General features: G+C 46.6%; 2 protein-coding genes across 2 annotated transcripts; one reads left to right on the top strand and one right to left on the bottom strand.

Annotated features, from left to right (window-relative positions):
- Positions 1-24564: 24564 nt before the first annotated feature.
- Positions 24565-29940, bottom strand: RRM2 (ribonucleotide reductase regulatory subunit M2; the record flags this gene model as incomplete). The annotated part of the gene is made up of 10 exons (XM_080615344.1): positions 24565-24717; positions 25110-25223; positions 25359-25463; positions 25867-26000; positions 26786-26880; positions 27950-28083; positions 28531-28647; positions 29273-29410; positions 29676-29753; positions 29830-29940. The coding sequence occupies 10 exons, from the start codon at positions 29938-29940 to the stop codon at positions 24565-24567; spliced, it is 1179 nt and encodes a 392-aa protein (XP_080471470.1).
- Positions 29941-53581: 23641 nt separating this feature from the next.
- Positions 53582-65539, top strand: CYS1 (cystin 1; the record flags this gene model as incomplete). Its single annotated transcript, XM_080615031.1, has 3 exons — positions 53582-53824; positions 61046-61098; positions 65434-65539. The coding sequence occupies 3 exons, from the start codon at positions 53582-53584 to the stop codon at positions 65537-65539; spliced, it is 402 nt and encodes a 133-aa protein (XP_080471157.1).
- Between the last annotated feature and the right edge of the window lie 6550 nt (positions 65540-72089).

Below are 72089 nucleotides of genomic sequence, written 5' to 3'. Positions count from 1 at the left end.
CCCAAGCTGAGATGATCACAGACACCACCTGAAGCAACTCCTAAGGGAAGCAACAATAATTTCACCATGACCTGGTGACTACTACTGCTGACTTCAGCAATACGATCTTGCCCTCATTCTCTCCAGAAATTTCCTGAACACCCTACCGTAGAAGCTTCATTCTCCATCCGGCATTTACCTGATGGACCCTTTCTTCCAACATGGTATACCAAAAGCACAAATTATCTGATTTCCTTTTCTAAGCTCTTCCTTGCCTGTTCTGCTTCTCCCATACTGCATCTCAGACATGAACAGTTCCCAGTGAAAGTTTAAAGATCCTACCTTACCCTCTCCTCGAAAGTTTCCCAGGCAGAGGCATTGGCCTGGCAGTGATCTGGCAGCTGGTGTTCACTAAACAGCATCACTCTTGCCTTGCACCCTTCTTTCATTGCACCGACCTGCCATATCTGATCTTCTAGCAAGCATTAGGGTCACGATCCAATTGCTGGGCTTAACAAGCCTCTTCCAGGCCCTAGCAATGGTGTGTGTGTGCACTGTAAGCCTCTGGGACATGTGGGGCAATTAGACTTCATACATGCCCTGAGCTGTGCTGAGTTAGTCCACATTTGCCATGGTTATAAGCAAATACATGGACAGGCATGAGGGGATAAGGAGCAGCAACTTGTTATGTAGGAGTCACTTGAGTCTGAGCCCTTGATCATGGACAAGAGGTCACAAGTTCTTCCTCCCATGTTTATATAGCACCTCACAAATGAGATCCAGCTCCCTCAAGGCAAATGCAATTAAACAGTATTCTCAGGAGAAGCAGATTTCCTCTGACAAAGAATTTCTGTGTTCCTCTATATTACCTTCTTATCCATGAATAAATGCAGCAGGCTTATCTCTGCTACTCTCTGTTTGCCTTAATAACTAGCATGAAGCCTGTATTTATTACCCAAATCCTGGTTTTAAATCTCACTCCTAGAAAAAGCAGTAATGAGATGGCTGTTTTGCTCAGATAACCCTGCAGCTCTTCTTCCTTTCATGAGGAAAAAAAGTACATCCACCCTACCCCGGCAGACCTGCTGCCATTCTGCCATTTAACATTATTGCCAGAAACATCCTGGGTTGTCCCAAGTTTCCATCCTTCCTGGGAAATCAACACAAAGATCACAGCTATTTTCCAAAGCAGATGCATATAAGGCATGTCTATATTTATTCAAAGTGGAAAAGACTGCAGTTTACCCCCCAAAAATGGCAAAGCAACATCTGGATTCTTGCTGAGACACTCAAAAGCAACAGAAAGCAGTCTCACAGTAGGTATGTGAGGGTCTTATTAAGAAAGGCACTCAGGTTTGCACATGCTCTGAATATCTTAAATAGAATACTCTGGTAATCACAGCAGAATAAGCTCAAGACTTTCATACACCAGGAAAGTACTTGACTCAAGGGGTGATGTTCTCCCAGCATGCTCCTGCACTTCCTTTCAAACCCCAGAACAGAATTGCTGTCTACAAACAAAAAGGCATTTTGCTCAAGGAAAGACATAGGAAAGTTGTTGAGGTGAGGAAAGAAAGCTTAGAAAGCAAAAGAAAAAATACATAAAAAGGGAGAGAAGCATGGAGGTTTTCAGCAGGTAGAGCCTCAAATGGCTTTTAAAGCAATTAAAAATTGTCCTCCCCTGGCTCAAGTGGCCCTGGCAACAGATATTACAGTTCTCAGCTGCTCAACAGATTACTTCTACTTCCTTAGTGAGCAGAGCCGTCCAAAGGGAGGTCAAAATCTGCTTCAGACAGCAACCACACAGTTATGTCAGGTGAGCGGACCCTGACAACCTCAGCAGCAGCACACAGCCACTGGAGCAGCAGAGCTGACCACAGAGCACATCCACCCACAGCCATGGACCGCTGCAGCACCACCAGTGGGTGCACACCTCAAAGGGAGGTGGGTCATAGATCCACCACCATCATGGCTGACCCAGGGAGAGCATCTCACCAGGTCCCCAGTGCTGTGCTCAGCCTCTCAGTCCAACCACAACCACCTCCAGTGGATGCCACTCTCCATTCAACCCTGTCCTTACCCTCTCTGAAGATTACTGCTCACTCCAATCCACCAGCTCATGTAATCAGACCCTAAACCTGGTGTAGAGTCAAGTGATCTGGATTACCTTAAAAAATAAAGTTCTGGCTTGTTTTAGAGGTCTGGATTTTTTTTTCCCTTGACCCTATTCTTTTTAACACTCGAAGTTGCTGGACAGTCATATATATAACAAGATGGGCAGGTCTGGGACAGCTGGGAAATTCTAGGAGGAGACCAGGGATGCAGAAGAAGCCAAATGACATCTGGAAGCATGTCAGCCCCCCACCCCAGAGCAAGTCTCAGGGCCATAGGGGTCTTGGATGCAGCTCACCAAAGCAGTTGTGTTAGAAGCTGTTCATTAAACACAGTTTAATTTGTCTTCTGCTGGTTTATGCTTAAACAAATTTAAAGCTAGAGTGGATTAAAGCAGACACTTTGCAAGAGCTGTGCCATCCATGTCCCTGTGTTCAATCACAAGCAACACCAAGGAAGTTCTTTTCCCCTATCTGCTTTCTCATCAGTGCTACTTTGAGTAAGAATAGTTAATGAAAAACAACTGCGTTATGAGGAAGAGCTTTTGTGGGGACTTTCAGACCAGATATTTGGATGTTTCTAGAAGCCCAGCTTGGTACCAATTACAAAAACCCAGCCCCGTGACCTAGAGACTGCAAGGAAATGACATTACCTACTGTGAACTCCTGGGCAGTAGCTCCATGTGCTAAAATTAGAGAAGCAGGAATCTTTGTTTTTAAATATGCCAGATTATCAGCTTTTAAGTAAATGCTCAGATGTTTCAACCTAGCTAGATCATCCTACATTGGGAAAACCTAACAATTTTCATGTAGGTGGTTCTGACAGAACCTGGCACGTGCTGAGTTTTCCACATACGGTATTTTGGGGGTGAAAACAATTTTTAAGAAGTCAAACCCTGGAACCTGCAAGTTTAAAATCTTGTTGAAATCAGGTCACTCTATGGACAGAAACTCAGCATCTGCATTCTTATACTAGCCACTATCCATTTTGTGCCAAGAACACAACAGGCACTGTCTGAGACAAGAAGACAATCTCTCCCTTAAGGAAACCTAAAACCAAACTGATAACACGTTCTGAAGGCCTTTCAGGTGTTCAGCTTTGTGCATTAGTAGAGTCGCTACAGCTCACAAGAAATAAACTAAAGTATTTGAAAGCGAAAGGAAGTCAAAACTTTGATCTCTTGGATAATTTTGCATCTTTTGCATTTTAATTGAGATCCAATTCTTCTATAGGATGTTCTAGAAACCACATACAAAGGACAAAATTGCTACAGAATTTAACTAATGCTATTTCGTTTCACCATTGTTTTCCTCCCTATTGAATACAGTCAGACGTTTTCATGAAGGATATAAAACCCTGGAGTTCATTTATTCAGCCAACGTTCCTTTACCTGCAAGCCTTTCGCTCATACTGCAAAGTCATTTGCAAAGGGCATCACTCCATAGCACACGCTTTCATACCCGTGTGACAGTCCGTGGACAGTTACATAAAAAGACGCAGGGACAATTTATAGGTCTAATCCTACCAGATGACTCGTTGTTGTGTTGTAAGCAAAATTCAATTAGGGGAGCTTGCAAGATCAGCCTCTGTGCTTGTTAGCATCCAGCACAGCAGCTATGTTTTGGCTGCCTATTGACTAAGCAATCGAAAGACAATTGCTGTATCCATCCAGGGAAATGTCCAAAGAGCTGTACAGTTCAGGAATGAGGGAGGTTTCCAAATAAAATCAGCCTGAAGGGGCCTGATCCACAAGATGATTACAAGGTTCCAAGTCTGCCAACAAAACTTCAGATTACCCTTATGAGAAATCTTTCATATATGGCATTTCGTTTGCCTGCCTCTAACAATAAACAAACATCAATTTTGGCAGCTCTCACAGGTATAGGCTCTGCAGATCAGGATCTGACTTCTATGATTGCATCTAAGAGCTCATGATACAAACCATCTACACCAAAACATCCAGGGGAGGCCTCAGAATACAACATCCTCAGTGCTGGCCACTTTGGAGTCCTGCATTTTAGCCAGCAAATACAAAGTTTCCTTGGCCCTTGCAAGGGACAATCATAGCAGGGGAACTAATCAGACCTAACAGGCACTGTGCAGCCACTGCAACTAATACATTACAGCTGCACTTTGGACTGATGCTGCACATCTAGTTTCCTTAGAAAATTAAAGGATTTACATGTTTACAGAGTCTTGCAGCTTCTGAACAGTTAAGTAGTCATCACTGTTTGCATACGCTGCAAGGGGAAATGAGGAATGATTCCGTGTCTCAGAGGGGCTGGACAAGCAATGACACACAGACAAGTCCCAAATGCACATCCACAAGAGAAAGTTTATCCTCCCCTGGTTTCCAGCTTGCCTCACAAACCCAAGTAAACATCATCTGCTCACAATTGTCTACAGATAATGGAGTTATTCACTGCCTAAAGTGCTCCATGAACAATATTTGAACACTTGTTTCTCTCCATCTGCTTCACTGTTTTATCCGGTACAATGAACAGGTGAGGTTGCTTCCTCAATTTTCTGTTCATTTCCTTCTTATAATTAAACACACCAGCTTTTTCCTGGAGCATAAGAAACACCTCATTCCCCATTGAAATTGTCAGTAGATTAAACAACAAAAAAACCCACCATATCATGCTGGAATTACACCATCCCTTGAGAGACAATCGGGATAAAACATATTTCTCTAATATCCTGTTACAACTTAACTTTCTGGGATAGGAGATACAAGATGAAAATATACAGCGCCTTTTTCACCTTCCATACAAAAACAGAAAAAGAAGGAACACAATCAGCAAACACAGAGTACTTCTCTGCAGGTCAATAGCTGGTAAAACAATCTGCAGAGAGTCCCTGACCTCAGCTGAACAACCTCTGAAATGATGCAGGATCCTCAGATCCGCCATTTGACCAGGCACACAGTCCCGAGCATGCCCGCCCCCAACAAGCAGCCATCACCAGCAACCGCAATCAGAATTGCATTTGAACTCAGAGACAAGGAACTAGACTTTATTGATCTTCTTATCTGGAATTCAATGACTCAGTGAGGAGGCCAGAAACCTGAAATTACGGGCTGACTACAGAATTCTCCTTTTCTGTTATTTCTAGGCAGTGTCAACCTTGGCAAAAAAGCCAACCTACTGATTCTAATTTGGTGTCTGGATCTGCAGCTTTCTTTAGACAGCTTCACATGAATGATTAACTGGTAAATTTACAATTAAATGTGAATCGTTACTGTTCCAATTATTGAGTATTAGAATTTCATTCTTTGTTCACGCTCATTAATGCTATCTAAATGTCAAGCAAAAAGCATCTTTGTGTGTATATTCATCTTGCTGTCCAAATTTATTCACTGAGCAAAGGTCAGGAATTTGCTGAATTACAAATGCAATTGTTTGGAGCAACTTATTACAACTTTGTGAAAGCTGCACTCAATTTGCTCAGCCCAGCATCCTGGAAGTTCCCACAGAAAAATATTGTGCCAGACATATTAAGTGCAAATTACATTATAAATTCATTTATAATTAAAACTGCCATTTCTGTGCCTTCTGCCAGATCCCACATTCTGCTGAACAGACACATCACTCTAACCCTTGCTGTTTCTGTATTGGTTTTAATCTTCATAACAGTTCAGTCTCTCCACACCCCTTGGAAATGCAAGTGCTTGAGAAACTGAGGCAGGGATTTGGTCCCCTCCACTAGATTATTAGAGACAAAGAAGAAGCCACCAAGGATACCCAGCTTCTTGCACTGCTCTGTGCCCATCTCTTCATGTGCTTCTGCTGCTGTCCTCTCCAGCAAACAACATCCTAACCTGCCTTAGCATCCTCCCTGGAATGATGAGGCCCCAGTTTGGTTTCATCTCCAAAATCTCCAAAGGAGCTTGCTCATTACCCTCCACCTTGCCAGCAACAGTACCACAGCCCCTAGGCGAGCCCAAACACCGCGCAAGGTGGACACTGGTGTACAGGCTGTGCAGCCCACTGGTCTGCCCCCACATGTTTATGTGCCAAAGAGCTCCTTATGGGCTGTGGTAGCCCAAATCATCACATGAACACATGTAAATCATTAAAAAAACCTGAACAGCATCTACCAAGGGAGAAAAGCTGGAAAGTATGGTATGTGCTATAAACCACTGCACCACCGGGAAGACACCTCTGGCACTGAGCTTGTCTCCATAGTGAAACAGGTATTTATTACCAGAGAAATTAGAGCACAGACCCAGGAGTCCTCAAAGCAAACACTTCTCCCTCTGATGTGATACACAGCCCAAGGTTGATCCATCTACACTGAGCATCCCTTTACTTATCTCCTCTCACCAGAGCAGTATTTATGGCACACAGCCCATGGGACAGCAATGGTCCCAGCATCACTAGTCACAGTATCACATCTCCTGGGATCCTGCCGGCCCAGGACACAGGCATGAGCTTTCCTTGTGAATTTTCAGTTTAAAGCAAGGTTATGATATCCTTGGTTAAAAGGGCAATAGAAGTACAACTTAATTACCCATTATTGTAACACAGCTATTCTGAGAGGCTGCAGAAGGAAATTGGCACTGTTCTGATGGAATATTCCACGTGGTTAACAACAATTTCATGCAGCCTCAGAGAAGACAGGCAGTTATCTAGATCTGTTAAAAGGTAAGAGTGACATGCAAAGTGTTATTCTTTCCTTACATCAAGTACAACCATGTATTTTCAGGCTATATAGCTTATATTTTTAGATGAAAAGAAAGCAAAGCAAGAAAAAAACCAAACGTCAAGCTGAAAACAAATTGGATGAAATTCAAAAGGACAGTGGAAAAATACAGGATAAGGAAGAGATGGTAAAGCAACATGTTAACAGAAAATGATCAGGGCATCACCACAAGTCAGTGTCCCGCAAACATTGTGTGCACCCACACTGTGCAGAATGAACAAACACCCTACAGCACCTGGGAGGGCTGGAGATGATGCCACCCAGGAATCAAAAGCTCTAAGATCTCATCAGGAAAACTAAGTATAGCCTTGGACTTGTATTTCAGATGTGTACCAACTGCAGAGATACCCAGGAGACCAACAGGCATGATTAGTGACCATGAAAATACGGCCTTAGAGGAAAGGTGAATTAACTGGTGGTTAGGTAGGTGAGGGGGGAGAAGTCTGAGGAGAAACTTGATAATTCCTTTTAAGATGTAAAATGTAGCCACCAAGCAGAAAAGACTAGTTGTCCTCTCTGGCAGCGAAACCCAAAGTTTTAAACCAGGAGACTTATGCTAGACAAGAGGAAGGATTTTTTAACAGTAAGGATAGTGAAGATGTGGGGTAAGGTTTGTTTGGTGAATGTACGTAAAGGTAAGGTTATTCAAGCGAAGTCCCTGTCTGAGAACAAGGGATGGTCTCTGACTTCTGCAGGTCCCTTTGGAGGCCCAGCCTATACGGCTGCACCCACATGTGGAATAGGGCCCTGACACCCAGACCTGGAGGAAAACAAACCCATGCCTGCTTTGAGTCGCCCACTCCATTAGGATATCCAAAGACTGAGCAGCTCTCATCATGCTCTGAAATGCAACCAGGACAACATGAGGATGAGCTTTGCCCCACTGACTGGGACTGAGGCATACTTGGGAAGGACATCCAAGGAACATGGAAGAGATGCTTCTTTTGCATATTGGGCTGCAGGTTGGTAAGAAGAGCCACTGGCCAGCAGTGACCAAGCAAACCTGACCTTGCTGAAACACTCACTTATTCATTGGGAAGAAATTAAACAATCTGAAAAAGGAGTATGAGCATAAAGAAGCCAACAGCACTGGAGGGGAAACTCAGCTTGTCCAAGTGCCATCCTGGCAGCATGCAAAGCTCTGAGCTACCGAGATCCCAGAAGATGCTCAGCAGGCAGTCTCCACAGGTGGCCCCAGCTACTTGTAGTATACTTGGTCCACAAACCCTTTTACCTTGTTGGACACCACCCCCAGAAAACCTCAAATACCTAACAGCTATCAACCTTAACTCTCCCCTAAGTGGCTTGCTATTCACAGCAATATAACTAAAGCAACACTCATTAATAAGTGAAGACCAAAAAATATAATCAGAGCTTGCAAAACCGTTTCTTATTTTATTTGAAATGCCTACCATGGGCCTAAACCAAAAATGCCTAACCTCTGCCCATGAAATTCGTAAGCACTCTTCTGCATATGCTGTCTACGCAAGACCATTTCTTTCCTACTGAGGAGAGCTGCACCAAAGCAGAGAGCAGACTTCTGAAATTTTTTCAGGACAGATACATCCAGAAAGGCATTTTATAACTGGTGCTATGAAACCCAAGGCTATGCTAAAGCAAATGATACAGGTGTAATGTCTCCAAAGAGACCAAGAACTAGAAAGCCCACCAGTTTGTTCAGCACTCTACTGTAGCTTATGCCTGGACTTCTATTCAGAATTATAGTTTAATACAGGAAATATGCTTTCCTGGGCTTTTTCTTTACAATGAGCCAGTTGGCATCCCCTTGACAGTAATGAGAATTGGCCTTGTGCTTAACCTCTTTCCTGGATGAGTCTAGCTTCTATAAAAGGAAAGCAGGAGGAAGACGTGGCGGGTTCCACCCCAGCGATGTGAAACCCTGGGAGTGCGCCTGTCTGTGCAAGGTTTGCCACAGCAGTGGCAGACCCAATTATGCTCGTCATTTTTTAATTAGGAAATGGCGTGTGATTTACAAGCCTCTCTGCAGTGTGGTATTTGAACAGCAAGAAGTGACATTTCAGAGCGGCATTAGAGAAACTTATTCACCTGCCTCCCTCAGTCATTCAAGTCATTCAGACAAAGAGCAGAAGTCCTTTGTCTGGGTTTTAATCCAAACTACTGGAGTCGTGTATGTGTTCTTTTCACTCTTTTTCCACCTTTTTTCCATCTTTTTATTGGGCAAGGATACACTGTCTTCCTCGCAGCTAGCACTGACAAGTGTGAGTGTACCTGTCTGAATTCCAGCATACATAATCAGGATCTGAGTTTCTTTTGAAAGAAAAGAAAGCTTACAAAGCCAGGAAGACAAGAATTATGCACCCTCTAGTCCAGCCATGTCAGAGACCTTGTCTGCATGAAAAGCTGTGGCTGGTATGGACCCAACACCCCTCATCAGCAGCAGGAGCCTGCAGCCTGCTCCTCGGCCACATCTACCACTCACTGCTGGTCAGAGCCGTGTCCAGCACGTGAGGTCCCAGAATGATGGGGAAATGAGGATGGCACCAATGCACAGTGTATGAGCAGCAAAAAACTCCCAGAGAAATTGTGTGGAAGGTGCTCTCTCTCTCAGCGGATAAAGCTTGATGGGTCTGGAGAAAAGGAAGTTTTGCTCATATCTCCTGCTGCTGCAGAAACCACATCACTGGATTTAGCTTACACGTAAATACCCAACCACCTGGTATATCCCTGAGCTGAGCTGCAACAAGGAGGTGCACCTGCTCTCCCCATGTCTGGTAGGACTTTTAAATTGAGATGTCATCCACTATGGAAAGAACAGGGAAAAGGTCAGGGCATCTTTAGAAATTTGCTCTCCAGATACCCAATCACAAGGCTATGGGGATCACAGCCCTCTGGTGCACACATCCCAGTGGACTCAGAGAACTGTGCAGTGTACACTCAGCACTGGTGGTGTTGAAAGCAGCCTAGAGCATGCAAAACTAAAGCTATGAAACAACAGCTGGCTGTTTGGGATGTAGCTGTGACCTCCCACTTCGTATAGAGCTGTTACTACAAAAGTAAATCGCCCACGTGCAGACGAATCCCAAGCATCACACAGACCTCCAGAAGAAACACATCTGCTCACTAGTACACACAGGCAACAGGGTTTTAAGGGCAACTGTGAAAAGGAGTAATAGAAGCCATTGAAAACACAGGTGGAAACTTTGCTAGCAAGAGCAGCACAGCCTGAGAAACAAGAGGACTGAAAGATTAATGCTACCCTTGCCTGCTAGGAGGAGCACAGGAGGAGAAAGACTGGCATACAGTGTTCCAGACTCCAAGGCATGAGTCAAAGCATTGCTCTAGATGGGTAGTGGATGTTTCTCCATCAAAGTCATAAGTGGATATACCCATGCTAAGAATCGAGAGACATTCTAGCTGCACCACAGCATTACACATGGAAACTCATGTGTTTGAATAGGCTACCAAGAGTTTGACCACCAGTTTCAGCTGGAAGGCAATCGCTTCCTCTGGCATGCCTCCTCCATGTGAAGAGATGAGTATAATGCTACGAGCAACATGTGGACAAGAACCATTCTACTGTGATCCTTAATCAAGTGCAATCTGCGGAACGCCCTGGATCATCACAAAGCCTCAATGAATTTTACAGGCCCTGGAGCATTACACATGGAAGCAAGTGGGCATCCAAAAGGAAAGTGCCCAACATTCTTCCTACTGGAATGAAAAGCAATCATTAAGAGGTAACTGCTAAAGTTGCAAATGCATTTCTAGAAACCATACTTCAACATAATCATCATATCTATGCACTTAAACAAAAAACATTTCTTTTCATTAAGTCTTTATCAGACCACTCACACTTATATAACTGCTAAGCCTTACACATTGCGAAACAGATTATTTTTGTCTGCATCTTTCCATAATGACCAAAATATTAAGGTTTCCCCACCTTGGGATTTGACCTTATCTTGATGAAAATGACTTGGTTAATCTAAATTAAATTAGTCCTGCAAGACAATTAAAAACCACTGCCTGTGGACTGCAAGTACTTAAATATCATTAAATGATGATATAGCATTAAATTAAACCATCATTGAACCTACAGCTCCCATGTTCAGATTCACAATCCAAGCCCATGTAATTTAAATCATGCCTCTCCTTCAACTGAATAAAACATGACCTGTGTCTGTTTATATTCTGCATATTTCACTCACTGTAGCTCTCTTCCATGCAAGTCTCAAAGGCAAACTGAGTAAAATATTGAGGAAGACCATGAGATATTTGTCTTCCAGGCTGACTTACCTTTCACTTTTTTTAATTAATTTCACAATGAATCTCATTATTAAAGCATTCCAAAACAATGCAGTGTTCTTATTTCTTCAATTTTGTCTGACTTTATCAATTACTCCACCTAATTCCAACTATTTCTATTCAACAACAGAACTGGCACAGTCCTATAATTCAGCTTTTGTTTCCTCTCCCTCTGCAGTGTCAGATGGGCTTTGCAAGGGAGTCACCTGCTGGGGTGAGGAGGAGTCAGGACGAGAGGTGAGACAGCTACAAGAGAGTTGGAAAGAGATGCTGTAATGTGAAGTATGTTGCATGTCCTTCCTGAGCATGATTTTACATGATTTTACCCCACTAATAGTATAATGAAGCACTGACTGAACATACTTCAGACAGGCACTGAAGAGAGGAGGTGTATCTTGAATATTCCCATCTTTCCCAGCCAGAGGTGAGGGAAGAAGAGTCCCTTCCCTCCTTCCTTCCTTCAGCTGCCTCAGGGACTTAAGCTGGCATCTGAATTTGGTTGCTTAAGTTAACCCCAGGGTGCCTCAGGACTGGGCTCACTCCGTCACTTCCCTGCCCTGGTCACCCATTTCCGAGGTGGGAATGGGTGACCCCTACCAGACTCTTAGAAGCAGCTGGCTTCACTCATCCTAAAAAACTTCTGCTTCTGGACAGCCAAGCCACAAAATACACATTGCATTTCTTAAAAAGCCAAAGAGCAGGCAGCTCCAGCATCAGCATCCCCTACTCTCCCCACACACACTCAAATCACTCAAGCGGCAAGACAGCCACCCTCACACAAAAGCATGGGTGCACATTCAGAGGCTCTTCCCTGGCCCAGCAAACACTTGGCTATTGAACCTAAGAGGGAACAAGTTTGACAGGCAGAGGACAAAACCCCTGGGGAGCACATCATTTGTACCCCATGGTGAAAGCTGGCAGGGGAAGCAAGATGGGGACACCTTGTCTGGGGACCAGCAGAGCCAGGGACCAGCAGAGCCAGGTACTAGCTGCTCACTGCTGCTGCAGCCAGCCCTGCAAGCCTAGAGCAAATCTGGCTGGTATGACAGATGGATACCCTTGGATTTTAGGCTCAGGTGGAGGGCAGTTCCACAGAGGTTTAGCCTCTGGCTGCTCTGTAGTAGATCTATAAAACACGGGTGGTGGGGAGACATTTCCAGAGCCTTTTGCTGACTGCATACAGTTTTTTCAGCAGACAGAACTAAGCAGGAGGGGTTTTCCCTTGTACCGGGGCACTCTGGTGTTGCCAAGCAGCTATAGCAGAGCACAGTCAGGCCAGCTTGGTCCTTTAATCTACGAAGAAAGCATGTTAATTTTGCAAGACAGAAGAAGAGATGTGTTTGATTGGTTTTCTGCCTCCCTCCCTCAGGTGCACCATCATTCTATTTCTTCACAGATCTAATCATCTTCTACATCTCTTCACCCTGCAAAAATTGTTGCAAGGAACAGCTGGGTAATAAATTTGCTGTATCTCGCATTTTAGACCCTCAACAATTCTAGCAGACTGCTGCTTTTTCCACACATCAGGCTGCCCAGAACAACATTCCCCAGTCCTTGGAAGATTCTGTCCCACAGCCCCAGACAAGCCTGGGCACCTCTGCAAAGACAGAGGTTGCTGAGGAATGGTTCCCAGTTACCTCAGGGTCTAACTCTGGAGTGAAGTGCAGCAGCAAAAAAGCCAAATTCTAGAAGAGGGTGCATCTCTGAGCAGTAGATGTGATCAGAGGGGCAGTTGTTGTCCTTGTCACCAGTCCTATAGGTGGAAGGAAAAAAGTCTCAGAGATCCTTTCCTCCAAGGATTTGTCAAATATGTTAGCAGCCAAGGAACAGAGGGAATTCTCTGAGATGGCATAGAAATAAGGGAAGAATTAAAAAAGCTTAAAAAAAAAATAAAAAGAGAATTATGGACAGTACGATGTTACCGCAGGAAAGCACAGAAAGCAGGTTTTTATGTAAGCAGCAGGCCATAGACTATAGGAAGATTTACATAAAGGTTATATTCAGAGTCTTCATGTAAAGGGTTAATAATGACAATAAAACACAAATGTTCACATATGTTAGCAAATACATCAGCTAACATGTAAACAAACTGTTTATGTCCCTTCATACATCAATGACACACCTGCAAAGATCCATTCAAGAAGTTAATCATTGATACAGATTAAGCATGACCTAAATTTTGGTTAGCCTCTCATATGCAAGACAGGTTTTGTTCAGAGAGGTATAGTTCCTGTAGGTGGTCTCTGTGCCCATAGGGCTGCTGCACAGCTCAGGTACCAGCCTGCATGTATGCAGACACAGCTTGAGGATCTGCTCCATGCGAGCTCAGAGCTGCCTGCATCCATCTGCAGAGATGCTCCAACACCCCCCTCTTCTCTTTCAGCCACATTTTGCAGACACAAGCATCAAATGAAGAAGAAAAAAAATCTCCATGAACACCACTCTTCATTTCAGCTGCCTTGACACCAAGTCAGGCAGAACATCAGGGCAAGGTGGGAGGGAGCATGGGAGAGACAGAAGGAAAACAGGTCACGCAAAGAGGAAATAAAAACAGAAAACAAAAAGCATAAAGATGAGATCAGCAACGAGAAAGGCAGATCCAGGAGACAGGCACTCGTGAACTTGACAGGTGAAGTGATGCAAGGAGCCTGTGTATGACTGACTTTCAGTAGGTATTATGATGCTCTCATTCCTATCCAAACGGCTATCACATGAGTGCCCTCCCTATTACATTCACTGAAACCAGGCTGCAGCAGCTCCCAGCCCAGTTCAAAAGGCAACCTTTCAGAACACACCAGCAGCCTGCAAACCCATGGAGAGCAGCTCTTACAGATGGGCAGGGCTGGGTTTGGGTGTACGGGGTTGCACCGTTCCTGTCTGCTGCTTACAGTCAAGTGTATCAGTGTAAGACACCCTCCTCGGGTTCACCACTCTTTAGCAATCACATCATCTTAGGCATTAAGCAGCAAACAGAAGGCCCTTTCAGGAAAGGTCTGGAAAAAGTTGTGAGGCACAAGAGGGAAGTGGAGGAGGACAGGTTGGACCCCAGCGTGATGCAAGGGACCTGCAGCCAGGCAGCACTGAGAATCCCATTTACAAAGCCCACAAGCTTCAGATGCATCAGGAGATGATGTGATTCCATCTCTGTAAAGCTGTAGATGCCAAAAGAGGAGTTAATAACCACAAGTGCCTGTGCCATCCACAGAAAGAAATGAGCCCTTCTCAGGCACTTTCTGTCCTTCTGGAAGCTGGTATGTGACACTGGTCAGACAAGCTGCCCCTCCATCAACTCTAATGGGAGCCAGGGGTTACCAACCCAGATACAAATTTATCTGCCATAGTCATGAAAACTTAGATGAAACTAAACCCAGGACAACTCACACGTGGCACATGCTTGTCATGTTACCACATGCCTGCTCCATGCCAGCTGCTCTTTTCCCAACTGAACAAATACTCCTTTGACAGTCTGATATTTAAAAATACGCATTTTCTGTACCATGTCAATGAAGACTGAGGGCAGTGGCGTCCTGTGATAATTAACAACTGTTTGGGGAAATTACTGAGTTTTAAGGGCAAAGTTATTTATCATATACGTGTCCTAATGAAGATCAATGCCAAGGAAATGTGGTTGCCTTGTGCGAATTCATTCTTCTTGCAGACAGTACAGGAAGCCTCTTGAAAAATGAAGACTTAACAATAAGCAGGCTTCCAAGAACGAACAACTTTCCAACCTTTCAGGAATCTGAACCCGAAGTATCTTGCAGAGAGGCTGTACCCCAACTGAAACCCCAGCTCATGACACATACTATATTGCTTCAGTGCTGACCCGCTGCTTCCGCACCTCAAGTCCTATTCCAAGGCACCAGCACCACAAGCAGTGCTAATGACAAAACCAAGCATTAGCAACCTGCAGACCTGTGGAGGCAGCTACAGCCCTGTAATGTGAGACAAGGCTAATAATATCTTTCGGACACATGGGTCTGGGTAACACAAATGACATGATGGTGATTCAGTTTAATTATAAACTTCCTGTTAGAAATATCAAGTTTCCTATGATAGCACTGGCAATTGATCTTCTGAGTCATCCAGCTGTTGCTGTAACTAGGCAAAACAAAACCTTTTATCCTTAAGGTATAAATAATTAAAGAAACCATTATTTTGAAATGGTACCTGGCATTTCATATTTACTGAAACACCATAGTGACATGCACAGAGAAATATGGCATTCTGCTTTAGGATGGTGCCTTTTAGTACAGTCTCCACACCCTGGAAAGACAGTAATAAAACATCTCTCTATCCCTCGTGTAAAAGAGGCAGATTAACTCCCCACCCATACATGCTTCCATGTAGGTTATCCTACATGGTTGGGTAGATCATCTTAGTCAGGTACGAATCAGAAGTCCATGCCCTCCAGGCCACTCTCACAGGGTCAGTGTTTCAGAAAGTCTTGCTCATTTGAAGCATAGGCTCGAATTTTCCTGCAAGTTAGCACTACCTCAAAGCACAAAAAAGGCTTCAGGTGCAAAGACCTCCCTTAACCAGTGCTAAGGTCGAAAAACATCCCACGAAACAAGCTGTTTACCATCTTGCACAGTGAATCCCATGTCCCAGACTACTGCTGACCCTGTTCCCTCAGCTATGCCAGAAGAGCCTCCTGCAGATGGGAGGGATGATCTCCAGCCCCACACAGGTGACCTGCATGTGCAAAGCAGCCCATGTAACATACATGGCCAGGCAGGACACATCTGTGAAGATGTAGCAGCTACACACACATTCAGCCCATGGGACCTGCTGCTGCGCTCTCCTGCATCTCCCAAACCTGCATCCCGTGTCTGTCCAAGCAGATGCCCTCAAGCCTTAATTATTCCGAAAGTTCACCCACCACCCATGGGCTCTGAGGATCTGAAGTGTTCATTCCCAGTAGAAAAATTTAAGGAATGCTACACCCATTTCCAGTTCAAAGCCTGACTCTTCCACCTGAAAACAGGGCCTTTTGTCCCCAGGCCCAGGGGGAAAACATATTCATGGCAAACAGACGGACAGGACAGATAGGCCCATGCCAGCCCATAGCAAAACAATGTTGAGCCTATCCTCTGCCTCAGCAGAGCATCCTGCACAAAGCAAAACCAGCCTCCTCACCACAAGGCTCTCAGGGCTCCTAAAGCAAGAAAGGTGTGAGCTTTTGGGGTTGTTTTTTAAAAAGTCATGTTTTTAAGTCGCCTCTCAGGAGGTCTCAAACAGAATTTCCAAAGCCTCAGGGCCAAGTGGGCTCCCACAGCTCACAATAGAGCATCACCCCCAGCTCCTGAGGAACATTAGGGCAGCAGCTAGTTAATTAGGGTAGGGTTTTCAAGAGCCTTACAGCCTGCTCTCACCCTCATTATGGACAATACCAAATCATGCCATTCACTTCAGCAAGGTCAGGATTAAGTCATTTGTGGTTCACAGCAGCACGCTTGTTCCCCTTGATGAGTCTCCTGTCTCTCTTTGGCACAACTTAAAAGGCCCACGAACCTAGTTCCCAAGTCCTACACAAAGGTGAGACATCCTTTCCAGTCTACCTTCAGTGAAATCTAAGATGAGGCATGGGGCATAACAACCCCATAATAGTACCCTTGCTAGTATGACTTCAAGAACTGTGTTTTCAATCACTTCATCTTCTCTTTAAGAACTTGATTTTGGGAAGCACAAAAGGCCTGATTTGCAAAGATGCTGTGATTGAATTGAGTGCGGGGCGTGGAACACAGATGTAAAGCTCTTCTGAAAAAAACACATCTCACACTGTGAAACCAAAGACCGACAAATTAGCAGTGAGAGCTCCATTTTTAGCTATCCTGTGTCATAATATTCACTATTCCTGAGCAAACTTCCTGACAAATATTTAGAGTGAGACTCACAACCCCATGCTTTGTCAACTAAGCTCAGCGATCACCTAGGTGCAGCACTGCAGACTGTACTGCTTCAGCCTGTTACCATGGCAATTACAGTTGTATTTTGTGTGTGTAGGACACAAGATATACCTTTTATGTTTTTAATATGTGATGAGCAGGGCACCCTGACTCCAAATAAAATGGTTTAAAGGGCTCCCTTAAACCAGGGGAAACTGAGTTTTCACAGCCAAGCATTTGGGGCAGCTCCAAACCACACTTGCTGGCTGCTGGAGGGTTTTTCCTGAATGGGTGTAGATACAAGCCGCATTGAGAGGCTTAGTGGTAGTCTTGGCAATTCCGGGGTAACGGTTGGACTTGATGACCTTAAACATCTTTTCCAACCTAACTGATTCTACGATTCTGCTTGGATTGGTTTTATTATCTGCTGAAGCCTGGAAGGAGAGACATTACCCTGATTCCTGAGGGAAGAAATCAAGATTAGGATCTTGATTAGAAGTCAAGACATTAGGATCTCTCCCTGCTGAGAAAGCGTGCTATGAAATCTTGCTCAGAGCAGGATTTACTCATATAATCTCTTGCTGTGCACTCAGTAAGCAAACCAATATGGATCATCCTTACATTCACTTAGGGAGGGAAAGCCCCACAGCCCGGCATTTCCTCAGATGTGATAGTCACCTGGCACTTCACAGACAGACAGTGCTCAGCAGGATCACCTGAACTGCTGGAGCAGCTTTTGCTTTCTTTACCAAGGAGCACCCCTGCTGACAGCCAGATGTAGTGCTTACAATAGGTAACAAGCAATCGGGCACGAATTACTCCAAAATAAGCTTTTAGCTTAACTGCTGTGGCAGGGGCCTAACTCGAAGAGAAATAGTGTTTGAGCTCATAGAGAACCAGTACGTGTACAGACAAGAAGAAGGGATGGTTGGTCATGGGAGCACCCATCTGTCTGGAGAACTCCTCCAGAACCAGATGTGCTACCCCAAGAGGCACAGTAGCCTCTGCTCTCCTCAACATGACCACCAACACCAGTTCTGTGACATTTTTGGAAAGCCCATTCCTAAATGGCTCCTTCAAGCAAAATTACTCCATGGTGGTGAACAACTTCCCCTCAGCCACACAAATTTCACTTTCCCCTGTGGAATGTAAAGAGCTATGTGCCTGAGTGTATAAGCATATTTAAACATGTCTCAATCTGGTTTTGTGTGTTATTTGAGGGTATAAGTGGTAAAAATCACAGCTGCTCCTTGAATATCTACACAGCAATATTTAACATTTTATTTGAAGCATCTCTGCTTTAATTATCATTGAATCATAGAATAGTTAGGGTTGGAAAGGACCTTGAGATCATCTCGTTCCAACCCCCCTGCCATGGGCAGGGACACCCCACACTAAACCATGTCACCCAAGGCCTCATCCAACCTGGCCTTGAACACTGCCAGGGATGGAGCATTCACAACCTCCCTGGGCAACCCATTCCAGTGCCTCACCACCCTCTCAGTAAAGAATTTCTTCCTTAGATCCAATCTAAACTTCCCCTGTATTTTCCCTGTAATTAATTTAAATGCAAGCCAGCCATCCTACTATTTCATAGATAATCCCAAGGATTTAGTGTGGGAAATGCAGTATCACAGCTGAATAATAGAAAGGTGGCAAGATTAAAAACTTATTAAATTAACCTACTTAGCATAGCAAACAGCTTTTCATTTTGACAAGGTTTAACCGTTTTATGGAAATGTGTATTAAAAATTAATTCTGCTAGGCTGCCCAATGTTTGCCAGTCTTAGTTCACACCCAGCAATAAACTCAGATCAGAGTAACTTTTCCAAAGTCTGTATATCTGTACATATTTGCATTGTTATCAAGAGCAACTGTAATAGTTATATCACTAGGATGAGGTACAATTTTCAGAAGCAGTAATTGAAACAGCAGAGTTATTGCTAAGCCTTCAATAAGCCTGCAGTGCATTCTGCTTAAAGTTATTACAGAATCCAATATACAATTAATATTTCTATTCCTTTTAGGAATGAATTACATTTTAGACTTTCTCATAGCTAATATTGTATATGAGTGGCATCACAGAAGTTTACAGCCAGAACAGACACCAAACACATGGCCCGGCTAGCATTTCTCTGCCGTTAAATGCCCATTTCAAACATACTCCCTGCCTCAAAACCCGGTGTCTTGTGGTCAACTCATAACTGCTTATTGCTCTACAGCATCCTTGCCAAGTCACTGCTGCCTGCTGAATGTTAACTTTCAAAGCAGGTAAATGCAGGAAGTTTGGTTTTCCTTTTTTCTGGTGGTGGTGGGGGGGGGGTGTCATGTTAGCATCACACTGAAAATAAACACAGAGAGATAAATCATTCAAGAACCAAGGAAAGGCAGAGGTGTACGGAAATCCAGCTGTCAGCAAATTCTCTGCTACTTACAGAACTGAGATTAAACTAAAGCAGGTGGCAACTGTAGAGAGCTATTTGTGTCCTGCATTGGAAAACACATTTCAATGTCTCCCACAGCAGAGACCCAGGGCTAGGAGGATGGAGATCCATTCTGAAGCACTGACACAAATGCTTACTGAAAGCTCCTGGAAATCATTACATGACAGAGCGCAAAGGAAGTGATAAATTCACCACGAGAAACACTGCTGAAGCCAAATGCTGCATCTTGATTTTTAAATCACATCAGGATTTTGCCAGTTGAGTATTTCAGATATTAAAATGACAATATTTTGTCAAAATTTATAAGGTAGCATCTTCTGAAGGGAAGCAGGAAAGCTTTGGCCAACCATGGTCACAAGGCAGGCACACTGCAGTCCCTGCAGTAGAGCGGCACACAAGGCTGCAGAAGGATGCAGATGACACAGGCAAAGCAAGGTTTGGTGTTTGCTGTTGCTTGACTCACATCTACATGAGCTTGCAACTGCCTCTGACCTTGATCATTGGAGTAACAACCTGTAGAGCACCTGAAGCTGGATTCTGACAGCGGACTTAGAGGACAAGCAAGGTAGGCAGCTCCCTACATAGGGGAAGGATAAGAAAAACACCTGGCAATATGACTAAGGTGTTAGAGAAGGCCAGGAAAATACTACATAAAATGCTTTGTGAGCAGTCAAAGATGCAGCTATCAATGGGCTTTGGAAATGAATGGAAGTCACCCCACTGTCCTCCCCTGGTGCTCTAGCCCAAACAATATCTTTGGAGACAGGGATCTGGAGGTACACTTTCTCCAGGAATATCACTGGGACATACTTGAACAGCAAGAACTGGTTTGCCTAAATATTAGTCCATCTGCAAAAAATACCCACAAGCACCTTCTTCTGGGGCCAAACACCTCAGTCTTTAAATTACTTAGTCCATAGAATGGTTTGGATTGGAAGGGACCTTAAAGATCACTTCATTCCAGCCACCCCTGCCATGGGCAGAGACACCTTCCACTAGACCAGGTTGCTTAAAGCCCCATCCAGCCTGGCCTTGAACACTGCCAAGGATGGGGCAGCCACAGCTTCTCTGGTCGATCTGTTCCAGTGCCTCACCACCCTCATAGTGAAGCACTTCTTAATACCTAATTTAGATCTCCACTCTTTTAATTACCGCACAATTCATTTGGATCCCATCAACTGGCTTACCTACTTGAAGATCCATTTACTAGATCCTCATTAAAATGAGAATCTAGCAAAACTCCCACACCACCAGGTCTGATTCAGTGGGGAGCAAAGACTGCCCAAGCCTTCTCTGATTATATCAGCAGAACTTGAGAGGCTGTAAGAGAAATAGCACGAACACTCCCCAAGGGATGAATTCCTAAGAAAAAAAAAAAACAAAAAAAAAAAACCTAGCTGTCCCTCAGCAAAGAAGACATGAAATTTAGCTCTCTAACTCTCAAATCCTTCCTGATGAAAACATTTACCTCTCATAGTTCATTATGTGCAAAAAGAGAGGCCAAAGCACCAAGAGGCAAATAACAGCATAAAATAAAACAAGCCATGGCCGACTGTGAAAAGGAGGCTTTGAATGAGCACAGCTCTGTTCATTTACTGCTTTCTGCCAGGCAAAGCTTCTGATTATTGACTGGTGCCAAGGAAGCAGCTAACCTTCAGGGATCACAGCAGACTTAATATGTCTTCAGATTTTCAGGCTGGCTGTGCCCAGCTGCAGGCATGAGCAGCTGAAACTGTTCTCTGACCTCTCCAGGGCAACAATTGCTGTAATCACTGCAGGAAATTTGAGAAATCTGGGGATTTTCTTTCTGTCATTACACTCTAGCATTGCAATTGCTTCCCAAGGTCAAGGCTGACATCAGGTTGCTGCTTTTACTGCTCCACACTGCCTAAGGTTTTCAACATCTGACACATAACCTGAAGTGAAAATGTGTCAATTAGAGCTATGGAACCTTTCTTACCTGAGCTCATGCAATTACAGTAGGAAATGTGCTTAACAAGAGAAACTATGCTTGAGGTGACTGTTCTTGCATTTTATCTGCTGCTATTAAAAGCCATTAATTTTAACAGCAAAAAAAAAACAACACAGAGCATAGCTAGGAATCAGTTCTGCATAAATTAATGCCAGACATCAGAGTGTTGCACCACCAAATATATCCAGTTTTACTTATCTCAGGGTGGTTTTTTTGTGTTTTGATTTGTTTTGTTTTGGTTTTTTTTTTACATCTACCAGCCTAATCACTTTACATTTGCAGCAATTGCTGTGCCAGAACCCCTACTAGACAGCTGTTCTGATTCATACATGGATTATAAATCAGCACTTCCATACTGCTTCGTGTCTCTCCTGGTTCTCCAAGCTCCATTCCAAATCATATTCCAAAGGGTCAGTCAAATTTTCACTGAAGCCTTTGAGTGTTAGTTTGTTTTCTGGAATGACTTACCTCCTCAGTGCTTGAGAGGATCAAGTGTCAAAGCAACTGGCATCTCAGTCAAATTGCTAAGTATTCCATTTTCAGTAAATAAGTATTTTATAAAGACTTGGACATGATCTACACAAATTAAGCAGCAATACATTTAAATCTTTGTATTAACTAAGTTAAGTGGGTCCAGATACATAGCTTTTCTCCAGACTATACATTAAGAACTGATTTGCATTATAGCAAGTATATAAACCAAAACAAAGTAGGTATTTAGACATCATTGACACCAGGATATGATTGTCTTGTTGAATCACTTCTAATTCCTATCTAATGTCTCTAATGCATCCATGTCTACAGTATCCATTACTCTATAATAGGAATGCTTGTCTAAAAAGGTTATTCTTACTACCTGCCATTACAAATGACTACTTGGCCATCACACATCCGTTCCAAGCAGTCCTTGATTATGTTTAAAATACAGCTCCAGCTCCTGTCTCACAGAATTAAGGGCAACAAACTAAAACTTTCAGCCCTAATCATGTCTGTGTATTGATCCTTGGCACATACCAAGAATGAAGCAGGTAGAAATAACTGTAATACAGCTGGACTCTACTATAGGCTTACCATTTTTCTACATAAGTACATAAATTATCAATGTAAATATAAATTGAATGCTGCTAAATCTTACCCTGGTCCAGGCTGATCTCAGTACATTAGTCTCATTTATGCTGTAAACAACATTGCCTTACACCTTGAGTTCTGATGCTCTGTATCAGACTTGATTTAATCAAGGCTTTGGCTGTTAAGAGAAGCCAAAAAAAAAAAAAAAAAAAAGCACAAAGCCCAATTTGCTACAAACAAAGTGCTGATATTTAGCCAGAAACCTGCCTAACTTTAAAAATAAGCATTAACTTTCAGTGCTTTAAAATGATGCATCTACCTATCCAACTCATCATATCCCTATTCCACTTCCTAATAGAGATCCTTCTCAGACCACTACAGTCACAGTCCCATTACCAGCATCAGTGCTTCAGGGGCATCAGAGTACCATCTGTTAGCAGTCTTGTATCTTCTACTCCAAATTCCAGACTTTGGAGCTTGGAATTTTTTTAATTATACTTACAGGTTTTGTCCCAGAGATAGCCTTTGAAACATGCACAGCCTGCTAGCTTCCCAGCTACACACCATCACCTTCAGTGCAATCAAGAGCAAAGAAGCAAAGACCAGCAAGTCAGTTAATTTTATGCCAAGGCGGCAGCTCTCAAAGCAGCTGTATATATAGATTATATATATACACACACACACACAACACTTCAAGGAGCACTTTGGCAGAAAGAAACAAACTCCAGAATTCTTTCCTTTCAAGGAAAGGCTTTAAGTTCTCTAGTTTGTTTTCCATACCAACTGCACTTGAGGAAGAAAAGCACACTTCCAGGACAGTCCTTGTTACATTACATCATGGAATAAACTGCTTTGACATCAAGGCAGTAGTTAATTTCAGTTTAGTCTCTCCCATTGTTATTCAGTCCCACTACAGATCATTTGCAGGAATTCAAGACCACAGGGTACTCCTTCAAAGATCACATGCCCTTACTGAAGTTATATTAAGCATACTCATTCCTGTTGTTCCATGTTTAGTGTGAAATAATGCTGTAAGCACATACTTTGTTTTCACTTCTGTTGCATATTAAAACCAGAAGTTAACTGCATGCTGCAGGAGCTAAGAACACTTCTCCAGACTGAATTAGCTGGATTTACCCTGAAACATTGTCCATTTAGTGCAGTCAATTCGAGAGTAAGCATCACAATTCCACTTGACATCTACCACCCACATTACTAAACAGCTGCTTCCTGCAGAACTTGCATTTCCTCTGAAAGCCTGCAATCCAGGAGGAAATTAACACATAGCTTTACCCATTGGAGCACTGAAGCCAGAAGAGCACTAAATCCAACCAGCTCTTTATTACCATTATATGAAACACTATTCCCAGATATTAAACAAAAAGTAATTAAGTCCAGAAGCCAGCTGCACATTTTCAGTACCCAGAATATCCAACTTATTAAGCTCTTCACTTTCCATAGCAAGTTTCTTCCTGTTCAATAGATTTCAAAATTGATAGTTTGATTCACAGCACCATTTTGAGCTATATACCCAGAAAGAAGCACAAGTCATGAAAGGTTAGGTTGCAGAAGTCTAAATCCTTAAGAGTTACATTTCACTATTGAATATTACAAGAGAGTTCTTTATTAAAATAAACATTAAAGTGCCAGGTTTATGTACAGACTATTAAAACAATAGTACAAAAGGTAAACTTAAAACCTGCTAAGAACGCAGTGAGGCCATGTAGCTGACTCCAGAGTTTTCAGCAAATTCAGCAAATCTAAGACCAGAATTGCCCAATGGCTCCTTTGTTTATGGTGAGAACAGCAGAAGCTAGTGGTCACTGCCCATAACCTTCTGTCTTGGAGAAGGAGCATACCCATATCTATCACAAAATGGAGTAGCATATGTTCCAAGAGATACATCTAAATATCCTATGAATTAACACCATTGGCAAAGCCTAATAAGGGATTTTACTGCTGGAGCTACGCTAGCTTCCTGAAAAGTACCAATACCACCACACTTTCAGAGTGGGATTTTGGTACAGGAATCAAGTCACACTGACTCAATACATCTAATATTTCCCTGTAAATAGGAGCATACACACTAACTCATATGGTTTCAGTTCATTTAAAATTCTGCATCCAGGGTGAAAGAGTTGTCTGTGGGCTTCGACATGACTCCCATCCTCTGATATTCACCTACTCGCTTCTCAAAGAAATTGGTCTTGCCCTCCAGAGAGATGTTTTCCATGAAGTCAAAAGGATTCTCTGCTTTGTATATCTGAAACACAAAGGCAATTCTATAGTCACTACAGGTACTCATACCTTGAACATATGAGAGCATTAGCAAGCAGCTGGAAGGAGGCTAATGACCTCAACAGGCTTACCATGTAGTGAACCAAAACCTCTGCCCCAAGCCTTCTATTGCATTTATTTGTTCCTGTCTTTTAGCTGCAGTAGACAGAATTACAGCAACTCTTATATAGTTATTTTTCCATAGCATCCTTGTGCTTTTCCTTCTGTGAGTCTCCAAACAGGATGTAAGAGCAAGACTGCTAAATGGTTTTTACAAGTTAAACTCATATTGCTGCAGTCATTTTAGGATTTGGCTTTCTGGAGAAAGTGAAACTTAATATTGTTTTTTCCATGAAAGATTCAATGCATTAGTCTTACCTTGTTAAATCCCAGTTCCAACATTAGCCGATCCGCCACAAACTCTATGTACTGTTTCATTAAAGTGCAGTTCATGCCAATCAGCTTTACAGGCAGTGCCTCCGTCAAGAATTCCTGCAGATAATAGAAGCACTTCACGTACAGAAACTGGTATTCACTGTGTACCACGTAGGTTAATTTTGTACCCAACAGCTCCCCAGCTTTCTGCCTAATTGCGATCAAGTTCCTCAAAAAGGAGCAGACAGTTACCTGTTCTATGAGAACAGCATCCATGATGATTTCCTTTACCCTCTCTTCTGATGGTTTGTGTATCAAGTGCTTGAACATGAGGCAGGCAAAGTCACAGTGCAAGCCCTGGAATGAAGTTTCAGAAAATTATTCCAGGAACAGAGGTTTAAAAGAGCCACTCAAATCAGTAGCACAGAATAAATGGCACCATCTTTGCACTTACTGTGTTAGTGCAACTTTCTGCCTAACCAGAAGGAGGTAAGTTCAGTCACTACCAGCTGCACTTGCTCTGAGCAGTAAGGAACACTGAGTGCAAGAGTTGGTGAGAAGCCTTAAACTGCTTTGGAAGTAAAATGCTCAGTTCATTCATTCTCTGCTGCAAGACCCACAATGACACATTTACACAGTTTAGCAAGCTTTATAGACTGTTTCTAAACATACAGTCTTAAAACATAGGCTCCAACTGAATATCACTACTTTGAGATACTGTAGCACATTACCATCTTAACCACTAGAATTTGATTCATACCTCATCTCTACTGATGAGTTCATTAGAAAAAGTGAGTCCAGGCATTAATCCTCTTTTTTTCAGCCAAAAAATTGATGCAAAAGAGCCAGAGAAGAAGATTCCTTCCACTGCTGCAAAAGCTACTACACGTTCTCCTGTCAAGAAAAGATTGATACTACTATCACACAGAAAACTTAATAGGATTAATACCCAGAAGCTGCAAATAGACCAGTGAACTGCATCCTCCAAGGAGAATGAAGTTTCTGCTCAAGTGTATAATGCCCTGTCATTAAAAGCTATTTCAGTAAAGGCTTCTGGTCATTCAGCAAAACTTTTCAACACAAGAGGAAGTAAAAAGTAACTGACAGGGTTAAGTAGCTGAAGCCAAGGCTCCTTCCCTCAGGTTAACCAGCAATACCATCCTTTTTTCAAAGACTGCACAGTAAAACACAGCAGTCACTTTAACAGCTGATGTAAGTCAGTGTTTGCTCATCTTTGATTAAGGAAGTTTGGCTATGAATAATGCTTTAATATTAGAGAAATGATTATCCATACAATCTCATATCACCTTTGAAGCAAAGTATCAGGAATCAGCAACACACAGGGAGGGCTATAGCCTCCAGCTGTACATGTCCACTGGAGCTAGATGGCCAGTATAATTCTGGACAACAGCAATTTATAATGATCATATAGCCAGGCATACAAAGATTGCCACATGAGCTACCATTATTCAAAATGCCAGCAATTTTATGAAGACTCATGACAGCAGCTCAACTGCAAGGCAAAGTATTTTCTTCAACTCCAGAATTATACCAGTGTCTTATACTGGGAAGTATGTACTTTAATGTAAGAGCAATGATCCTTGTGAGATCTGGACAAATAGTGTGTTTTGCCTTTTTTCAGGAAGAAATTTCACTTAGCTCTCAATAGATGTACTCACCATATGTTGCTTTCTTGTCCCCAATCCAGCGCAAGGCCCAGTCTGCCTTCTTTTTGACACACGGTAACGTTTCAATGGCATTAAAAAGAAATTCCCTGAGAGAGATAAAAGTCATTAGGATCGGCCATCAGCACAACTAGTACAATAAGCACCCACTACCATAAAATGGCCTTGTTCACTTACAAGCGCTCTGTACCTTCACCCGATAATTAAGTTATATCTCCAATCTTATTTTGCACCAATGTAGCTCTATGTGTATCAATAAACTATCCTTTCATCAAGTAGTCATGACATCAACACCAGTCCACATGGGCAATATCAGATGTTGTACTTAAACAAGGCTTTCTAAACTACAGATAAACTAGCCTCCACTCTCCAGCAGCAAGCACCAGAGCTCTCATGTGAGTAGCTCTTCTTTATACATTTACTGGAATTAATCACCTCAGAGTAGAAATTACATGGTCAGCTTCCTACAAAGTAGCAGCAATTAAATACATCTAAGACAGCAAATAACATTCCAATACCACATGACATTTTACTCAACAGGGCATTAGTCTGGCAAGACAACAGCAGAATAATTCAGTCTGGACTGCTCAAAGCTCTGCATTTACTTTTAAGATACCATTCCTGAATTGATTCATCTTGTTATGATGATTGTACACTTTTGGTTTTATTTTTAATCAAGACCAGACCCCACTTGTCAGCAAAATAGTCAAGTGAGTAAGGGCAGCACACAATATAAAAGTGTAGCTGGTAACCAAATGCACTGAGTTTAAGAGATGACATTGTAATAAAAGTGGCATTCTCAGAGAATTTTTCCAACACAGCTTTCTACTAGGTACATAGCTCCTCCATGTAAGTGCTTACTGTAATTTAATATACTCCCTTTATTCAGCTGCTCCATCTTTTACCTAGTTTCATTCCTTTATTTCAAGATTAAATTGCTTCAGTTTCACTCAGTCTAAGCAAGTTCTTGCTCACTTCAGAGAGGGAAAATAAGAACATAAAAATAAAGAGGAAAATGTCACTGCTTTTAATCAGCAGTGATATTTTATATAAATCTGGTTTAAATCCTAAAATTAGCCTTAAATTCAGAGTGACTGATATGTGTCATTTAAATCTCAGCACATAAAAAGTTTTGAACCTTTCTTAAGCAATACAAACCTCTCTTTAGAATCTTTAATGTAGGTGTCAATAAGAAGACTGTACATTTCCGAATGTATGTTTTCCATGGCAATCTGGAAGCCATAGAAACAGCGAGCTTCTGTGACTTGCACTTCTTGACTGAACCGCTCCACCTAGAGGAAATAAGTGAGCACTTGTGAAAGCATTTACAAAGTTGCAGGTTAGACATCGATGCCATCTAACAGCTTTTGCTCAGCCCACAGAAGCCTCTTCAAATTCATTCCAGATGTGAGTTATTAACAGCAATATGAAGAGCACTAGCCACTTGCAGCTCCAAGTCATGAGTTATTCTTCATGACTTGGAGCTGTGAGTGAAATGAGTGAATTTCTTAGTTTTAATTATTGCCCATTAGTGAGAACACTGGGCAGTGGGCAAACTTGTGGATTACAAAAGCAACCCCAATTTGTTAATTAGCATAAGACAATATTACATGTTGTAATGCTGTAGTGCTACATAATCTAGCAAATAAGCTAGATGAGTCCAAGCAAGCATGTCAAACATAGCTATCTGCTTATCTTCACATGTGAGGTTTCTCTCAGGCCTGTTTCTACATACTTACCAAGTTTTCATTGACAATGCCATCACTGGCAGCAAAGAAGGCGAGAACATGAGAGATGAAATACTTCTCCTCAGGCTTCAGGGACTCCCAGTGCTGGATGTCTTTGGAAAGGTCCACCTAAAACATTATTAGAAGCAGAGATTAAATACATAGAGATAAGGCTCCATGAGGCTACACCTCAAATCCTGTGTTCAGTTCTGTGCTCCTCACTACAAGAAAGACATTGAGGTGCTGGAGTGCGGTTAGAAAAAGGAAAAAAAGCTGAAGAGTCTGGAGCTGCTGAGGGAACTGGGGTTGTGTCATCTGAAGAAGACAAGGCTCAGAGGGAACTTACCACTCCCTACAACTACTTAAAAGGAGGTTGTAGTAAAGTGTCTCTTCTCCTAAGAAAGAACCGATAGGGCAAGAGGCAACAGCCACAAGCTGCACCAGAAGAGGTTTAGACTGGATATTAGGAAAAAATCCTTCACCAGAAGGGTAGTTAGGCATTAGAACAGGCTTCCTGAGGAATTAAGTGGTTGAGTCACCATCCCTGGAGATATTTGAAAGCCATGCAAATGAGGCCCTTAGTGACATGGTTTAGCAGTGGAATTGGCAGTCCTGGAGTAAATGGTTGGGCTCGCTGATCTTAAAGGTCTTTTCCAACCTAAACGATTCTATGATCGGGGTGAAGCCCACGCCAGAGCCCTGCGGTTGCAGGCGGCAGCACCTGGTCGGGAAGGCCGTTCTGGGGGTACCTCACCTCCTCCGCCGTCCAGAAGGAGGCCTCGGCCTTCTTGTACATCTGCCAGATGTCGTGATACTGGATGGGGAAGATGACGAAGCGGCGGGGGTTTTCCCGCAGCAGCGGCTCCTCCTGCTCCTCCGCACCCCGCGGCACCTGGAGCAGCAGAGACAGCGGCTGAGGGGGGGCCAGGATTTGGCGGGAAACTGAGGGACTGCAGCTGGCTGTAACGGGGAGAGGGACGGGACGGGAGATCCCCGTGGGGGAGACGGACGCACCGCAACACCCGGCGGGGACGATGGGGCACGAGGGGGGGGGGAGATGGAGAGATCACCCATGGGAGAGAGGAGAGCAAAGCGGGGGGGACATGAGCCGCCGGGAAAGGAGAGACAGAAGAAAGGCCCGGGCTTTCCGCACTCACCGGCTTCCCGTCGCCCTCCTGGAAGATCTTCCGGGCCGCCTTGCTGGCCACGATGCGAGTGCTGCTGAACACGGGGGGCTGCGGGGAGAGAGCGGTAGGGTGAGAGCGCTGCGGCGCCCCCGAGCAGGGAGCAGGACGGAGGGCTGACGCTCACCGTGTTCTCTTTGTCTCTCAGCGACAGGCTCTTCATGGGAGACAGGCCCTTCATGGGCGAGCGGCGGGGCTGGTCGTTGCGGGCAGCGAGCGGTGCACGGGAGGACAGCATAGTCGGCGGCGGCGGTGGTAGATCAAGCAGTGGGAGCACAGACCCCCGCGCCGCACCCTTATAACCGCTTCGAACTTGGCGCCAGAACGCGCCGCCGGCCACTCACTGCCCCCGCAGAGCCCGCCACCTCCCGCCCCCCCGCTCCCATTGGCTGACGCCACGGCCGGGGCCCCGCCTCCCATTGTGGCGGCGGCTGCGGGAGGGAAGAACCCGCCCTCTGCTTTGGCGCCAGAGGAGTGGGGGGGAAAGGCGGGAGAGCGCAGAGGCCACGCCCGCTCCCCCGGGCCGCGGCTTGGCGCGGAATTCGGCGCGGGGCATGGCCCCGGGGAAAGGAAGTGCGGCCCTGAGCACTGGCTGCGTGCGCGGTATCTCGTAATGAGGGCGTTAGCTGCGGGTCCTGTGTGTTACACCTGGCTCTGAGAGGTTCGGGGTCCTATAGGAAACCGGAAAACTTGTTTCCGGATACAGGAATGGCCATAATCTGGGTTTAAGGTAAAGATCTGGAAATGCCACGGTGCCTCCATCCCTGTCTTGTTCTCCCTCTCTCTTTCCTGGGCCCTCCTACATACCGATTCATTTTCACTTTCAACACTGATTCCTGCATTTGGTGACAGAAATCGGCTTCCTGGAGAAACTGACTCCTTGTGCCACCTGGTCCCATGTTTTAGATAAACAGCACAATAGAGAGCACAGGTATGAAGAAGAGGTGAATACTCATCTTTAAAAATTCAGCGTTATTTTGTATTCATTAAATTCCCTCTATTTGAGCAACAGCGTTTCCCTCATCCAGCTCTGCAAAGAATCTGCTTCTATCTTTACACTGAAGCAGTTTTAATGAAGCCAGGAGCTCAATGAGACTCAGAGGGACTTCTTTGTAGGATGAATGCACAATGTTCTTGAATGACACTAAGTGGTCACTGTCATCTGAGCTCATGCTCCAAGGAACTGGTACGATTAGTTACATGGCCTCTGACACTCTGAATTCATGTTCATTATTCATTTCAGCAGGTCAGTATTACAGTCACAAATTTGGTTCTGAGCTCTCCTCAGCTGGGATGTATCAGAAACAGGCAGCAGGGAGATCAGGCTTGTGGTATTTATTGGATATATTTAAGACATCAGGCTGATGCAGACAGCCACCCAGGAGATGTTCTGTGGAGCATTCTGTAGTAAATATGCAGCCCACTATACAAATCTAATATACATCTCCATCCCAGCAGAGTGAGCACTGCAAAACCGCATCCTAGTAGGCAGCTTGAACAGGCATGGACACTCTTGCTCTGTTCCAGGAAAGCAGGCCCCAAGGGCAGGCATGTGGGGCAGCTCAACAGCACCCATGTAGCACCCTACTATCTCCTGCTACTTCTACAGTGGCTGAGGGGGGTGTGTGACAGAGAGCTACGGCAGCACTCTCCCCACCCCAGCCAAACTCATCTACCCTCCTACCCCAATAAAGAACCCCAAAGCCATCAGCCCCCAAGCTGTGGTGCAACGGCTGTGCTATCACTGCAGCTCAGCCACTCTTCTCAGAAGCCTATGGCAGGGGATCAAAGCACTGCCTTGAGGACAGCGGCTCTGCAGAGAGAGAAAACACCAGAGCACAGAAAGGGCCTGCGAGGAAGCACATTGCATCTCTGTGCTACTGTAACTGCAGCAAAATGGTATTTAGGAATGAATTTTCCTGTTACAGAAGTTTAACCCCAGTACATTTGTTCCTCAAGGCACATTCCCACGGTTTACATGCCATGCGCATTACTTAGCTGTGTACCCACTACTGGTGTCTTGGAGGAAAGCAAGCATGAGGAGTCCTCTCCCCTTCACATACATCCTCCTCCATTATGCAGCTGCATTTGGGGACCAGCATTTTCAAACCAGCTCCGTGGCCAGCGCTGGGTCCCTGTTTCAAGGTGCCAGTGCTCAGCATCACACTGGGGGATGTCAGCTGGCTGGTGCCCTCTCTTTGGGTGTGTGAAAGGATGCTCTGCTCTTTTGACTTCTGGCCCAGAGCACAGTACTGTGTGTTTAAAACATACAACACCCCAAAATTTGAATTAACTTCATGCCTTCCTGCTTGCAGGAATTTAGACACTCAGAAAGGTGGAAGTAAAAGCAGCCTGGGGCGGTGGGGCAAGGAGGTATGGGGTGTTGTGTAACTGTGCTGTTCACACAGGTCCCCCACAACACTGCTCACCCTGAGTGGCCCCAGCACCCACCTTCACTCAGGCCTGGCACATCTCATCAGCCTCATATTAAGCTCAGCAGCAGCCACTGCTGTTGTGGGATCCAGCATGGCAAAGCCCCTTCCCACAGGCACAGCTTATAGCCCCTAGACCTCACATCCCGATCACATATCTGCTTCATCATGATGGGTGCTGCCTTAGCTTTCAGTTGACCTATATGATGTCATTAGGTAACACTCAAGGCTGGGTCTTTCTTGCTCAGATGATTGCCTACAGGACAGATAGTTTTGCTGACTGCCAGGTTGCTGACTGCCTCTCTCCCCTGGTCTAACTGATGAAAGCTGATGAAGATAACTCCATAGCAGACATGGGCTGACTCATCATTAGCTGAGGACACAGCGTTTACTGATGGCTGTCCCCTGATTTGAGGAGGGTGATTTGTTTTCATGGCCATGCCAAATCCTGAAATCCTCACTGACTGGTCAGTCTGTTGGGGTTGATATTTGTATAGAGCATCATGCTGAAGGGTCCCTGCTTAGGCCTGCAAATCACAGAGCCTGAGTTCCAGTGCGACAAATAGAAATCTAAATACTCTAAACATAAGCTGAGACAGGGTAGGTGAGCAGGAGGAGGCCACCAGCCAATACTGCTAAGATGACAAGCTGTGATCTCAATGGCCACCAACAGGTTTGGAGGTAGCCCTCAGCATTTCCTCGTGTGCTCACCTAGCTGTGCTGATGAGAAGGATGCTCCACATCTCCACGCAACCAATTTGAGCTGTAAGGTCTTGGATGAAAACTTCAGTGGTTTGAATGAAAATACTGCCCAAATAGCTTGCCTCCCTGTTTAGAGATGGTTGCCCTCCACCCGCTGCAGGGAGACTGCAGAAACTGAGCAGCAGGGCTCTGCCTCTTGAGCCACAGCACTTTAACAGACTGTTTCACTAAAAAACCTAGAGCAGAACAAAACAAGTCTTAGTTTGATCTTAACTGGATATCACATGTGCTCATGCAGCCCATTAATGTGTAGATCTGAGAGCACCCTCATTAGTAGCCTGCTTCCCTGATGACTGGCCTTTATGGAGGTGATGAATGACTGTTGAAAACCAAAGCACTCACATGCTTAGCATCCCCACTGTCTTCAGTTCTTTAAAACCATGTTTCTTGCCTATTCAAGTCCCTTACCCACCATTTACAACTCTCAGGACAAAGTCTGCAGGTAGTATATGACCACATATGGGGTTATAATGGTGCAACTGGACATGTTCCCTTGCTGCTTGTGAAGCTGGGCAGAGTGCTGCAGACACAGTCCCACAAGTGCCAGATAGTGGAACCAATCTTAAAAGACTTCTAAGAGCTGCAAAGATGAAGCATTCCAATCAGCTGCCTTTGCTGGCCATCAGCGCTCAATACTACACAAGAGCACCACTGATTCTGATGCCTTTCGTAGGATCTATGAGCATGTTGTGGAGCTGGAGTAGCAAGAACCAGCACTGCTGTCATGTGTGTACTCAAGGATTGTCACCCTTTCTGGTAGCATCACCTTCTTATTTCCTGCAGCAGAAGGTGGCAATGACACCAGCAGAAGACTTTTGGCCCACCACTGACTTGCTGAAGCAGGTTTTGGTCCCAGCTCCTGTGCTCTGATCATGGAGACTGTGGCTGACCTCTTGCCAGACATGGAAAATTACAGATCACTCCTGCTCTAGCAACCTGTCAATCACCATGGAGGAATAGTGAACTTCCCTCAGGGTTACATTCCTCAGCACTTACTCATCTGAAGGAAGGCAGACCCAGGTCCTCCATTTCTGGGCAGGCTCATGTTTTTATGTGGAGCAGGGCTCTTGCACAGCAGTGTTTCTGATGCATCTCACTCATTGCTACCCTGCACAAGAAGCAATCTGAGCCATATTTTCCCTCTTGCTCCAGAAAACAAGCTTGCCATGTTAGCAAAGCAGCTAGGATGTACAGCCCCCCTGTACTTCTGCATGGTTTCCAAGAAAACCAGCCCCAAACCATGAAAGTCGATAACTGAGGAGACAAAGGCAGGATGGCAAATGATTTTTTTTTAACTGAATCAGTAGTGGGCAGCTTGGTTATCAGCCAAACCTTACTCATCTGCAGGGAAGTCCAGGACTTACCTACCTTAGGTACCCTCATCCCTGCTCTGCTCCCAGTGACCTTTTCTTCCCCAGCAGAGACTTCTTTTTTTCCCCCGGAAGATGCAGATTATCTTCAACAAAGTGAAGGCTTTCTGCTGTAAGCTGGCACCCCTACCCCAAGACATCACCTAGTCAAGATTGTCTTGAAAGGCTCCTGCCTCTTGTCTTTTGGATAGTACAGCATTTTGGCCCTGTTCTGCTCCTGGTGCCCATGACATCTGCACCTTTCCAGCAGGACAGAGAAAACAAGGACATTTACCATTGCATATTTTTCTGGTGGCATCTGCTGGACGCTTCCCCGAAGAGCATGAGAAGATTCAGTATTTGTCAGGGTTCAATTGCAATTATGTCCAAAATGGGACCAGGAAAAGCAGGCTCCTTCCATGGCGAGTCCTGTTGCTCTGCCAAGGCAAATTTCAGTGTGGGGTCTAGCAGTGACCCCATGGTGATAGGACAAGGTGCAAGGGACTGTTTACCTGGTGAGTCCCTGTACACAAACAGCAGTAGGAAAGATCCCAAATAACATTCAGGTAAGTGAAAGATGAGAGATGCATGCACCTATGTATGAAGGCAGAAATTGACCCTAGGAATTATAATCAGGAATAGAAAGAGGTAAAATGGAAATTAGAAAGACAGTCATGAGTGCCTGCAGCACGCAGGGGACCATGAACACACAGAAAAGTGGATTTACATTGCACTTGCATTCAAAGGGATAACCAGATGTGGATAAATTGATGCAGGTCTGATATTAAATGACATGAGGCCTGTATGAGGATATATGAGACAAAAAAGATAGGCAGTACAGTCACACTGATCAAAATCCCTTGCTTTATAAGGGTGCATTTGATTTACTGCTTCGTGACACTGAGAGCAATTAAAACTGGTTAACTTATAGACTGTAGAAAGTCATTGTAGGGGCACATCATTACCAGCTCAGCGTCCTGAGATTGTCTGCAAAGTTTCCACATGGTAGACGTGGTGGGTGGTGAATAACGTGTAAAAGTGGCCCGTCTCACTCTGTCCTTGGTATTAATGAGCCTATATGTGAAATCATGCACCAGGGAAGAAAACTGAAGATCACGCTTCTGTAACGCTGGACTGCCCCTGCAAAGAGGGACTCCTGGGTGATGATACGGCTCCATCAGCAGCCTCTCAGGCTAACCCATGGTCAGGAGGCAAATCAGGTACTCTGCTCTGCAGGCAGAGGGATTGCAGCTGCTTCCCACCTGTATCATGTGGGAGAGCATCCGTGGGGCAGCCCCAAGGCGCTCTGTTCAAGATTCAGCCAACCAAAGGCAGGTGTTTGCCCATGGGTGGGATGTGTAAGCACTGAGGGTACCTGAGACATCCTAAAGCATCCCGCCTGCCCTCGCTGTTCCCTAAAGATCCTTCACCCCTGCCATGTCACGCCTGCCAGCCACACGTCTCAGCCCCCTGCAGCCTTTCAGATGGCACCATTGTCCATGTTTAGGCAACTGTGATATCTAAATGCCTTCTCATTCTCTCAAACCAAACCTACTCACTGTGCCCAGTGCCAGCAAAAGAGGGTTGAAAGGATGTTGACAACGTGGAGCAGTTCAGGAAACAGCCCCAGGGCAGAATGGAGGCTGGTTTCCCCAAGAAACCCATCTTGGAAAAAGCTGTCCTCTTTAGTTCACTGAACCAGCTTTCCTGGGGGCAGCACAGATTCCTCAATACCCGGTCATGATTTCAAGGCTTCCTGTGACAGTTTTATTCAGTCACATAACGATTTGCTCAGCAGTTACTGGCAAGTTTTGCTGAGGGTAAAAGGATTAGGATAGATTATTTTATTAGTCCTTTTGTCTGGCATCAGTCAAGATGCTCATTCATTTCATGCCATACTCAAGGGCACGCCAGGAGCTTAGTTCCCCCCAGCTACGCCTGTTGGCATACCCAACTGAGGAAAGGGGGGGAAAAATCTTCAAGATAAGGGTTTAACAGTGAAAACATCAATAAACCAATCACTGATATTTTGTTGCAATAGAACAAGCGGGTCTCATGTAACTTCAGCAGAAAATATATGTATATATAAACAGATATATAAGCCAGGAAACAGTGCTTATTAGCCAGCAGAGACCTGCTGTACCTGCTCCACATCTTGCCACATGTTCCGTTTGGGGGTTCAGTGACCTCTAGCGTTTCAGTGAAGCTGAGACATAAATAATTCCTTTACAGGACACAGCATTTCCCATACTCCCTTCCTTCTAAAACCCATGAACAGATCCACTCTCCCCTCCTTTCCCACACCACCCCTTGGGGAAGAAGAGCGATTATTTTATTTAGTTAACAGGTATGTTTCTGGAACTGAATTATTGCAGGTGTTTCCTTCCTAGCGGGAGTGGGGAAAGCTTCCACTGTGTAAGCAATCTACATCAATCACAGATGGATACAGCAAGGCATTATATGACTATTCTGTCCTGGGTTCAGCAGTAGCAGTCATTTTTTCTCTTTCTTAGTAGCTGGTGCAGCACTGTGTTTTTGTCTTTCGGCCTGGGAACAGTGCTGATAACACCAATGTTTGGTCTGACCAAGGACTTTGTGAGTCTCATGCTCTGCCAGGGAGGAGGGGAAGCCGGGAGGAAGCAGAGACAGGACACCTGACCCAAACTAGCCAAAGAGGTATTCCATACCACAGCACGTCATGCCCAGGATGTAGAACTGAAGAGTTGCCTGGAAGTGCTAGAGCACTGCTGGGTGGGGGCGAGGTATCGGTCGGTGAGGTGTTGTATTCTCTTGGCTTGTTATTTCCTTTATCATTATTATTATTGGTGGCAGCAGTAGTGATTTGTGTTACACCTGAGTTACTGGACTGTTCTTATCTCAACCCGTGGGAGTTGCATTCTTTCGATTCTCCTCCCCATCCCTCCAGGAGCGGGGGGAAGAAAGGGGGGAGGGGGGGAAGTAGACTGCGTGGTTCTAATTTACGGCCTGGGCTTAAACCACAACACTATTCGTTGCCTACACTGTGTTATACTCCTACTCTCAGGTTTCCATTCACCTCCTCCCCTTTCCCCAGCTGGTGGGCCAAAGGCTTTGCTAGCCAAGCTGAGCTGACTTCAGCTGCATCAGCTGCTAACAGGCACTCCTGCTGCAGCCCTTCTCTCCCCTCTGGAACATCAGAATGCTCATATATATTAAAACATGGTGGGCTGGGGTTTCTCAGCTGGTCCCTTCACAGGTAATTGCAGGAGAAGGAAATATCTCGGATCACAGTAGAACACCAAACAGAAGTCTTTGCTGACATCTCTGCCTTTTCTACCTCCTGCAAGACCAGCCTGTCTCTTGTGTCTTCACAGAGCCCTACTGCTAGGGCTTTGCTCTTCTGACCATGTTTTGCGTCACTCCCTGCAGTTCTAACCCTTATTTTCCTCACCCAAACCATGCAATACTGCAATACTGCAAACAGGTGCTCGCTAGGGCACATAGGAAGACATCTGACAGCAGGTTCTGAGACACTGGTCCTGTTCTACAGGTGACTTGTGGGAGCAGGGCAGGGGATCAGTAGCTTCATTCCCAAGCAAATCCCTGGTATCACACTCATTGCTGTGTGGGAGATAAGAAGACAGTGAAGAAAAGCAAAAAAATGCCCATACAGATAAAATATCCTGGGAGCCAGAGCTCAGCCAGTTCCCTGTGGGGCTGAACCTGCAGGAAGAGGGGTCCTGCATCAGTGAGACCAAGCATGGGGACACACAGAGCTCCTGGAGCTCAGACACAGGGCATGGGGCTGCTGAGAGTGAGGATCCCTCCATCCCACTCCTGCCATGATGCTGTACCTCAGCACAATCAGTCGCCATACACCCTCAGCCTAGTTATATCTTGTATATACAAAGCTGTCCGCTTGGCACATGTGAAGAAAAAGGCACTGGTCATGCCTCATGTGCCCCATCACACTGCTTCTACAAAACACCTCTCAATACCCTGTATGTCATCTATAGTAATAACCTCAAAGCCCAGAGGAAGATGTGCCATGGGAACAAAGCAGAAGGAATTCGTTCTACCACCAGTTTCCCAGGCCTCTTCCATCACAAGGAATTAGGTAACCACTAAACAAAAGCATATTCACACAGGCATTTAAATGACAAGAGGTATGGTCTTTACCAGATGAGAGCAAAGAGCAGGCCCTTGTTGTCTCCCACAGTAGTGCTAGTGATTAAGGAAATACACATTAGCTTCTGGTGAAGCATTTCCTGCTCCCACTGCTGCCAGGATGAAAACGTGCCTTTTCCTAATGTGCTCACGCTGCTTGCATATGGAAGCTGTAATGAAAACATGGTGTCAGTCAGTGCGTCCTCTCTTGCGTTGCTAGAAGGGAATCAGCTTTTCTCGTCCAGCTATTTTTCGATTCAGATGTGTATGCTCTGCTCCTAGAAGCAGAGCTTGGGTTGTGCCGGTGGCGCAGCTCTGACAATGCACATCTGCACTGCAGCATATGCCGGGGGCTTTGGGGGTGGCTCACGTCAGCGGGCAGGAGTCTGCTGCTGAGTCCCTTCTCAGCCTCTACTTGTCAATTGGCTCAGCATTAAAAAAGACATGTTCAATTTGCATCACTCGAAAATGCATCAAGCCAGCATCTTCTCCAGTGTATTACCTCCAGGGATCGTGAGGAACATAGTCCATAACCTCGCAGAACCCACAACTGCTTCATTTTTCAAGTCAGCGCAACTGACTGCAGCCACAAATCATGCAAAGTTTTGTTAAACTGGGAGGAAAGCTGTACTGAGCTTGCCTGGCAAGCACAGGAGGAGCAACCATGGCTCGGGAGAAGTTTATTACCTCTCTCAGTGATGCTAAACTGGCCCTGCTCCCATTTACTGCAGAGGGACGTGAACAGCTATCATTCGCTCTGGCGAGGCAGAACAGAAGTACAGCAAATCCAGACATATTTAACAGCTGGGCAGTTACACAATTACCTGACGATGTAAGGAGTAACCACCACCCTGCTGTCCCACCAAAACAAGCATATGGCTGCCTGCCTTGACCATGGTCCAGCCCTTAAGGAACACAGCACAGCCATTGCTCTTACTCAGCTTCCACAGTCAGCTGGGGCTTTTGATCCTGATTTCATGGGGTGAGCCCAGATTTCAGCAGGTGACCCACAGTACCCCTGCAAGCTACATCTCAGGAGTGGAGGTGGGAGCTGGGAACAAGGCACCACTATCTTCCATAGGCAATGAGGTGAATGTGGTCATCTCTAGAAAACGCTGCAAAACATTTTCAGGGCTCTTTGAAAAGCCTCCCACAACAGCAGAACCCCAAACCAACAAGGAAAACCACCCCAAAACTTGGTACAGCACAACGTCCAAGGGTAGGAGAGCAAAGAAACCTCCCTCATCAGGTACTCCTAACATAGTTTTTACTCTCTGTCCCCTTCTCCCTCTGTGAAGTGGCAGGAGTGCCACAAATCCACTATGGACTTAGCCGCCACCATTGCTGATACATGAGGGTGTTATACCCAGCCCAGAGGGAGTCTGGAGAACCAGTATCTCCTAGCTCCTTACTCCCCTTACTCCTCATTCGGCCTCCTGCAGGTTCCTTTATCTGCTTGCACAGTTGTAAGGGACATCATGTCCCTGCAAAAGCCAGGCAGCTATCGTGCAAGCGCTTGGCCAAACACTGGCCTCCTGCCTCTGGTTTCATGGAGATGTCTTTGTTTGAACAAGGACCACAGGACTCAGCTAGGGCCTGCTCACAACCCCTGGAAAACTGTCACAGCTGCCATGAGATATGGGCACATCACCCCCCTGGCTGTTAATTAAGCCAGCTAAATGTAGGGCAGGGGCTAAAAGCAGCCCTGGGTCCTGCTGGTGAGGCGGGAGAAGGGATGCACTTCTCCACTGCATGAAGCGTACAGCGATGCTCTGCTTGCACGCAGTGCATGTGTGCACACCACGAAACCCATGTTGGGCATGCAAACCTCTGAGCTACTTCTGAAGTCTCAGGTGAATGTCCCATGAGTGGGTTATCCTGTATCCAGAACCCCCGGGGAGCTCTAGCACAGCCCTCCAGTTGCTTGTCAGGGCTGGCAAGCAACCTTGCAAGTGGAAAGCCTGATCATGCATCTCCTGCCACCTCCCAGGCTGCAGCCACAACATCCTTGAGCAGTTACCGAGGGGGACAGCCTTCAAAAACAAGTGGCCACAGCCAAACCACCCAAACAAAGTCAGTCAGCACTGGTGTTAGCTCCCAGGGGACCAGGACCTCGTGGGGAGGGCAAAGTCATGCAAAAGGAGGTGCTGCTGAGCTGGGCATCCCTCTCCATTCCTGATCCAGGTTCTGTGTCAGGGACAGTGCTGGCCATAGCCCACCCTGGGTACCATCGGTGACATGCTCTGGTGGTAAATACAGGGCTTCCCAGACGTGCACCACTGTTACAGTCAGGTTTCCACCTTCCCTCAGTGCCTGACACTGGCTGAAGCAGAACCCAGTTTCCACATATGTCTGTGTTTTGAACTGTGTAGTGTTGGAGATGAAAGCACTGATGGCTGCACCCCTGGGGTCTGCTCCTAACTCCAAATGGTCTTCAGATGTTCACTGCTTGAGAGGTGCTCTTAGAAATCACCATATACAGAAAACAGCGACTTCTGTCACCAAACTGGACAAACATTTCCCTGCTCTGTGTTATCTCCTTTTCACAGGCATCCAGCAGCAACATTCTACAAGCACATATTTAGATAGCTTCTTCTCACTGCTCGCTCCAGCCAGTTCAATCTGTTATAGCGTTGTATAACCAGTTATGGTTGATTTACATTTAACATTGTAAAACATAAAAAATACTCCTGACACTGGGTTGAGAGGCAGAAAATACATGGTGAGGTTGGTGGGGTTTTCTTAGGTTGTTTTGACCTAAAGCCAAATTAGCCTCTAGGCAGTGAGCTAGAAAAAACAAGTTTCTAATCCAGAAAAACTCTCTGGTCTCTATTAAGCAGTAAATTGCAGTGCTTTATTCACCAGGGGGAGGGCAGAGTCTTCCACTCATCCTTTCAAGAATATGATTATTATTATTATTTAAAATGTCTTCAGAAGTCTGGTTTTGAGTCTAATCCACATTAAAAAAGAGCTGGGGGAAGGCTTTGGTGAGCTAACAGAAGCTTGATTTCAAACTTAAATAACCTCTTCACGGGAAGTTCAGCTGGAAATAGTGTAAAAACAAATCTGGGGCCTGGGGAAGAAGAAGGAGAAGAAGAAATCATATCCTCCTTCTTCCAAAAGCTGACCTCTGCCCCTGCAGTTACCATCAATGGAGAGTCCTTCTTTGTGATCCCCCTTAGCTGCGACCATGTGCAAATCCCAAGCCTGTGTGCATTTATCAGCACACTCAGGTCTTTAAGGGTTAAAAGGCTCATTTAAGGGTTAAAAGGCATTTACGATGAGACAAAAATTAAGTACAATGAGACTCCAAGAGAGCAACAGCTTTCTTAGAGATGCCTGTACCCAATATACAAAACTAACAGGAATAAGCCACCATACAACTGTCTTAGAAGACCAGACTTTTCCTTTTGTTTTCCCATTTTTTGACTAAAGATGGATGAAAAGCAATAGAAATCTCCAATAAGATGCTTGTGGATACCAGCTTATGCTGGCAGCACAATGTAGATTCCTATGACATTGTTTCAAGGTGATCAAGTGCTTAAAATAGAGGCTATAAAATAACCATGTCTGAAATTCCTATAGAAATCTGCATGCTTCAAAATAAGCTAAAGAAACCAGTGCAGTTAAGTAACAAATCAAAGTGCTGTGAAGTTCTCATGTCTCTCCAGATGATACACTGAATCCAGCTTTAAAAAGGGCTTTGTTCCCCTGATGTCTTAAAATGACAGTTTAAGGATACACCTGTTACAGCAGCACACTCTAAAAGTCATTGCATGATTCTTGTAGCTAACAAAATGAAGGTAACTTTAATATTGGTACAATATTAAAGCAGTCAGAGTTAATGGATTACAGGATTTGTAAGCAATCCTGCTGCAGAGGCATCTAAAGCACTGCAGGAATGCAGTGGTGTTCCCCAGCATGGACCTTGCAGTCTCAGTCTAGGACGACTCAGGAGGTGAGAGATCATTCAGATTAGGGCCTTATTTGGTTTGCTCTTGCAATGGAGAGCTAAAAATACTGCAAAAAGCAGGCAGAGACAGTGGCTGAGGCTATAAGTGTATCCCTTAGCTCAAGCATCCAGGCGCCATGCCACACCACAGAGTAACCCAGGGATGAGAAAGTTACTCTCAGACTGGTAGAGGAGGCATCACCACTCAGACATGTACAGATGGAGCCTAGTGCTTGGGATATTCTGCCTGCCCTTCAGGCAATGTGGTCTGGCACACGTGCATCCCTCAGGCACCAACATCAGGATGTGGATGTTTCCTAGAGCACTGCATGACCAAGAGCTGCACAACTCAGACGTCTTCAGTGGGCACAGCAGGACCCACTCTGCCGGGTGCTGCAAACAGAGCAGATACCTAAAAGAAAGAAAGATAAATTCAGTCATAGCGCAGGTCAACAGCAGAATAAAGAAAAAAAACCAATCTTCTCACTCCAAGGCCAGAGACCCACCGTTAGTGGTTTCCACTGCACGTTTTCCATAGACTCCAAGAGCCTCTGTACTACTCCAATTTAAAAAACAAATAAACCTACTGCCACACCAGGCTGAGGCTCCCACCTCTAAGACAAACAACCTTTGGGACCCCTCAGATCTAAAGCATGCATGAAGATCTGCTACATCCAACCAAATCACTGCCAGCTGTTGAGCAAAGGCTTTTACCAGTGCCATGGACTGACAGCTAAAAGCAGAATGGCATTAGACTGGGAAATGCGCCACTGTCAGCGCAAAGTGAGTCCACACACAGGTTTTTATAGCACACAATTTATTATTTCCATCCTTATTACACCAAGGTGTCAAACGAGATCCTGAAGATGAAACAGCCACAGTTAGTATGCTAATAGCTACACTCATTTTCAGCCTTGCACTCTTACTCCACAGCATACAGAGCACTCAGACTTGGAAAGAAAGCAGCCTGCCTTGGCGTTAGCACCTTGTAATTAAATCCTCACCTTTCCATCCCTTGCTCGGAGCGCTGTGTTGCTAGAAATAGTGCAGCCCTGCCCTGGCTGCCCGCTTTCCTCACATTTTCACTCTTCCAGCAGATTGAGACCACTTGGTTTGTGAGGCCCAGTGGTTAATAAATCCTTGCCTTGCTCTATGGGAAGCCATACCACAATAGCACAAAAAAAACCCACATTGACACTGCTGTGTTATACACAGGCTTTGAAAGCTTTGCAGTTAAATCCATTAACCGTGTGCGTTTAGAGGAGACACAGCTATTCTGCCTGTAACTACACCTGAGAGATCCTGCAGAAATGCTGCTTCATAAACCACCACCACTCCAGAGCTCCTTAAAGTGAGATGGCTATGTAGTCATTAAGGTGTACAGCACATTGCCAGCTAAGGGAAGTGAAGGCATGGCCTTTGCAACTGCAATTTTAAAGGAAAAAATAACACCAAACTTTTAATTAAGTCTTTTCTTACTTCAAAACCCAAACCTACCCGAACTATCAGGAGATGTAGCATTAAGCAGTTCTGGGGATGTGGGAAGCGTTTATACCAGCCCACAAACCACCTCTGCGCTCTGTTTTGCCCTTCACAAAGCAGAGGTAACCACATCCACCCCAGCAAGGGCAGGGACTCGTAATTAACTGACAGTTACACAACGCTTCTGCAGGGAAACCACGTGTTTACAGTTTCATTTTGTAATAATTAGTGTCACAAACTACAGCAACATCTCCAGGACTTTAATACCCAAACTGTGCGAGGGGCATTTCACAAAGCTCAGCAAAAAAATACCCTTGTTATTAAGCAATCTGTTAGTCCCACATAAGTAAGTCTGCGCTTACAGATGCCCTGACATGTCTCAGAAGAAGCAGGTAGTAGGCAAAAGTTTGACTTGCTCGTGACTCAGTGACATTAAATCAATTTGCTTCCACTAACTGTCTCTGATGCAGTGGGCACTATTCACCCCACAATTAAAAAAGGAAAAGAAAAAGAAAAAGGAAAAGAAAAAAAAAAAAAGAAACAGAAAAAAAGGAAGAAAAATATATTTTACCTCCACTGAAAACAATCCTGGTTCAGGTGGGTATCTGAACACAGGACTGGAAGAAAGACAAATGATTTGGTGCCTTCTGGGCTAAAACCAATAAATTTTTCAGGTCTGGTCAAAGAGAAGTCCAAAGCTGTGTTGTTCATTGTGAGACCTGAGTGATAACTGCAATCCCCTCTCACTGCAGTGCTTCCCTGACCCCAAGTCAAGAGATTGGTCTCTCTTGGGCTCAAGGCAACTGATCAAAAGAGCAGATGTGACAACAAGCTTCCATATGGTCTGCTAATGAAGGTCACTAAAGGCCTTCAGGAGATACATCCTTTGATATCTCCTGGACAAATCCATGTTTCCTCTGGATCACTGTCAGATGTTATATGAGTACTAATCCCTAGAAACACCTGAGGCACTTGACCTCCTTCTTCTGGGAATCTCTTCCTCTGTTTTGGAAACACAGACTTGACTGCAAGCACAGCTGAAGTGTTGCTGAAATTTCAGACCATCCTGGATCTGGCCAAACATTGACGAGCGCCCCAGAGGCATGAAAGGAAGGCTTTTTGCAGGGATTATGCCCAGGTAGCACTGTACACAGATTTTGAAACTCGAGGACATCGAGGGTCATTTAAGGCCATGCCTGGCATCATGGTAATAAACAGCTCAGGCCTACAGAAAGCTGAGTAATGGGCAAAGAAAATCATACATGAGATTAAAGGTAATGAGTACATACTGTGGCAGATCCCTTAGTTTTGTTTGAAATCACTTTTAGTTGCAGAGCACAGTACCCCCATCTCCCTCAGGTGGAAAGAGCCGTGTGGCAGTAGTCTGCTCCAGGCCCATGGCTACCACTGTGCAGAAAGCCACACTTTTGTGGTCTCCTCCTATTGCCTCTCACTCCCACTCCAGCCATTCATTTGCCACCCTGACTTGCCCAGCCTTTGATGCAGCTCAGACATCCCAGCAGGCAGCCTGGGAGCAGGGTCCTGCGCTCCTCATGCACATGCTGGTCTGTCCAGCTTCGAGGCTGGGGGTCACAACCTGCCCCTCGCCCTTCTTCAGCAACACTGCTAGGTCATGGCTTCAGCGCGCCCATGAACATGTCACTGTGAGAGAACTAGTAACTGGTGGTCATGTGAATGACTACTGGGAATAACCCTGAGCAAAGAACCTGGGGGTTTCAGTAGCCCCCTTGTGAGAGAGGTTAAAAAGCAAGCATTACCATTTAGTTCAGTGGTTTCCATGGGTCAGAAGCTGGGACACGTGTTGCCTTCCTCCCCTGTGCAGACAGGCTGCATGCACATTAGCAAAAATGCACATTTCCCCTGAGGTGGAATTTGATTGCCCAAACACAGGCTGGTGTCAGTGCTCAGTCACAACACCCATGACTCGTCTCAGAGCTGCTCAGCAACAGGACAAGAGGCAACAGCCACACACTGGAACAAGGGAAACGAGCAAGATTCCCAGAGAGGATGTGGAGCCTTCATCTCTGCAGATACTCAAAACTGGACAAGACCCTGCGCAGCCTGATCTATCTGACCCTGCGCTGAGCAGAGGGTTGGACTAGAGACCCTTCCAGGTGGGACATCACTATGACATCTAAAATAGTTCTATGTTGCCGTGTGCAGACTCAGTTGAACTGGAGATTCAGTAGGTTGCCGGAGTCTCTGTTCCTCCATAAGCTGGAAAAGTGAAAACCTTCCTTGCCAGTGGTACCGATTTGCATGTCTCTGTTCCCAGTCAAGCACCTCTGTGTCTCCAGATCTGCCTCAGAGCAAATGCAGTCACTGAGTTCACAAGAGCCAGCCCTTGGATCTGTGACCCATATTTTGGGGAGATCAAGGGAGCAATCCTGTCTCTCCTTCCCTTCTGTAACCTCCCAGCAGCACAGAGGTGAAGGCAATGCCAATCCCTGTGCTCCCAAGCCTCAGGCCTGCCTTCTGGAATAGCACAGCTCAATGTTGTTTACTACGCGCTGAAAGGTATATTGTACATTAGCTACATGCTGCACAGGTTTCCTTTTTTATACAAGAAATGCTTTTGAAAACTTCCCTGCCGTTAGCCTCTACAAACGTGAAATACCAACAATTGTACAAGTTCTTTCAACTAGAATAATGCAAAGGCTTCCCCTCGAGGTAAAAGCACATGATTCTGCATATTAAAGCCAAGGTAGATGAAAGGAAGGTCTCTTCACAGCCCTTACTCCCAGCACAAGCAATCCGATACTGTTCACCCTGCCCTTTGTAGATAAAGCCCTGGAATATCTTGCCCTGCCTCTCCCCCAGGCCACCCAGCTGTGGTCCCCCCTCCACTCCACCTGAGCATGGATATGCTCTATCACAGGCCAGCTTCAGAGATCTTTGTTCCAAACCTGCCCCATCCCTGTTGGCTCGCTAGGAGACACAGGTTTGCTGTCACCAGGATAGGTCATACATACTACGAAGGGGCCAGGTAGCATCCCATTAGAGCCACTCAGCGAGTTATTTCATGGCCTGAGCCATTAAACCGGACATTACCCAAGTGTGTGCTCTTAACCAACCTCATTTGAGAGATGTGGACTCAACTCGAGCCTGAAGTGAGCACAGAGGGAGAGTTAGCACAGCCTGCCAGCACCCGTAACTCAGATGTGTGTCTGAATACCAAGTCACTTTTATTGCCTGCTGGTAAGGCATTAACCGCGGCGATTTTCTTCCTCTGTGTGAGTTAAACCAGTTCAATCGCATCTATATGTGGTGGTCTCTCTCTGTCAGGCTTCTCTGAACAAACAGGGCTTGGCCCTGGCTCCATAGAGCTGAATATCAGAATATTTGTTCAATTACAGGAGTCCAAGTTTGGTGGTGATGAAGGGCCCAAGGCTGGAGGCCAACAAACCTAACTGTCTCAAGCGACAGCAGTTTGCCTTTGTCTTTGATCCCTCATCGCCTCATCTGCAGGGCTCCAGGCTTTCAGACTGGAGTTATGAGAGGAGAGACATGTCTGGTCAGATGTAATAGCTTAGCTTGGTGAGGGGGACCAACAGCAACCCCTCATGTCACTGCTGTCTTTTGCTCTCTGGACAAAGCATCACCAGGCTACGGCATGTCTGCACTGAGTGGGCAGCCAGGGTATGCTCCCACAGCCCGTTGCCTTCTCCCAGGCTGGGACAGAGCAAAAGCAGCAGGAAAACTGGGTGCTGCCCATGCAGCAGATCAACTTCTGCCATAGGAAGCTATATGTGGTGTCACCTGCCTGCTCACCTACACTATGCCTCGTGTCACCCCAGGCATAGGCAATCTGCTGAAGCCCAGCCCAGCAACCCTCCTGCACATTTGACTCTGCTGAAGTCTGGGACACAGTGCCTTGCTTAGCTGAAATCCCATACCCTGTAGCTCCGCGGGGATGCTAGGCTTTCTGAGGTCAGCCAGTCTTCACAGACTTCAACCTTGTCCACACTGAGGATGAGAACCAATATCACAAAACTGGAACAAGAACAAAGTTTGGAAGAGGAGGTTCATTTCTTGCTGATTAGCTTCATACACACACAAGATCTCTGCAGAACCCTTCTGCTTCCCTGCACCCTTGTTTTTGCCCAACACAGTTAGAAGCAGCCATCTCTAAAGGCAATCCACAAAATTCTACCTCCAGTACGAGGATAAAGAGAGAAGAAGGACATGGCTGGGGAGCCACAGCAGGGAGTCTAGCAGGGCTCTGCAGAAGGGCAACTCACCTGGGATGGGGCAGGGGCGTGAGGTTCACAGGGCATCCCTGCTTGGAGGCACAGCAGGGTCGGGAGTCACAGTGGGATGAGCCAGGAGAAGCCAGGTTTGAAGCAAGGAAGCTGAACCAAACTAAAGGATCCAAGTGGGGCCAGGGTTGGCATTCATGCTACCGATGAGGTGTGAACACGAGTAGAGCCTGAAGTTTGAGTTGTACACTGCTGCTGGGAGAGCTGCACTACCAGGCAGACACCAGCTCATCCGCATGGTTCTGTGCCACATCCACAGGATGCCCAAGAGCATCCCTCCTCTATCGTAGCTGACTGGGTTTTTGGCTTTCCTCCTCATCTGGCTGCAGTTTGAGCCTTGCACAGGGACTCAACAGAAAGGGTTTGTCTTGTCAACACACAAGCTGCTCACACGGGACATGCCGTCATCCTCCAGCTGAGCCACAGCTGCCTCTCCAGTAGATAGAGATGCTTAGCCTGAGCCAGCTGCAGCTGCTGCTGGTGGAAGTGCTCCCATGGCATGAGTCCTTCGAGGCCCCAAAGGAAAGACCACAGGAAGACGTGGTGAGACACACAAAATATAACTCTTCACTGGTCTGGGCCTTTGTTCTCATGTTTTTGAACAGAGCAGAGGCCTTCCCTTAACACGTGGGAAGCAGGGAGAAAATAAGTTTTTACTGACAATGCTTAGGGTGCAGTAAAATCCAAGACGTGTTGAAAGGACACTCCTAAAAAAGATGCTTTTATATTTAAACATCTGTTCTCAGCAGGTTTTTTGCAAATTAGATGAGTCAAACTCCAGCCCTGGGCCAAAGCCCAGCTCTGCTAATTACATAGGGGCAACCTCCATCCCTCCTCTAGCTGTGGTTTGCCCATTGTGTCCTGGTTCCATTCTGCTGTAGGATGGCTCTTCATCAAGGGAACTGGTCTCCCCCCGCTGTGAAGAACCCACCTTTCCAGCTCATCTCAGCCAAAGGGACGCTCAGCACGATGCAGCACCTTGAGCAGCAATAGAGATGAAGCAGGCTTGGGAACATTAACTCCTAACCATCACTTTCCATCTCAGCCTCTTGGACCTTTCCTCTCTGTGTCTCACTGGCTGCTGTTGCAACTATTTTTCTTGTGGCAGCAAAGCCAATCCCCTCCTCTGCTCCCCATTTGGGTACCCAAGCTGTGCTCTGTTCTCAAGCCCAGCTTTTTCCGTGTGCTCATCAGGTCAGGACATGAAGTCTCAGCATCAAAGCAAAGGCCTGGAGAACTGTCAGAATCAGAAATAAACTTTGCAGGAGGTTTTGGGTTAGAATTGCAGAAAACCCCAACTGAAGATGGCATCTGGGAAAAAGCTTGAGAGCCAGGCGATAGAGGCTGGCTCTGCTTTGGGCAATGTGCCTTTGCTACACACAAGTTAATGATAGAAAGGCAGATTAATAAATAAACCTGTTCACTGAAGGGTAACACCAGTCCAGCAGTTTGCAGAGGGAAAGATAAAAGTTCTCCCACATGCTCCATAGACACCAAATCTTATTTTCTTCTTAGAGCATGGCAAAAGCTGCCTAAGATAGTTTGAAATCTGCACAAACTCCTAATGGGCTTTCACTGGGCTGCTTCTAACAAACCCGCAGTAGAAATCTGTATCAAGATCTCCAGGCTTTCTCCAAACTTGCCAGCATGTCCTTCCCCATGACCATCAGGCAGTGTCCGTGCCACAGTGGGGGACAGCTGGGAAGATGCAGCACCTCTCCATGCCGCATCCCAGGGAAGCGGGTACCCCCCAGAGGCCTTAGGATGCCTGGACAGCACAGGAGGAACCACCCTTTTAGTCAGTGAGCAAAAGGGAGAGATTCTTTCTGGCATTATGCATTTTATCTGTGACTTTTAACCCTTTTTGTGGTTAATACGGGTGACCACAGAAAATCCCATAGCTTTCCAGCGCTCTCACACCAAGGGGCTCTATCTATCTTTACAGAAGACTTGCTGAAAATACTGCAAGCATTAAGAAAGAAGACAAAACCTAAACACATGGTGTGATGTTTATTGTTACAAGATCAGCTCCTTCAATGAACTAACTGCAAACAGCCTAGAAAATTTCTAGTGGGAACAAAAACCTGACAAAACAAAGCTCCCCAGGTTCTGTTTTGGTTATTGTATTGGAGGGAGCCTGTTATTTTACCCAGCAAGGAAGCTCCTCATATGTTTGCTCTCTGGTGCTCCCATAGTAACTACTAGTAGTGCTGCAGCTGCCCATCACGCCTCGCTGGGATGAAGAGCAATACAGCCCAGCTACAGCCCCCACCCCCATACTTCCAAATGCTGGTGCTGGGACCCTCTTGGGGTGTTGCTCCTGCCAGAGGAACCTGTCTGTGGGGCAGAGGGTGTGTTGGTATCTGTCCTCCATTCACCCCATCCCCTCCTTGCACTAATGTCGTGAGTGCAAGAGATGGGCTGTGCTGGTCCTTGCACTGGCTAAAGTCATGAAGATCTGTCCTGTAGTGAGGGGGTTGCTTCAGGGGTTGGAGACATAGAGCAAAGACCTGAGGAAGCAAAAAGCTCAGGCTCCGTATCGCAGAGGAATCACAAGCCCTTGGCTTCAGTAGAAAGAAGCCTGGCACTATAGGGTCTCACTTTGAGATTGAGATGAGGTGTGGGATAAGGCCTGTGAGACCATCCCACAGCAGCCAGGGGCTGGGGACAAGCAACTTGGCTGGAGCTGGCTGTGATTTTTCACACATGCCCTCACAGATGAAAGACTGTCAGGAGAAAGAACAGTGACCATCGTACGTGTAGTCTGCAGATGAGACATGGGGTAAGGCAGAGTCTGTCTGCTTTATTTTCATACTCAGGGAATGAGCAATCTGAAAGTAATATTTTGCCCAAGTAATTGACTGTCTTCACTCCACTAACTTTGCTGTTAGAAGCCCAGTCAAATACCACAGCAGGACAAATCAGTGCTGGTGGCTTCAATGGATAACAGCAATCTTAAAATACTCCCATGTTGCTCAAATAAATGTGATGGTTTGGGCAAGACTTGGGTGTTCCTATGCACACTTATAGATGTGGGGGTGTGTATGCATGCATATATATAAATATACATACACATAAATAATTAATTACTTTATTAGAAGAAACAATTGCCAGGTTTGAAGAGTGCTGTCTAACAGAGGTAGGCAACCTTTCATGCACAGTACACATCCTCTTCTTTCCCAGAGCAGAGGCCAAGGATGCCAGCACAGCAGGAGTCAGAAGAGGCCACCTACCATGTAACTGCATCATCATCCTCCCAAACAGCTCCTGGGCTCCCACAGGACTCGGGAGAAGCTGGGAGCTGGCGCCACTGGCTCTCAACACTTTGCTTTGGATGTGAAGGCTCCTGGCTCCTGGCCGGCCTGGCTGGGCGCCATCCAAAATTGATCCACATGCCATACTTGGCACTTGCACTACACACTTCCAACCCTTGAAGATCAGCCAAGATATTATTCACTGGTCCTGCTGGGAAACAGTGTTAAAAGCCACCAGTCCATCATAAACAGGAATTTGATAGCCAGTCATCGTTGATTTTCCTGAGAAGTCATGTGCTTATCAGGCCTTTAGTTTTTGGAAAATCTGCTAATTTTCAGCAGTCCTAAAGTCTTCACAGCAGGAAAATATCACTGAATGGCCTCAGAGTCCTTCGGTGTCACTGCCAAACCACAGCAGCAGCATCTGGGGTCACCGCTGCTCAAACACTTCCCTGGTTCCAGCAGCGACCCGCTTCAAAACACAAGGCGTTTGGCTCGCTTTGACAGCTGGTTTATGGAGCCAGCATCACTTCCAAGCCAATCTGAGGGACTGCCCTGGAATGAACTGTTTCCATGGGGGCAGCCAGAAAACTTTCCAGGAGGCTCCAGTCCTTCAGAGACAGCCTGCGGGGATGGAGGAGGAGGAGGAAGAATTTGCTCACTTCTTACTGGTAATGCTGTTTGTCCCTGATGCCTGCAGAGCCTTTTCCCTTGGGTTTCCATGGTGAACCTCAGTCCACAGCCCCCCAGGAGCACAAGCACCAGTCATGCTGAGGAAAGCTCAGAAAACAGGACAGGAAAAGGTGGCAGAGCCATGTCCTGAAGAGCCCTGAGGAACAGCCTATGAGGGCTGACGACACTGCTGCTCCCACCCAGCCCAAAGGCCCCACTGCCTCCTCTTCTTTCAGAGATGCTGACATCGTGTTCAAAAAGCAATACGACTACAGGAATGTGCTTTCCCAGGATGAAATAATGTAGGTTGGGTTGATTCAAGGAAGCAGCTTGAGTCCAAGGCTGGGGCTGAACTCCCTCAGTGCAGTTAGAGTGGTCAAGGTCAAAAGGCCTCTCCTCAACTCCTCTGTCCTCCAGCTGGAACAGCCCATTGCACCCATGTACATGAGATGTGCTCTCCTTCCCACTCAACCCTGGGCTGCAGATCGGGGCTGGAACCCAAATAGCCACCTTACCCCCCCTGCTCTACTCCCCAGCGGAAAAACAACAGCCTGGCCTCTAACAGGAACTTTGTAACAGAGTGACACCTTCCAGAGTGTGCAACACAAAGACTTTATTGTCAGAAGCAACGATAGAAAAAAGCAGTGGATGATGGTTAGGGGATCTGCTCCACAGGCTCGACAGGCTGCCAGGAAGCAGAGAGTGACTCCATCCCTGGGTCAAGCAGAGGAGGTGCCCACATGTCTCATCCTTTGCATGAGGCTTTCACGAAACTTCACTCCTTTAACTGATCAGTCCAAGGGCAGAAACCCTCCCCAGCCCAAGAACAGTGCCAGAACTGCCACTTCGTGCCCCAAACCTGCCCAAAATGGCATCATAGAATCACTGAATGGTTTGGGTTGAAAGGGACCTTAAAAATCATCTAGTTTCAACCTCCTGCCATGGGCAGGGCCACCTTCCACCAGACCAGATTGCTCAAAGCCCCATTTAGCCTGGCCTTGAGCACTGACAGGAATGGGGCAGCCACAGCTTCTCTGGGCACCCTGTTCCATGCTCACAGTGAAGAGTTTCTTCCTTATATCTAACCTAAATCTCCCATGTTTAAGTTCCTCTGGGCTGTGTTCATTATTCTCCAAAGGTCTGCAAGACCTGTCTGAGTGAGGTGTCCTGAATTTAGCTCAGGATTGCTGTTCCTGCTGCATGGTCCCTGAAGCTGACACCGCCGGGAGGTGTATGTGAGGAACGGGAGCCTCGGGAGGCCTGAGATAACCGGCTGGTTTCGAAGGTTTTGGCAGGGTAAGAGGAGGGAGGCAGCCCGCGGGCGCCCTGAGCTCAGGGAGCGTGGTTAAAGACGCCCGGACACCCCTCCCGGCATCCCGGCTCCTTCCCCGCCGCTGGGCCACCTCTGGGTGGGATTCTGCCCCCTCCCCCAAAGGTTTTGGGAACCGAGGAGCGGCCAAGAACCGCGCCCGCCCCGGCCGGGAGAGGCGGCGGGGCCCGGGAGCGCTTCCCGCCGGCACGGCCCCTGGGCTGCGGCACCGGCGGCGGCCATGGGCAGCGGGAGCAGCCGGCGGCGAGGCGCGGCGGCGGCGCGGGCGGCGGTGCCCGTGGGCAGGGCGCCGGAGCGCCGGGAGCTGCTGCAAACGGCGCTGGCCGAGGGCGAGGAGGCGGTGGCGCTGCCCATGCCCGGCCACCGAGCCCCGGCCGCGGCCGGCACCCCCCCGCTCCGGGACGGCGGCCGCTGCGGGAACGAGACGGCGGAAGGCGGCGGGGGGGCCCTGCTGCCGCAGGCGGTAAGTGCCCGCACCCGGGACCCTGCGACCGGCCGGACCCCGCGACCCCCATCCCCTGGGGGTTCCCGCTGGACAGGGGAGCCCTGACGCAGCCGAGGGTAACTACTGCAGCCACGGCTTCCTCCAGGCAGAACTGGCACTGAACTCTTTCTACCTTCACTAGCGAACTATTCCCGGTCACACTGGCTGCTCCCTTCGCATTCTCTCTCTCCTTTGCATCATTCCCATGGTGCAAGGGAAACATGGTCCCGAAAAGCGCGATTCCGTTCGGTCTCCAGTTGCCCTGTGCTACTGAAAGTTTCTTTTCCTCCCTTGTGGAAAGAGCTCAGCTTTATGAAGGCCGGCTCCTGCTTCTCCCCGGGTCGGGCTTGTAAACAAGAGTTTAAAAACATGAACATAAAGCTGCCGTTTAATGTTTGCCAATCCTCTACAACTGCAGTCTGGCTCTTCCTGAGAAAGCATTTCAGTCTCTTTCAGTTTAACAAATAATGGATTTGCCTCTGAGGGGGTCGAGATTTATCTTTTCTTTTTTCTTTTCCTATCCAAAAATAACAGCAGCATCTATATCATCTGGTGACAAGGCCAAAAATCACCAGCTTCTGTCACCTTTCCTTAGCTGTGGAAGTTGTGTGTTGTTTGTTAAATAAATGCTGCTCTCCGCAAATGCACAACAGTCGTCAGACTAAAGTAATAGATTTAAAAATAGAATGAATATTTAGGACCCAGGAACTTTCTGCCTTGCCTGCCTCGGTTTTGCTCTTTAGAAGTGTATCATTTCCTTTGCCAAACTGCGTGTCCACGGGGTAACTTTAACACAAAGTAATTTTGCCATTAGAAAACTTGGCAGGGTTCAGTATGAGAACCTTTTGGAGTTCTTTTTGAGGAGTTTTAAAGAAAAGCCTCAAAAAAAGTAAGATTTGTAAATGGAAAACAAAACCAGACATCTTGTATTGTCGTGTTTTTCCTTGCTGTTTTAACTCCAAACCCTCCTGCAGTGTGAGCAGAAGCTCAGTCCAGCACCCCCTTTTCTCTGCAGGACTCCCACTTATGAGCAGTCTTCCTGGCTTCTCCCTTTTACCTTTGCTTATGGGAATAGAGGTTCATGGTGTCCATTTCCCCCAGTTTCCTCACGTGACTATCATGGCTGGGTCTTTAAAAATAGTTATTACATCAGTGGTGATTTTTCTGTGCATTTTAGCTCTATCTGAAGTGATGCATATTCTGGGTAATTACATATCAAAAAGGCAATGGAGCTGTCCCCCATCTCAGTTACAGAGTGAATTCTAGAGAGCTAATGACAAGAAGCAAACCAGAAAGGCTGAAGAATTAAAGGTGTGGCACCTGGGGTGGGGTAGAGGGGTTCACTATACTGCTGCAGACCTCCTCCTCCAGCAGAAATGATGGTGAGGGACCTAGAGCATCAGCTTGGCTACCCTGTGCTGTGGTCACACCGGATGAGAACCTGGGATGGGAACACTGTCAAGCACTGCAGCACAGAGATGACTGTGAGGGCCTTCAAAATCCAGCCTGAAGCTGGCATGTGGGGCCTCAGTCACTTGGTGTGGCCAGATGGGTGCAGCACACAGTGATGCTGCCTGTGACACCTCAGTGACACCAAGCATCTTGTGTGCCTCCTCATCCAGCTGCTGCTGCTACCTCTGGGAAGGAAGTTCACATCTCTGGTTTCACCAAGACAGGTTGCCTGAAAGACAGCAAAGAATTACCAATGTTTTTCAAAGCCAATGTTTTTCAGAGTTAAAAAAGACATACAAGAAAATCTGAGATATTTTCAGGGAAAACTTAAAGCTCTCCTTGGTAGCACTTTCTTTACCTGAGCATGGCGTGGCCTTGGTACAGACAGCAGACATGGGCTTACCATTCTGACTCCTCAAGGCCTAAAAAGTCACTATCCTGAGAGGAGGAGGGAAGGAACTGTTTGCAGCACCAAGTTTTGGTTGTTTACTGGGTGCAGTTTAGTCTTTCATGTCGTTGTGCAAACTGCAGTCCCACCCTTCCCATGAGGCTGGCGGAGGCGGTTTCTGAAAAGGGATACCAGCTTCGTTGCATCACTAGTTCCTTGCTAGAAGTTTTGAGGGCAGTTTCTGTCAGTCTTGCCAGCTTCTCGAGCAGTCATTTGTAACTTCTGTCTTGTGGTGAGAGCTGGGTTGCTTTGCCCTGCTCAGCTGTGCAGACTGGAGCATGAGCAAAGAAATTTCAGAGAAGGAATGAGTTGATTCAACAAAGCTGATGAAGGAAAGACGGGGAAGGAGGAGGAAAGGCAACAAGGAGATACTGCAGTAGAGAAGTCCAGTGAGAAATAGCCCATGGAGGAGCAGACTGTGGCCAATGGAAGGAGAGGAGAGGTTTGCCACTGGCCAGAAGAGAGCAGTTGCCTGTAGGCAGGACTCAGCTCTTTGCTGTCATGGTTGGGTTTCTCCTGCATGTGATGTGCGTCAGCGCTATGCTTCACACCTGAAACACTGATGCACTGTGTCATCCCGCAGCAAGCTGGCAGCACCGATGGGCAGCCAGGCCAGGTGGCAGGAGCTGGAGGAGAGGGATGTGGCTGCATTTAAAGGCTTGAGCCACCTCTTTTGCATTCAAATAATGCTTGGAAGCGAGAAGGGTGAAAGTATGTTGCAGCAGTGGGCTGGGAACCAAATCCTGATAGGGAACCTGAACCTAGCTCAGAGCAGACCCCAATACCTCCTTGTCAGCATCAAACGTCTGTTTTCAGGATTGCCCTCAATTCCAGACAGCTGTATGTGCTTCTTGTTTCTTTGTTCAAGACAGAAAAAGTATTTGTGGTTTTGCAGGTGCTGCCGCAGCACAGAATGGGGTGGGAGCTCCTGGTGGGAAGCAGGGGAAAGGCTGCAGCCTCAGGTATTTCCCCACTGGTTTCCTGAAATGGAAGAGTCATGCAGACATGTTAGGGCCTTGCTTGAAAAGCTTTTTCCATGGCACCACCACTCCTCCTGACTGGAGACAGGATGTGATTACAGTAAGCCTATCACCCCGGCTGCAGCACAAGAATAACACAGGTAGCGGGTGTATTAACTGATTTTTAGATGGACTATCATATCCTTTCAAAACACCCAGGACTTTAAAGCTTTGCCTGATATCTTCAGCCAGATGAATGTTCTTTCTGCAGATTGATGTGGTGCAGCATGATCTCGTGGCTCTGAACACATAGCAGGGTCCTGTGAGGACATTTCATGTCGTGTCCATTAGTTTCTTGCAGGAACTCACATAAGTTTATTTTTCTACTCCTGTTAAAATGTGCTTCCCTCAAGCAGAAATTTGATATTTCTGATTCAGTGCTGTTAGCAAGTTATTTCAGCATTTTCTTCGCGGTTGTGTTAATGGTCAAAAATGCCCCTGAGTCAAGCAGTTCTCCTACAGTTGTGTAGGGAACACAACCTCCACTGGCCAGGGTGCTTCAGGTCTTTCCCTGCTGAACATCCAGGCCTCCTTGAACTCCAAACTAGGGAAGCAGCTACATCAAAAGCCCAAAGAGGGATTATTTCTGGTTCTGCAGTTAATGTCCGGGTGGTTGCTGAGCAAAAGCTCTCCCTCTCTCATATTATGATCCTTGCCTTTTTAAAAGCACCTGGAACTTCAGCACCCAGCAAGCAGTGAGCTGTGCTGTCCCCTCAGCCACCGTTATCCTCCCAGCACAGCTGTGCTGCAGCTGGATCCAGAAACCTGCTGACTAGGTATTTTTTCCCCATCACTTGGCAGAGCACGGGTCTCTTTTGCCCTGAAACCATTCCTGATCCAGAAACTAAGCACAGGGCATGCGCAGCATAGCTGGGAGCTGGTGTTTTAGTTGGCAGGAGAGAAGAAGCGTGGGAACTCTCCACGTCCCTGCCCACTTCCCGTCCATCGCATGTTGCTAGTTCCTTCACTGGCCAGAGGATGTTGCTGCAGACCAGAGCAAGGCTGGGAGCGCTTTGCCTGGGATGCGGCTGGAGCTATACATCCCGTTTGGTACCTACCGACGCGTTAGATAAGCTGGATTGTTTTGCCATTGGTACTCGCGGCTGCGGGTCCGTGAGAGGCTGTTTTGGGAAGCGATGACTGTCTTAGCCAGCCACATCTTTTGCTGGCGCCGCTGGAGGGTGCTGCCCTTCTGCTGTACCAGCTCAGCCTTCTGCAGCTCTGTGCGAACTGCTTCTGCCACACGCTCCGGCTGACGTCACCTTCATTTCAGCTCAGACCAGCCCCCTGCTCCGGTTCACGGCGTGTTTGTGAAGGGAGAGTGGAGGCAGGGAAGGAGGCACTGGCTTACATCTGCGCTATGAAATCATAGCCCAGGGGACCAGCACTTCTGGGGACCACACTGCTCCCACGAGGATGTTTTGGGTGGCTCTGTCACTCTCTAGGCTCTCCTGTACATGATGGAACCACTCAGGGTCTATGTCTACGTCTCAGGGTTATATCTGTACTGGTAAGCTAGTACCATAGCAGCTGCCTGGCATTGGATCACAGTGGTCTACCCCACTAAGCTGGCATGGTTTTGGCCAAGATCACCATGCAGGCTCCCAAATAACACTTGAGCATGGGTCAGGGACCATCCCCAAAAGGCAATTTAAATTTGGCCACCTAGTTTTGGAGACAATGTGATTTTAACAGTTGAGATTATGGTTGACTGGTTTCAACACAGCTGGGAGGCAGCTCAGAGCCTATGATGGTGCATTTGCTCCACATTGCCCTGTGGGTCCCAGGGCCAGGTGTTCTCACCCAGCTCACCTGCAGATGCTAGAGCTGACAGGAGAGGGGAAGGAGGTGATGGGGAAGGGCTGGACTATAAGGAACAGCAGCCACAGCTTGCCCTGGGTTGCGGGGAACGCAAAGCTGCACCCTGGGAGTGCTGGTTCATGCATGCAATAGAGAGAAATAGCCCCTGGTTCCAGCTCTCTGCTCTGCCTTGCTCCCAGGAGCCACTGCCCTAACATAAAGAATGGCTGAACTCTGTGTGGAATGGCTAACAAACCTTTCCCCCTCACATCTCATTACATCAAATTAAACCCAAGTATGTGCTGGATGAGCTTTATATTCGAGCCTTCCAACTTGGAGGAGGTGGCAGTGTGGGGCATTGTAGCACAACAGACCCCAGCACGAGATGCCTACACTGGGAACAGGGTGGAGAACAAGGACACAAGCTGTGGTCTGAGTGAGTAATAAAAAGATGACTGCAAGCTGCAGAAAGGAGAAGCTGATTTCATTTATCTCTTAGCAGGGCACAGGTGAAGCAGGCCTGCAATTACTTATTTAGCTGTAGGATAGGAACCCATAATATTAAAGTGTCGTGACGTGTGCATTATATTAACACACATGAAGGGCTGGTACTAATTATGTGCTGACCTTGCACCACACACATCACAGCAGTCCCGGGCGGGCTGGGTGGTGTCAGCTTTATTGTGCCTCAGTGCCCATGACAGCTCCACATCCTGCCTGCTGCGCGGCACCACACAGCACCGCGGAGCCACGCGTCATGTGCCCGGATGAGCTGGGAGCAGCTCTCAAAATGTGGAGGCTCTGACGGTGAAGGAGGGGCAGAGGCTGGAGGTGCCTTTTGGTTTCACTCGTCACCAGTTTTGTGCCATGCACCGGGTTCTGTGTCAGTAGAAATCCACCTCTGCCAGTGCCAGGTTCTCTTGGAAAGTAAGTGTTGCTGCTGACAGATCCCTTGGAGAAGGTGGGAGCTGATTTTGCACAGAGAAGCAGATTCTGCTAACCAGAGCTGCTCTGTCCTGATGACTAATTAATTCTGTCTTCCACCCACACCACACGTACAGCTCATAATATGGAGGAGTCAGCCACAGGGGAAGAAAGCAAAGGCAACCTACTGTGCAGTTCAAACCACTCCCTAAAAATGATCCAAACCCATCCTTTGCCAGAAGTGTTGGAAGCTGGGTTCTCACTGTGGAAAAAGCATCATCAAAGCACTCCTGGAGAACTGTATTCCCCTTGGTGCTGAGGATCAATAATGTTCTTCACCTGGCGGAAAGAAACCAGGGTGGCAGCAGGAGCCCGGTGGGTGATGGTGATGATGAGGACGAGGGACTGCATTATGGAGCACACACCCAGGAGAAGTCAGCCCTTGGAAGACAGTGTGGCGTCCTCCTGGCACCACTGCTTGCTCTTGTTGCTTGTGGGAGATAGCCAGTAAATGATGCTAAATAACCAGGCAGGAGCTCTGTTCCCTCCCTATCAGCTTTCCCACATAGTCTCATCTCTTCTTGGACCCAGGAGCTGTTTCTTGAGCACTTCAGGCTCTTCCAGAGAAAACAAAGCTTTGCCAAAAAGTAGAGCCCCTTCTGAAAGGAAGTAGAGTGCCTTTTGACAGGTACCAAAAGACATTACAAGTCTCCTATAGTACAGAGAGGAAATTGAAAACAATGGAAGTGATAGTCTTCTCAGTAGCATCTGGCTGCAGGGGATCATTTTATTACTGGTCCAGCTGAGGGCTCAGGCAGACTCAGTGTCCCATCATTTTCCCATTTTAAGTGCTGTTAGGTTTGGCTTTGGTCACCCTCCTGCTGTCCTACTGGAAACCTGTGGGCTTCCAGCATAGGGAAGGTGGATGTTTCACTCCAGATGCATCATTTCAGGGAAATGGCTTTGTCAGGTGAGAAGAATTGGGTCCGTATTGCTTTAACTTCCTTCCTTAGCAGGTATTTCCATAGTGCTCCCTGTCAGCTGGGGGGGCAGTGAAAACTGGGAGGTTTAATGAGTTAATGTTCAGTGATTTGGTTCTGTAGCCTGCAGCCACCCAGCTGCCCTAAATTGTGAATCAGAGCTAGCAGAGTGGTAGTTAGTAGAGGGGACTCTCTTTCACCTGTATTGTCTTCACAGAGGCTGTTTGGGGGTTTAAACCAGGGAAGATATAGCCCAGTGTAGACAGAGACAGGTTTCATAGAAGTAAATAATAGTTTGGGTTGGAAGAGACCTTTGAAGATCATTCAGTCCAACCGCCCTGTCAACAACTCCAACCCTCTCAGCCTTTCCTCAAAGAGAGGTGCTCCATCCCTCTGATCCTTTTTGTGGCTTCCTCTGGACCCTCTCATACAGGTCCAGGTCTTTTCTGCACTGAGGGCCCCAGAGCTGGATGCAGTACTGCAGGTGGGGTCTCACCGAAGCAGAGGAGAGGGCAGGATCACCTCCTTCAACTTCACAGTGTTGTAACTGAAATACATGACTTTTCTTCCTTCGCAGGCTTTGTCAACCAGAAGCCCTACGAGCCCAGAGAACAACAATGCTGACCATCAGTGAGTATCCCATGCTTTCATTATAACTTTGGGGAGGAAAGCAGCTGGAACAACGGGAGCATAAAGGGGAAAGCTATTCCTGCATGCCCTCTACTGTGCAAGAGGGAGGTGGGAATGGATTATAGCCCTAAATATCCTGTCCTCTACCTATTTGCTAATTAAAAAGAAAATCCAGGAGCTATGCTGCCTGAAAAGATCCAGGCTCCAGCTCAAGTACAGTATAGAGATTCATTTCTTGTCACGAGCAATGCAGAATTCAGGATGTCTGCATGCCAGAGAGGCACCTTGGTGGAACTTGGAAAAACTAGGGAGGGAAGCTAGGAAGAATTGCTTCAAGGAGCAGCTCAGGCCCTCGTTCACCCACAGGCCATGTGTGCGCTCTGCAGCATGTAGAAAAGGAGAATAACATCTCTTTGCTACCCAGGAATCATAAAGAAAACTCATGGGACACTCCTATAACACACCAGTTAGAGACATGAGTGTCCCCCAGGGACAGGGGAATGGTGAGGACCTACTGCACTAGGTGACAAAAGAAACCTGAACTCTTTCACAAGCAAAAGCTGTGCCTCTGAGTCTGCCTGCACCAAGAGCAATGGGAGCAGTTTGCCACACATGTTGAAGAAACCTAAATGAAACAAAAAGGCTTGAAAAAACATCGTAAAATATCATCTCCTCATGGTGAAGAGCGACTCTCACAAGGTTAAGCTCTGACTGTGATCCAGCCCTCTGCTCCCTCAGCACTCGAGAGCAGACTGATCTGCAAATCCCGGCTGCCGGGCTGTGTGACCTACTAATGCTGAGCAGTGCTGGTGGATGTGACACGAGAGCCCGGGCACGGTGCTCCCCTGTCCTCTCCCTCCCAGCTGGCAGGGAGCTCACTGGCAAGGCTGCTGGATTCAGGAGCTCTTGGAAAACAGCTCTCCCCTCAGCTTTCCCAACAGTGGGGCTCGTACGGGCACTCTCGTGGGGGCTCTCCAGCATCCTCAATGGGCTTTGCACTGTGATGGCAACTGAGCAGCCCCCTCGGGGGGTGCACAACCAGCCCTGCCACAGTCCCCATCATGCTTCCCAGTCCCAGGCTCCAGCTGGCCCCTCACCCCTGACAAGGCTTTCCTTCTCCCTCCCTCTCTGACACGCAAAAGGGAGGACTTGAGATAACAGAAGCAGGTTTCTAACCTGGGATAAGCTGAGCAGGAGCTGATTTTCATTTAGATAACATTCACTTTATACTCACTGCAAAGCCCCATAGCATAGCTCACATGTGAAGTGCCTGTACTGCCCGTGATAACCAGGGCTGCAATTTCTGCTGGCAAGAACTGCACACAAACACTCTTTTGGAAATGGTCCAAAACCATATTTTGAAGAAATCAGATCAAGTGAAGCCCAGAAACAGCAGTTAATGGGTGTAGGAGTCTCACCCTTCACATTTCTGCGGCTGGAATTATTCTAGGTAAGCACTCACGTTACAAGCAGCAAAAATCAACCTTGTCTTGGTGGAGCTGCTGACTAAAGACATTCCCATGAAGCCAATTAAAGAAGAAATAAACGTCAGTCAAGGAGAATTAAAACTAGACATGGAGACCTAATGCTGTCTGCCAAGGGAGCAGTCACGCGAGGTAGATGCTGTAGGTGTGCACCTCCTGTGCTGTAAACATGCCGGCATGACACCACGTAAGCACCTAAACCAGGCTAGCAAATACCTTCGATGTGCATGGGAGCACGCTGGTGTATTCCTGATTGTGCCGTGTTACCTCTCCTTCCCCCCACAGTTATTTTGGGAATTCTCTATCATCTGGTAGTCCATGGGTGGGATGGCAGAGCGTGGGAACCCTGTAATGACCCTATAATTGCTGCCAAGGCTCATGTCACTGGCAGTGTTACTGGAGTGTTGTTTTGACCCATTTTCCAGCTGCAAGGTAACGCAGAAGACATTTTAATGATTAACCCTGGACCTTCCCATCCTCAGCCCTGACCTGCAGCCCTGGCTGTGTGTTGATGAGAGCAGCAAGGGGCCTCCCCTCCTGCTGGAGCAGCCGGAGGAAGGCAGGAGCAGGGCTGTGGTGCATCCGCTCCTCTCCTGACCACATCGTGTGCTCAGGATTTCCCTGCCACAGTCTCTCACTTAATCCCAGAACCAGCTGCACCAGCTACCTTTGAGATCAGGGTTCGGGTCATGAGGGCATCACGACGTCTCCAGTCCAATCTCCTGCTCCAGGCTGGATCAGCTGTGAGGTCAAAGCAGAACGCTCCAGGCTTTGTCCCATCAGGTCTTGAAAGACTCCAAGGATGCAGCTTGTGCAACCACAGCCTGTTCCTCTGCTGGCTGTCCTCAGGGAACAGAAGATTCTCCTTTTATCCAGAGTGAACCTCCCATTCTTTAATTTTTATCAGTTTTTCCATATTAAATGATACAGAACTTTGCCATAAAAATAGAAAGAACATGAGCAACAACTTGCTTTTGCTTTGCTTACAGCCTTCTCTACTACTTTCAGTTCTGGGATGTGCATGGTAGGTGGGCTTTGCTTTTGTCTTTTTAAAAGCATATCTATGTTTCAGTGAGTTCCAGTTTTACCTGGAGATTTTCTCCCATGCTTGGAGGTCACCATGCAAGCCAAAGCATCAAGAATAATTAACAGTGGGAAAATACATAAGAGAAACAATGACCCTTCTGTGGGCCTGCAAGCAAGCTGCCAAGAGCTCTAACTCATCACGTAATATGAAAGTAGTTCAGGGACTGTCAGAGTGTGGAGTTCAAATCAATAAATCACATGTTGAAGTCAGAGTTCTGCGTTTCCTTTCCCTAATTCTTGCTTTGTAGCTGCTGGTGTTCGGTTCAGGCTCTTGGACCTGTAGCTTTCTTCCCAGCTCTTTTTTACTGCAGTGGAAACCAGATTGCCTGCAGCCATGAGAAGAAGGAAAATGGATAAAAGCAGTAAGCAGAAGAGCCCACTTGCTAAACCCTGCTTGCTGCCAGTTGAACTTGCCATCAAGGGCACAGTGCAGAGGAGTAGGACACCCACATGACCCAGCTCCCATGCCAGCTGGTCATCAGGTGGCTCCAGGAAAGCATCCAACTATTTCTGTCACGCCGGGGTATAGCATTAACACAGCTAGGTCAGAGCAGCAGGGCTGGGAAAAAGCCTTTGTGACCCCAACAGATAAGAGCAGAGGAAGGGTTGCATTGCTGCTGCTTGCTCCACAGTGATAGCAGTAGGAGACAGGATGCTGTCTCTTCGAGGAACACTGTGGATGCTCCCTCGCCCAAGGAGAGCAGTTTATGAGAGCTCCTCCTGTAAATGACAGAGTTTCCTTGCAAAAGCATCCCAGAGTTCTTAATTCTGATTCTACGTTCACTTGCCTGCTTGGGGCAGCAGAGATACGGAAATCTCTTCTCTTTGGCAAACAACCTCCATACAAACCCACTCCTTTCTTGCTTATTTGTCCTCCACCAGTGGATGGTCACAAAGTAAGCCCACCAGTCTCGGTTGTCGTGGCATGGCAGAGCATTTTACTGTTTGGGTTTACCAGTTCAAGTCTTCATTTAGCTCTGCACCTCAGCGTGACCCCCATTTCATGGAGCCACGTGCCCCAGCTTCCAGAGATGCCTGGCCCGACAGCACGGCTTGTTCGCATCTCAGTTCTCTGCAAGGTCAAGGAGGAGCACTCACCTGTCAGCTCTGTCTCCTCTCTTGAATCCTGGAGGGCAAGATCAAGCAGACTTGGTAGCATGAGCTACAGTGGTCAGAGTTTGCAGAGGACTTTTCACTGTTCTCCGTCATGCAGGTGGGGACAGATTTCCCTTGTACCCGACATAGCCCACCTCTGATGACACCAATAAACCCCATACCAATTCCCTTTGAATTGTACATCATTTCCCAACCATGGGAGAGTTGTGCTAATGTGAAAATAAAAGCACTTTGAGGTTGCTGCATTCATATTTTGGTTGGAACTCAAATCCATTGCAGACACAAAGAAAACCCCAACCCTTTCTGCACAAAACCTTAAATTAGTAACTACTACAAAGGTTATACAGTGCTTCAGCTGGGCCTCTGATCTAACCCACCAAAAGGTTCTGGGAGTTTGATCTGGAGCCTTGTGAGCACTGTACTGTAATGAACTCAGACTGAAATAGATGCCAAGCGATAGCAAATGTCAGCGAGCAGCGTGCCTGTGGGGGGTATGGGGAACTAGACGTGACAGAGGATCCATGTCTCAGCAAGCCACGTGCAGCTTGATCTTTCCATTCACAAATAAAAAATGGAGTAAGGGTCATCTTGTATCTTCAGAGCTTGCTTGTCTCTCATAACACCAATAACTCATTCCCTTCCCTGGCAGGTGCCCACAAGGGAACAGCAAGAAGCCGGCAGGACAGTCCACAATATCCTATGATTACTCGGAGGAAGAGCTCATGGCAAGCATCGAGCGGGAGTACTGCCGCTGAACCCAGCCCCTTGCCATGAGAACTTCAAGCTTGTTCCTGGAAGCCCAGATGGAGCAAAACTGCTACTGACAAAACAGCCCCTTGCACAGTGAGATGGCCCGGGAGAGGAGGGTGGCAAGAAGAGACGGAGCGCGAGGGGCAGTGTTACTGCTTGAGAAGCACAGGGGAGAAAGTCCTCCTGACCAACTCTGCCTGAGAGCATCAAGTTCCTCACCAGCTGCTGAGCAGTGCTCCTGGAAGAGGGATCAATTCATCCGTGAATCAATATTTAGATGCTCGTTTCTAAACTGTGTTTGCAAATGAAGAGGTATTAGAATTGAAGTGTCATACTAGAAGTGTTGAGACATAGTGCTTTGAGGGAAAATCTTGTTTTGTCTTAGCAGAAATGAAATGCAGCAATAGAATTCCTGCATAATAAATGCAGCAACATGATTCAGGTCTCACTTAAGGGGGTGTTGCATGAAATTCATGTTCCTACCACTTACAAAGGGCCAAATTTACTCCTTGCACTGTGCAAGCCTCAAGTCCAGGTCTGAATTTGACACTGTCTCTTTGAATGTGGTCCCCTGTATGGGATGCAAGATGAAAAGGAGAGTGAGCCCACCATTGAGTACATAGGCGGTATAATCCCAGAGTTCAAATCCCACCATGTGGGCAAACAAGGCTCCTGGGAGCTATCAGGTAGCATAGGATCTATACAATCCCTTTGGGGTGAGATCTCGGCATCAGTGTCCTACCTTGGGCTCCTTGGTGTGGATCCTCCAGACAAAGCAGGAGGTACATCACCAGTACTGCCCTGCTGCAGCCAGTGATCATCCATTTTGAGGGGGACTTGCATGCTATAGCAGAGAAGCTGTTTGTGATCAGTTCTCAGAATTACCAATCCCAGCCGTTCCACGTATTTCTTGTCCTTGGTAGGTAGCCTAGAATTATAATCACTACATTTTACCATTAGCTGATTGCAAAGTAAACCAAAAGTCAGCTCTACAAAGGAAAACGTATTTTCAGTGCTCCCAGACAGGGAAACCTGGCATTTTAGGGCTTCTGCTCTTATTTTACCTGCATCTTAACATATTATGAATAGCTGCTTATTATCAGAAGTAGAAAAATACTTTATTTCTGTCTTTAGCTGAAGTATAAAAGACATCAGATGAAATCTTCACATAGCCCATGTAAATGCAGGAGGAAACAGCAGGACACGTCTTAAGATGATGTATTTTAATTTCTTTGTAATTCCTGGTATCCGTGAAACAGAAATAAATGCATCTGTGCTCATGTAGTCCTCAATGAAGGCATCAAATGTTGTTTTGAAAAAGGCTCTCTAGCTTATGTGGTGAATCATCTTATGGTACCTGCAGAGGCCGAGCAAAACGCACTCTTGGAGGCTGGCAGGAGGGACAACGTGAGGCAGACACTAGCTCACACCCCTGGCACACGTATTTTTGCTCCTGGTGTCTTTCCTGCAGCAGCCTTCAGTGAGTCTGGCCACTGCGCCCTGCCTGGGAGCTCAGGAGCTGCCACGCAGCCAGTGGAGGTGGGCAGCAGACAGGGAGCCAACCTCCTGCAAAACTACACAGGCTTGGAGACATGAGCTCCCAGCGTGCCAGCCAAGGTAGGACAAGGGGTAATGGTTTTAAACTGAGAGATGATAGGTTTAGGTTGGACATAAGGAAGAAATTCTTTGCTGTGCGGGTAGTGAGACACTGGCACAGGTTGCCCAGAGAAGCTGTGGCTCCCCCATCCCTGGCAGTGTTCAAGGCCAGGCTGGATGGGGCTTGGAGCAGCCTGGTCTAGTGGAAGGTGTCCCTGCCCATGGCAGGGGGATTAGAACCAGATAATCCTTAAGGTCCCTTCCAACGAAACCATTCTGTGATTCTGAAGTAGCCAGAGTAGAGAGCAGATGTCCTTGAATAGCTTGGGGAAGTTGGGTGCGTCCTCAGGAGCAAGGTTTCTCCAACCCTCCTGAAGAAAATCCAGTTTTGAATGATAGCACATTAGCTTTTGGCAGTGACAAGTAAAAAAAAGAAAATATCTGTCTAAACTGAACATATTATCATTAGGTTGCAAGAAATCTGTCTGGATTGAACACAGCAAACCACTAAGCTTCTTCACAAAATTAGCTTATCAAATAGCCAAGGGATGACTACATTTCTGCACCTGGAATACAGATGCAGTGGGTTTCACAGGTAGCTTTTTCAGTATCACCAAGAGAACAGGAAGAGCTGCAGGAACATAGGAAGGTCCACAAGGGAGTGATGCAGCTGGAACAGTCACTGCACCAGGGAAAAGGTGGGAGAAGGAAGTTTTGGGATGCAAGGAGGGGCCTCGAACTGTGCCATGACCTTGCAGGCTTTCTCTGTGCCATGAAATGACGCCTAGGAAGGCACCATCGCACCGTTTAACTACTTGATGTCAGTGTAATCCTACTTCTGATCCATCCTTTGCTCAGTGGAAGTAAGATACTAGATCACTTACAGGTAAATGATCATATCAAAGCAGTACCTGAGCCCACAACTGATTTCAACAGGAAACTTCATGAATTGAAGGACATTTGCACTATGGAGATCACTTTGCCACATCTCAAGCAGTGAATTATTGGAAAGTTTGTTTTCTTTTAATTGTATTCCTCTATAATCATCATCAAATCACAACCACTTGCAAGACAAAAGAATTACTTGGCTTGCCAGTACTTCCTGCTTCTAATACAGTTTTGCTGGAATTAAGTAAGGTTGTGAAGTTTCCCATGCATCATTTTAGAAACTACTCTCCTGTCCAGTACATGCAGCATAAGACGGGGTAGCTGACCATGGGTTTTGAGCTAATGCTATTAATCCCCGTTAATAAAGCAGCAACAGGCAATGCATGTTAAGCAAATCACTACGTTATTCATCTAACAAAGACAAATGCTACACACTATTATTTTTTTAAGTGAGACATAACTGCAGTTGCTGAGAAGACTGAAGAGTGTAATTTTTTCAGCTAATCATGAGAAATGACTCTTTAGTGACTTCCAACAAGCTCAAGAGGTTTCTTACCTGGCCATGCAACAAGATGCCAGCTGAAAGGTTCTGGTGATGAAAGCACTGAAGAAGTATCTCCTACGTTAGGTGATATTAAAAAAACAAAACCAATGAACCTGAGCTACGGAATCAGTTTGCACACTTACTCAGACTCTTGATTCCACTCAAATCTGGGGTTTCAGGTGCTAACAAGTGCTTTGAATCCTTTTTTTCCATTTGTTTCTAGATGCTTTTTTGACAGCACTGATGCTTTTTGTGGAGCTCTGCCTTTTCAGTAGCCTGGGAAATGGGCAGAACTCTTTCCCAAAGAGCAGCTAAGGAAACAGATCAGTGATAAAGCAGTTTTAGGGAGTGAGTTGTCTTTTACCTGGAGCTGTAGGAAGACTTAAGTGGGGAAAACAAAACTGTGACTCGATCTGTGCTGGGGTGAGATGACTGGAAAGAACATTGAAGAGCAGCTGATCAGATAACCACAGATCTTCAGGATAGGTGGTCTTTATAGCCCATCTCTGTCTCTGGGACCCTGAATGCCAGTCGTTTTGCCCAGTGGAAGTGAAGATGGCCCCATTACGTGTGTATCTGCCAGCATCCCATTGCCCAAACCTCCAAGTCCTGAGCAACCAGTTCGCTGATGCATCATGTCCAGCACTGCTGTCATCTGCTCGCCTCCATGATATTAGGAGAATAAAGGAGAACAAAGAACTCCTTTTCACAATAGAGCGGAAAGGAGGGTGGCACCCCCACCATCCCAGGGATGCTATTCCTGCAGGATCAAAGCCCACCAAGCTTTCAGCCAAACTACTCACACACGCAGAAGCTGAAATGGAGCCAGCGCCCTGGATGAGGTGCAGTCCTGGAGCTGTGCCACATGAGCAGCGTGGGGGAGCTCTCACTGCACTTGGCAGGGGAGGTGGAACACCAGCTGCCTGGCACAGACCACAGCCACTACAAGCTTTTTTTCGCCTTACTCTGGACACAGGACATGGCAATTATTTGCACAGGGTGAAGTGGGTTTATCTGGACAATGATAACCAACAGAAATCACTCTGAACTCGAGACACACTACAAGCGAGAAAATTGAACCTAAGGTATTCTTTCTATCTAGGAAACTCTCCCAAGAAAGGATATACTACAGCTTCCTCAAGTTTTTTGCATGTGTAAGATGTGCCCATGACCTTTTGCACACATCAGGATGTAAAAGTCACTGTTGCTCCTGCACTGAAGAACTGAAACAGAAAGCAAGGAAGGTTGCATTTTACAGGATGAAAGCAATCTGGAAAGAAAATGCCTCAGTGCGAACATACTTGCTGCAAGGAAGGCAATTCCACAGACTCCATGGACTGGGAGCAGACATGGCTGAGGCTTTGCAACTTCCTCCTGAACTGTCTTGCTTTATTCTTCAGCCTGTAGGATGCCAGGTTTTGAGTCATGATTTACTCTTCCTGCACACATGGAAGTCTGCCTTCTCATGGCCATAAACTGCCTGCCTCAAGCTGCCTTGTCAGACAGGAATGGAAGGTAAACAGGCAGATGGGCTCACAGATTAAACTTCAAAACCGGTTAGAGGACTGAAGATGAACTCAAGTCAGATGCAACCCTGGGGCAGGATTCAGCTCACAAGAGATGACGGATGAAGTGCCGCCTTCATCATTCACAGGATACTGAGCACAGCTTTCACACCTGGAAATGGGGAGTTAGCCAGAGCTGCAGCTTAAGCCATAGGACTACTCAGGTTGTGCAGGCACCCAGCAGCATGGGTCACCTCTGCCCAGCAAGCGCTGCAGCTTCAGGATGGTTTCATGCTTCCAGTACCAAACCGCAAGTGGATCAGTGCTCATCCGTTTGCAAGCAAAACAGGGTAAGCTGCCACCTAGCTGAAGGTTTGGCTGTGTAACCACGCACAGGAAAGCAATGCTGGCCTAACTGCAAACCATAGCACTAAACCCAATGGACACGTCTGAGTGCACATCCATTTTTCCATAGAAAATTATTAGTTTTCATGGACAGTCCTTCAAGACAGGACTTTTGCCCACACAATACCTGTGTCAGCACATGGGAAGGCTTCCTTGCATGTGAACCGTTTTCTCTCACAGGATGAAGCTGTTCCAGTCTCCAGCCTCATCAGGATGTGTCCTGAGTACAGCTGTGTGTAACAGCGTAGACCACAGTATGGTACTAAGGAAAAGCAGAAAGATGAGCACAGAACTGTGAAATCCATTTTCATGTCTCGTGTAAGCAAAGCAAGGGAGATAATATAAAATTTGGCAAAAAAACACAGATATTGTTCAGGATATGACTTGAGGCTCAGAAAAATCTTCCTGGGAAAACAGTCGGAACAGACAAGTAGGACAGCTTCCCCTGGGACACAAAAGCAATATGGAGACCCACAGAGCCCACGGGCTGAAGAGTTTGTGCTACTCTGCAGAGTATCAACCCCACAGAAAAGCCCTCTTTTCTCCTGAGGGGCAAACAGGACCATCCATGGGATCTTCTCTTTTCATCTTCCACACCCTTGAAGAATGATGACTTCTGCAGACAAAGCCTTGAGCCACTGCTGCCAGTTTGCACTCTGAGGGCTCTAACTACAGAGACCGTCACCTTGCAGTGAAAGGCTGTGACAGAAAGCTGGTGTCATTCATTACACTGTCTCCTTCCCTTCTCTTCCATTAAAACATGACCTTGCCAGAAATAAACATTGCTGCAGCCTGGGAACTGGTCTGAGGGAAAGAAACAGCAGAGATGCTTAAAAATGTAAAGTACTAGCTGCTGCTGTCACCACAGCTGGACACCTCTTTGCCAGACAAGACCTGGAGGTGACACCCAGCCTGCCAGAGCCTCTTCCCCACCAGAGAAGAACCAGGGCTGATGCAGCCATCTCTTGAATCAAATTCTCATCTCTTCTTCATTTCCAGTGACATGCCATGCACAGCCTGCAACACCAACACAGCAGCACCTTTTGCTGGTAGCTTCTGGAGGCCATACTAGAACAGAGCTACGGACCCCAAGAGTCTTGTTCTCAGGGAGCATGCAAAAGCCCCAGGCCCTGGCAGTGCTGCAGATGTTCCACCAAATACACAAGAAGTATTGTATAAAATAATAAATGGATAAGCACTGATCAATTTACAACAAAAATCCAAAACATCCTGCATTTACAAGTAGGTGAACTGGCAAGCCCCAAAGTCTTCCACTGGCTTAGCTATATAACCTAATCCAGGATTTACATAGTTCTGGAATGGATGTGTATGAAACCTAAAAATCTGCAATCTTTTGATGATTTAAACCCAGTCTCATTACATACTTTTTATTTAATAAAAGTGAAAAATAAGTACAAACCCATGATTGCATTTCTTTAAAATAAGTCTGAACAATAGAGTTCAGGCAGTAAAGTGCAACAGGAGCAGCTATCCCAGCCGTGCTTTACCCATAAACAACCCTTATGCAGCAGGAAGGAACAAGAAGGGCAAGCAGCACAGACACAGCCACACCACGGCTCAGCTATTCATGCACATCCACGAGATGTCCCAGGCACA

This window comes from Psittacula echo, assembly GCF_963264785.1.
Source record: "Psittacula echo genome assembly, chromosome: 4".
Lineage (NCBI taxonomy): Eukaryota > Metazoa > Chordata > Aves > Psittaciformes > Psittacidae > Psittacula > Psittacula echo.
The sequence above is the reverse complement of the archived record's forward strand: the minus strand, read 5'-3'. Positions and strand labels throughout refer to the sequence as shown.